Below are 72,089 nucleotides of genomic sequence, written 5' to 3' on the forward strand. Positions count from 1 at the left end.
TTTAACTGTATTTATCCACAATGATCCACGTCACAGAACTCTAGAACTGGCAAATGTGATGAATGCTGCGATTATTGCACTACTGTGCGACATTTGTAAGCAATGGGAAAAGTTCAAAAATCGGGTATATGTGTTCTGTGTGCTCTAAGAATAAGTCAAAATCGCAAAAATCAGCAGGAGGCCATATATGTATCTCTGCTTCCTCGTCATCAACTATCTCGTGAACAACACTGATCATTCCCAGCCTGAATAGTTACTGGTGGCGAAAAATGATGTCTTTATGTTAACGTAAGAAAATGAAAGGAATGACTGAGCCTAGACAAAGCAGTAACTCTCCTTACAAAGATGTGCGCACATCAACAAAAGATAACGTTATCCATCTGGTGGAGCAGCGACGGTGTGGCTTATTGTGCATTGCTTTCCCGAGGTGCAACCACAACTGCTGTTGTTTATTGCCAACAACTAAGACGTCTTGCAGACGCAGACCAAGAGCAACGACACGAAGGCGGTGTGAAGTGACGCTACTCCACGAAACCGCCCGCTTGCATTCTGGCAAAAAATGTTACAGGAGTTGGATTGGGAAGTCATCCCACACCCACGTTATTTATCTGATATTGTGCCCCCAGATTTTCATCTTTACCGCTCTCCATCAAACAACATTCAAGGAACTCCCTTTCCGGATAGAAAAGCTCTCCGAACATGGCTCGAAAATTTCCTCATCTGAAAACGACGAGACTTCCACAGTCGCGGAATCAAAAAGCTACCCCAGCGAGAATACATCATTAATAACTAAAGTCCCCCCCTCCCATGTACCATGGACCTTGCCTTGGTGGGGAGGCTTGCGTGCCTCAGCGATACAGATAGACGTACAGTAGGTGCAAACACAACGGAGGGATGTCAGTTGAGAGGCCAGACAAACGTGTGGTTCCTGAAGAGGGGCAGCAGCCCTTTGAGTAGTTAATGATTGACTGATCTGGCCTTGTAACGTTAACCAAAACGGCATTGTTGTGGTCGTACTGCGAACGGCTGAAAGCAGGGGAACTATAGCCGTAATGTTTACCGAGGCAAACAACTTTACTGTATGCTTAAATGGTGATGACGTCCTCTTGGGTAAAATATTCCGTAGGTAAATTAGTTCCCCATTCGATCTCCTGGTGGGGACTACTCAGGAGGGCGTCGTTATCAGCAGAAACGAAACTGGCGTTCTGTGGATCTGAGCGTAGAATGTCAGGTCCCTCAATCGGGAAGGTAGGTTTAAAATTTAAAAAAGGGAAATGGATAAATTAAAGTTAGATATAGTGGGAATTCGTGAAGTTCGGTGGCAGAAGGGCCACAACTTCTGGTCAGGTGAATCCACATTTATAAATCAAAAGTCAAATAGGGATAATGCAGGAGTAGGTTTAATAATGAATAAAAATATGGGAGCGCCGGTAAGCTACTACAAGCAGCATAGTGAACACATTATTGTGGCCAAGACAGACACGACGCCCACACTTACCACATTAGTACAAGTATGTACGCCATCTAGCTCCGCAGATGACAAAGAGATTGAAGAAATGTATGATAAGATAAAAGCATTTATTCAGATAGTGAAGGGAGACGAAGCTTTAATAGTCGTGGGGGACTGGAATTCGAGAGCAGGAAAAGGAAGAGTAGGAAAAGTGGTAGATGAATATGGAATGGGGATAAGTAATGAAAGATAAAGTCGACTGGTAGAAATTTATACAGAACATAAGTTAATCATAGTTAACACTTGGTTTAAGAATCATAAAAGAAAATTGTATACGCTGAAGAGGCCTGCAGACACTGGAAGGTTTCAGATAGATTATATAATGGTAAGACAGAGATGTAGGAGCCAGGTTTTAAATTGTAAGACATTTCCAGGGGCAGATGTGGACTCTGACAGCAATCTATTGGTTATGAACTGTAGATTAAAACTGAATAAACTGAAAAAAGGTGGGAATTTAAGGAGTTGGGACTTGGATAAACTGAAAAAACCAGAGATTGTAGAGAGTTTCAGAGAGAGCATTAGCGAACGATTGACAAGTTCGGGGGAATGAAATACTGTAGAAGAAGAATGGGTAGCTTTGAGAGATGAAATAGTGAAGGCAGTAGAGTATGAAGTAGGTAAAAAGACGAGGGCTAGTAGAAATACTTTGGTAGCGGTAGAGATATTGAATTTAATTGATGAAAGGAAAAAAATATAAAAAGGCAGTTAATGAAGCAGCCAAAAAGGAATGGAAACGTCTCAAAAATGCGATCGACAGGAAGTGCAAAATGGCCATGCAGGGATGGCTAGAGGCATGTATCACTAGGGGTAAGATAGATACCGCTTACAGGAGAATTAAAAATACCTTTGGAGAAAAGAGAACCACTTGTATGAATATCAAGAGCTTAGATGGAAAACCAGTTCTAAGCAAAGCAAAGAAGGGAAAGGAGAAAAGTGGAAGGAGTATATAGAGGGTCTATACAGGGGCGACGTACTTGAGAGCAGTATATGGAAATAGAAGAGGATGTAAATGAAGACGAAATGGGAGATATGATACTGCGTGGAGAATTTGACAGAGCACTGAAACACCTGACTCGAAACAAGGCCCTGAGTGTAGACAACATTTCATTAGAACTACTGATAGTCTTGGGAGAGCCAGCCCTGACAAAACTCTTCCATCTGGTGAGCAAGATGTATGAGAAAGGCGAAATACCCTCGGACTTCAAGAAGAGCGTAGTAATTCCAATCCCAGAGAAAGCACGTGTTGAAAAGTGTGAAAATTACCGAACTATCAGTTTAATAAGCCACGGCTGTAAAATACTAACACGAATTCTTTAGAGACGAATGGAAAAACTGGTAGACCGGCCGGTGTGGCCGTGCGGTTAAAGGCGCTTCAGTCTGGAACCGCGTGACCGCTACGGTCGCAGGTTCGAATCCTGCCTCGGGCATGGATGTGTGTGATGTCCTTAGGTTAGTTAGGTTTAAGTAGTTCTAAGTTCTAGGGGACTTATGACCACAGATGTTGAGTCCCATAGTGCTCAGAGCCATTTTTTTTGAAAAACTGGTAGAATCCGACCTCAGGGGAAGATCAGTTTTGATTCTGTAGAAATGTTGGAACACGTGAGGCAATACTGACCCTAGGACTTAACATAGAAGATAGATTAAGGAATGGCAAATCTACTTCTCTGGCATTTGTAGACTTAGTGAAAGCTTTTGACAATGTTGACTGGAATCCTTTCTTTCAAATTCTGAAGGTGGCAGGGATAAATTACAGGGAGTGAAAGGTTATTTACAATTTGTAGAGAAACAGATGGCAGTTACAAGAGTCGACGGCCATGAAGGGGAAGCTGTGGTTGGGAATGGAGTGAGACAGGGTTGTAGGCTATCCCCGATGTTATTCCATCTATATACTGAGCAAGAAATAAAGGAAACAAAATAAAAATTTGGAAAAAGAATTAAAATCCATGGAGAAGAAATAAGAAGTTTAAGTTTTGCCGATGACACTGTAATGCTGTCAGAGAAAGCAAAGGACTTGGGAGAGCAGTGGAACGGGATGTACGGTATCTTGAAAGGATATAAGATGAACATCAGTATAAGCAAAACAAGGATAATGGAATGCAGTCGTATTAAATCAGGTGATCCTAAGGGAATTAGGTTTGGAAATGAGACCCTTAATGTAGTAGATGAGTTCTGCTATCTGGGGAGCAAAATAACTGATGATAGTCGAGGTGGAGAGGATATAAAATGTAGGCTGACAATGGAAAGAAAAGCGTTTCTGAAAGGATTTGTATGGAGAGTAGCCATATATGGAAGTGGAACATGGACGATAAACAGTTTAGACCAGAAGAGAAAAGAACCTTTCGAAATGTGGTGCTACAGGAGAATGCTCAAGATTGGATGGGTAGATCACGTAACTAATGAGGAGGTACTGAATAGAATTGGGGAGAAGAGAAGTTTGTGGCACAACTTGACTAGAAGAAGAGATTGGTTGGTAGTACATGGTCCGTGGCATCAAAGGATCATAAATTTTGGATTGGAGGGCAGCGTGGAGGGCAAAAATTCTAGAGGGAGACCAATAAATGAATACTCTAAGCGGATTCAGAAGGCTGTAGCTTGCAGTAGGTAGTTGGAGATGAAGAAGCTTGCACTGGATAGAGTAGCATGGAGAGCTGCATCAAACCAGTCTCAGGATTGAAGACCACAACAACAACAACAACTAAAGTCCGTCATGTGTATGTCTTGTGTTTACGTAACTTATGGGGAAACGCTTGGAACTTAAGCTCCAACCCAATACAATCTGTCCTCGCACCTCCCTCCATTACACCTCTTTGCTTCAGGACGTTTCCTATCCACCGATCATTACCATTAATAAAGTTGAGCTATTAAATCTTTTGTACCCAAATCGATTCAGTACCTTGTCCCTTGTTATCCGATCTATTAATGTATTCTTAATCATTCTTTTGTAGGGCAAGCTTTTACTTTATATTATTTGGTTTCAGGCAGAGTACATTTCCCTAGATACTGTTTTCATAAGCCGTATTCTCTTCTGATCTGAACTGTTTATAGAGCACGTTTCACCTCTGCAGAAAGCTAAACGCCTGTCTTCTCATAGTCCACGTTTCTCTACCATACAATGCTGTGTTCCAAACGAACTTCCTTAGAAATTTCTTTCTCAAATTATGGTCAATGTTACATACTAGTATACTTCTCACGGCCAGGAACGCCCTTTTTACGAGTGCTAATCTGCTTTTTCTGTCCTCTTTGCTCCTTTCGTCATTGGTTATTTTGCTGCCTAGGTAACAGGCTTCCTTAACTTCAGCTTCTTCGATAGCCCCAATTCTGATATTAAATGTCTTGCTGTTCTTTTTTCTGCCACTTCTCATTACTTTCGTCTTTCTTCGATTTACTCTCAGTAAATATTCTATACTCATTAGACTGTTCATTGCATTCAGCATATCGTGTAATTCTCCTTAACTTCAACTAAGGATAGCAATGTCATCAGCGAAACTTATCACACATATACTTTCACCCTGAATTTTAATTCCACACCTTTATTTCCGTCATTGCTTCTTCGATGTATAGACTGAAAAGTTGGGGTGAAAGAATACATCCTTTTCTTATATCCTTTTTAATCCATGTACATCTTCCTTCGTCTTCCACTCTTTGAGTTCTCTCACGACTCTTCCGCATATTGTATGTTATGCGTCTCTCCGTTAGCTTACTCCTATTTCTATCAGAAATTCGAACATCTTGCACCAATCGACTTTTCGTTTTTCAGGTCGAGAAATCCTATGAAGGTGTCTTGATTTTCCTTTGTTTTTGCTTCAAATACTAACCGCAACAGTCAGACCTATCTCTCTGGTGACTTTAGTTTTCCAAAAGCCAATTTGATTGTCATCTAACACCTCCTCAGTTTCCTTTTCCATTCTGTTGTAACAACTATGACGTACAAAATACATTCCCGTGTATCACGTTAGAGTGTTTCCCCGTTCCTTGTAGGTATATCTAGTGAGAAAAGAATCTTTAAATGCTGTGTTTAAATGCTATGGTCTAATCTTGTCTTCTCTAGCTCTTCGTGATCGATGCGTAGTGCGTTTGTAGTGTACTCTTACATTCTTAATTCAATACTGATTCTTGAAATTTCGTTAGTGGAATTCCGCGTGATAATTTAAATCTGTCTTCAATCGTCTGCCAGTTAATGACCTTCACTCTCATGAAACTTTTTCATGGGTAAAAGAAACATATGATTATACGTGCTACCTACATTTGTTACACTACTGGCCATCAAAATTGCTACACCGCAAAGATGACGTGCTACAGACGCGAAATTTAACCGACAGGAAGAAGATGCTGAGATATGCAAATGATTAGCTTTTCAGAGCATTCACACAAGATTGGCGCCGGTGGTGACACCTACAACGTGCTGACATTAGGGAAGTTTCCAACCGATTTCTCATACACAAACAACAGTTGACCGGCGTTGCCTGGTGAAACGTTGTTGTGATGCCTCGTGTAAGGAGGAGAAATGTGTACCATCACAATTGCAACTTTGATAAAGGTGGATTGTAGCTTATCGCGATTGCGGTTTATCGTATCGCGACATTGCTGCTCGCGTTGGTCGAGATCCAATGACTGTTAGCAGAATATGGAATCGGGGGGATCAGGAGGGTAATACGGAAGGCCGTGCTGGATCCCAACGGTCTCGAATCACTAGCAGTCGAGATGACAGGCATCTTATTAGCATGGCTGTAACGGATCGTGCAGACACGTCACGATCCCTGAGTCAGCATATGGGGACGTTTGCAAGACAACAACCATCTGCAGGAGCAGTTCGACGACGTTTGCAGCAGCATGGACTATCAGCTCGGAGACCATGGCTGCGGTTACCCTTGTCGCTGCATCCCAGACAGGAGCGCCTGCGATGGTGAACTCAACGACGAACCTGGGTGCACGAATGGCAAAACGTCTTTTTTCAGATGAATCCAGGTTCTGTTTACAGCATCATGATGTTCGCATCCGTGTTTGGCGACATCGCGGTGAACGCACATTGGAAGCGTGTATTCGTCATCGCCATACTGACGTATCACCCGGCGTGATGGAATGGGGTGCCATTGCTTACACGTCTCGGTCACCTCTTGTTCGCATTGACGTCACTTTGAACACTGGACGTTACATTTCAAATGTGTTACGACCCGTGGCTCTACCCTTCATTCGATCCCTGCGAAACCTTACATTTCAGCAGGATAATGCACGACCGCATGTTGCAGGTCCTGTACGGGTCTTTCTGGATACAGAAAATGTTCGACTGCTGCCCTGGCCAGCACATTCTCCAGATCTCTCATCAATTGAAAACGTCTGTTCAATGGTGGCCGAGCAACTGGCTCATCACAATACGCCAGTCACTACTCTTGATGAACTGTGGTATCGTGTTGAAGCTGCATGGGCAGCTGTACCTGTACACGCGATCCAAGCTCTGTTTGACTCAATGCCCAGGCGTATCACGGCCGTTATTACGGCCAGAGGTGGTTGTTCTGGGTACTGATTTCTCAGGATCTATGCACCCAAATTGCGTGAAAATGTAATCACATGTCAGTTCTGTCCAATGAATACCCATTTATCATGTGCATTTCTTCTTGGTGTAGCCATATTAATGGCCAGTAGTGTAGTTCAATATGACCTATTTGTGTGTTTGGTATGGCTCCCAGAGACTTGAGCAATAATCTAGGACACGTAGCAGTGAGCGCTTTGTAATCTGTTTCCTTTGTAAGCTGACTTCATTCTCCCAGTATCCCACCAATGAAGTGAAATCTGCCAACTGCTTCACTTTGACTGAGGCTATGTGACCGTGTACTGCGTTTTTTACACCGAGCTACTTTTATGAGTTCCAGTTGTGACTCATTGTATTGCAATCAGATGGTGGTAAATTAGTAGTATTGGTATAGATTTCCGGAATTTCAAGCAAGATTGTAATTTTGGAATATCTTTGAAATCTTACGAAGACATGACTGGATGTGTGAACAGCATTGCTCAGGTAGTAATTCACTATAGGGAACAGCTTTAAGCAAGAGCTTTGAGGTTACCAGTATTATTGTCTATGAATCCATTAACACACAAGATGAACAACAAGGAACGCGCCTCAATCTGCTGCTACATTTCTCAATAGTGTTCCATCTCAGATATACAGCACCGTCCCTGCCACGAAATTATAAAATAAATTTTTTATTCATTCCACTTTTGCTAGCAAGCGTTGGTTTGGTAGTGGGTGAAATGCTTTTCAGAAGTAAACAAATACTGCATCATGGTGAATATCTTCATTCATGCGTTTCAGGATGTCGTGTGATGAAAGTGGGAGCTGGATTTCTCTTGAGCATTGTAGTCATTCTGGTTGGGATGGAGAAGGTCAATCTGTTCGAAATATCTTAATACTATTTAGCTCAGAAGATTTTGCAAGATCCTACCGCAGATTGAGCCGTAGTAATGCTAGCTTTGAAAAGCGCGCCGCAGCGCGTAGCGTGAAGCAGTCGCCCTCCGTTTTCTGGCGGTGGCGCAGTTGTCGCGATTGAAGCCTTCGGTGTCTGCCTCTAGCGGGAAAGGGAAAAAGTGGGCTGTTCGCGTGGATTCAAGAGGTGGGTGTATGGGCTCTGGTGGAGGGTTGGCAGTCGAGGCATCAAGGAGCGACTTCTCTGCCGGTACTAGAGGGACAGCACGGAGACCGTGGCATTAGCGTAAGCAAACCGGGCAGCGGCTCCGTGGTATGGGGCGTGAACTGCTCGTCGAGAAAGGAATCTTCCTGAGCGTGGGTCCGCAAGGGTCCTAATCTGCAGTTCGGCCGTATGCTGTCGACCGGCGAGGAGGTTCTGCAAATCAGCGCGCCTTCCTGCGTCCGTTGAAACGGCTGGCAGCGGGCGGCTCGGCTGAGCATTTGGAGGTGCTGCGTTCGTTCAGTCCTGGGAGTCGTAACGCACCGGAAGTTGAGTATTGATTGTTAACAGATTTTATGAAGTTTAATTGAATTCAATTTACTTATTCTTGTTAATTATACCAGCCGTATTTTTGGGGGGTTTCCCGCCATTCATTCTCGTCTTCTCACCGAGGGAAGGTGGTAATATTAGAAAGGGTGATCCGTTTGTCCCCTTTTGAGGACGAAAGGGAGTGAGTCAGAGTAAATCTGTGGTTCGGATTGCTTCTTTCGCCTCCCACCTTACCTACAGGTTTATTCGTCTGTCAGCCTCTGCCATGTCTGTGAAAGTGTAAGGCACCAATGACTGTACTGTTTAAAATGCAAGGCACTAAGACCTGATCCATTCTCTCGCCTGCCATAACTAGTATTACTAGACTCAAGCGTAAAAGGTACTCTAAGAAAGAAGAAAAATTCCTTTTGTCTCGTGGTAAGAACTAGTCAATTGCATAACAAATTCCTGCTCATCTGGAAGCTGTAACTTACGTAAATTTGTGTTTATGTATATTTGGCTATAATAAAACAAGGTTAATGTACACCTTAGTGGATTTTTTATATTGCTTCTAGTCAGCAAAAAGTGTTGTGTGTTTTCCCAATTCAGTACCTTTTAAGGCTTTCACTCAACGTGCTTATGTGTTTTTTTATAGGTAGTTGGTTATTAGTGTGTTTTCTTGCCATACAAATGTTTGCCATTTCATTTCGGGTAGAAACTGTTACCTTGAAAGGAGGATGTTGTAAAAGTTTGCAAGTCCTACCTGGAGAGCGTGTGTGTTTGCCGCAAGTTAACTTTCAGAAATTTGTAAAATTTGTTTTTTTTATATATTTTGGAAATGTTAATGTTATTAACTGTGAATGTCCCCTGTGTGCATGACTCATGCGTTTTGGTTTTTCTATTTTGAGAACTTTTGTAAATAGGATTGTCTTTATATGTTGCAGACAAGTTAGATTCTGCCCCATTTAATGAATGGAGTGAAATTGACCTGTAATTTAGCTGAGCTTGAAATATTATACAGCGTTGCGTTGTATACTTTAAATTGCTTGCCTGTATTGCCTTTTACTGGGGTGAAATTTTTTATAATAATTTAATAATTTAAAAGTCATTTCTTATCGTAAATTGTGACTTATTTGCTAAATGATTTAAAAAAGATCGTAAAGTCTTGCACCAAATTTGAATAAAGAGTATTACTGAAAATTGTGTGCAATTTCACCAGTTATTCCTTGGCACCTACTTCCACTTTCCATTTTGTGTAATGATTGAGATTAATAACCTTTGGTGAACCAGTAATAATTTTTCGGTTCACAGATGAATTTCAGTTACATTGGACGATAGTTTGTTGATCATTGCCGGCATGTCGCGGGAGTCATAAGGCGGCGACGACAACGTGCAACACACTTCTGATAGGCGGGCTGGAGTAAGTACAGACCCTGCAACTCAGCGAATGGACAGTCCAGCCCGATCCGCAGAGGGCCTTCACATACACAAGACACTGAGAGAAGGGCGCACACAACAGCGACAGGGACCGCTCCTTCTGCCGACTTTACGCTGCATCCGTGTGAACCGTGTCGAATGCCACGCTGCATCCGTGTTCCCCCTGTTTATTTCTGTTTGAAGTTTCCGCGCTTTCCTAGAGGGCGTTGCGTAGCGTCCGCGAGCGCGCTGCTAGCGCGTCCTGTGGCAGATGGCGGTGTGCCGTGCGCAGGGCGGACGAGGCAGCTGAGACGAGTGTTTGGCCCTGGACGACCGTTCTGCAGCGGGACGCTCGGTCCCTCCACGGTAAGTCTGGGTGGGCCCAAAAACCAGGGGCGTGAGGGCACAGGAGGCTGTAATTCTGTGGCCAACGTTTGGTGTCCGTTCATGGACTGGGGAAGCTATTAAGTCCGTCTGCGGCTGCCAATAACCTCCAGAAGGTGGTGTCGTCACTGAAAGTAAGATTTTTCATCTGGTTAATGCAACGGTCGTCGTCTGGCGGGCCAGTCTCCCCGTGTTGTGGGAGCTATTAACAACTGTGTGGCAACGTTTCTCTGCTTTGAGTTTGTGATCGGAAATTGCCTTTCGTGTGTCTTATTGGACCCTTTCGACCCTTTCATGATTATGTTTTTGAACGCCATGCTAACCTAATTAAGGCGCGTGACGTAAAAAAAAAAGAAAAAAAAAGAAAAAAAATGAAATTGGCTAAGGAACTTCTGCAAGTGGTTGTTTTCCCATGGACGGCGTAGGTCACTGCATGGATAAGCACGTTGTAAAATGTTTAAAGAACCTTGTACTGTCTGGCGTAGAGATAGTCACCTGTGGCCAATTCATTTTATGAATTGCCTATTGGCTTCTGTCTCGGGCTCTTCGGCCGACGTCAATCTAATGATTTTACTGACGTTTCGCCAGCACGAGAGGCTGGCATTGTCAAAGCTTCATCTCCCATTGCCAGTGGTGAACTGGAGCCGAGCTCGCGGCCGCACACTGTATGTACCTGGCGCGCCAACGTCCGAGGGCTTCTCCGCGGTCATTTCCGGTGCGGTTCTCCTCTTGCTACCTGCGACGGTCGTTCGCTGCAGTACGGGAAGCCAGGATCCGTTTACCTTAAGGCTTTCCTCTTTCTTGTTGAAACTATTCACGTGTTTTTGTATTTCTACAGCTTCTCTGAACAAGCGCGTGTGATAGTGCTTCTCTACAGCCAGAACTTCCGCGTCGTTCTCATTCAGTGCGTGCTCTGCCACCGCAGATTTCTCCACCTGCCCCAACCTGCAATGTCGCATATGTTCTTTGATCCTGGTGTTAATTGATCGCCCAGTCATTCCGACATAAACTTTTCAGCGTGTATATGGAATACGGTATATTCACAACATTGCAAGTGGGTCCCTTTTCTCCTTCGCGGATCTAAGACACTCTTTGATCTTTCTTGTCTTCTTAGATCGGCGAAGGAGAAAAGAGACCCACTTGCAATGTCGGAATTAAACCGTATACCATGCACATACGGAAAAGTTTGTCGGAATGTCTGAGCGATCTATTAACACCAGGATCAAAGAACATAAGCGACATTTCAGGTTGGGGCAGGTGGAGAAATCTGCCGTGGCAGAGCACGCACTGAGTGAGACCGACACGGAAGTTTTGGCTGTAGAGAAGCACTATCACACGCGCTTGTTCAGAGAAGCTGCAGAAATACAAACACACGCGAACAGTTTCAACAAGAAAGAGGAAAGCCTTAAGGTAAACGGATCCTGGCTTCCCGTACTGCAGCGAACGACCGTCGCAGGAAGCAAGAGGAGAACCGCACCGGAAATGACCGCGGAGAAGCCCTCGGACGTTGGCGCGCCAGGTACATACAGTGTGCGGCCGCGAGCTCGGCTCCAGTTCACCACTAGCAATGGAAGGTGAAGCTTTGACAATGCCAGCCACTAGTGCCGGCGAAACGTCAATAAAATCATTAGGTGGACGTCGGCCAAAGAACCCGAGACAGAAGCCAACAGGCAGTTTGTCAACAAGTGGCAACTAAAGTCTTAAAAGTTTTGAATTTTATGAATGTCTGAATTACGAGATTATGTTAATGTTCGCTAATATCTGTTGTGTTTTAATACGCATGCATATTTAACTTTAGTCAATGTTATTGTGTATATATTCTTGTGTTAAGGAGTTTAGTCCCCGTGGCATTTAAGTGCTCTTTTTAATTATATTTAAGGTAGTGCTAGAGTTTCTATTTGGTAATCCGCTTAGCCACGACTGATGTCGGTTGCTCGGTCTGTCTGAACTGTTGGGTCTATTGCGTAGAGACCGTTGTTGACTTGCTCTCCTCAGCTCCGAATTCCCGTATTGATACTACGGTGGTAGTTCTGACGGAATCTCATTTGCAGAAGTTATCAATTTTTGTGAGCACAAACAAAGACACCTTTGCCTCTGTTATTTTCGTCCACTGACCAGCAAGCTTTGGTTAATGATTAAAAATCGCCTACTGGTCTTCGTCCAACCTAGTGGCTCGTGTTACACGAGTTCCCTTTCCAATTCGGGTAAATGTTTCCTCCTTCTGGTCGAACCATCCTCTTTCCCGAGCCACGCTGGGGTAAGAGTTGCCCGAGCGTCTATTGTCACTCAGTGTTCCAGGAGAATGAAATAAGAGGTTAATTACCCACTCCACCGTTATACCTAAGAAAGGTGAATTAGAGCAGTTCTGGATAACCTAAGTATTGTACACTATTAAGATAGTTCTAGGTTTCGAGAAATTGCTGTTTGGTAAAATTTAGACTTCTGTGTCGGTAATCCGGCGTATTCCACGATCCAACATTGAAATAGAACTGAAAGATTTGGTTTTGATACTTTTGCTGAGACGTGACTTATCTGCTATTGATGTTAATTGCTTTAAATGAATCTTCTTTAATCTGTGATTATAATTCTTAATGAGTGATCGTCCTTAACGGTGTAATATTGAATGTACGTCTGATTGTCTCCTATGCCACCTACTGACTTCATTGAGAGACTAAAAAGGTGGTCCTTGCTCGAGTTTATGGGACTTCATTAATCGTTGATATTTATCGTTTATGGTCTTGAATGTATGTTAGTTAAAAAGGAATAATCATAGATTCCTATTGTTCATTACGTAATTCTTAAGTTATATATCAAATATTACGAGTGGAAATATTCTCTCATTGTTACAGTTGCTTGTTCTGTGGTTTGCACTGAAGGGTGTAACAATAAATGCAAAATCTAAAGTGAAGCGTTGGGACGAATTAATCCTTTCCCTTATCATTACCTCTGAAGATAACTGATTGTCGCTTGTTATGGAAATTGGTTGGGAGAATAGTTCATTGATTGACACTGTGGAAAGAGTAAATCACCGTGTCACATGCGGCCAATCGAATGCAAGTATAGGTCCAGCATGCGAATATTTAGGACCACATGGGCCTTGATGAAGGCAGTTCCGTCGCAGCCAGTCAACTGCTATGGACCCATCATCGCTTCCGACCGCACATCGCTTCCGCCTCCAGCGGACAGCACTAAGTTCGACGACGAGCTATGGGGAAACTGTTGGCATCATTCTTTACTGTCATACATTCCCTGCGAGATTGAGGGGACTTGGAAATTCGTCCAGTTCTGTAGGGACCTGAAGTACATTCCGTTCAGACTTTAGCCTCCAAGTGAGAGCTTCCTCTTAGGGTTTTCCGAGTGTTCAGTCGAGTAGAGCGATTGTAGCATATTGCGGAGAATATTTTTCGGTGTTCCAGCAATAGGATTGTGTTATCGAGCATTCAGTTAACTTTACGTTTAGTCTAAGATTCTCTTTCAGGTTTTTAACATTTTCGCAGTTTGTCTGTAATGAGCTCCAGTATCGGTCAAGGGAGACCATTTGTATTGAGGAAACTCATTCTGTTAATAAATAGAGACAGAACTTTTTCTTGTGTTTTCTTGTGGGAGTGCTGCGAGCCCAGAACACATCAACTTCCACTATGCTTCTTGTAGCCGGGTGTGACCTTTGTTTATTTTTGAAACACTGGCCACATTTTTTTGTCCAAGTGATCTACCGCGCATCATAGCGTAACCAGCTAAGTCAGGTGCAAATTATGTATAAAATATAAAAGGGATTCCATGGTGACTTGTTTAATTTTAGTAATTTCAGATGTTTCTCAACACTGTAGACACTTATATCTAATATAACGTATCTTTTCGAGAATTAAACTGGGGTAGAACTCCTAAAGCCACTTTTAAAAAACAGTTCAGTATTTCTATTTTTGACTGGTTTGCATCAGTTTCAATTTCCTTGTCATTGATGTATATTTGCAACATAGCTTTGGCGCCTATGACATCTGTTACATGTTGTTGTTGTTGTTGTTGTTGTGGTCTTCAGTCCTGAGACTGGTTTGATGCAACTCTCCATGCTACTCTATCCTGTGCAAGCTTCTTCATCTCCCAGTACCTACTGCAATCTACATCCTTCTGAATCTGCTTAGTGTATTCATCTCTTGGTCTCCCTCTACGATTTTTACCCTCCACGCTGCCCTCCAATACTAAATTGGTGATCCCTTGATGCCTCAGAACATGTCCTACCAACCGATCCCGTCTTCTGGTCAAGTTGTGCCACAAACTTCTCTTCTCCCCAATCCTCTTCAATACTTCCTCATTAGTTATGTGATCTACCCATCTAATCTTCAGCATTCTTCTGTAGCACCACATTTCGAATGCTTCTATTCTCTTCTTGTCTAAACTATTTATCGTCCATGTTTCACTTCCATACATGGCTACACTCCATACAAATACTTTCAGAAATGACTTCCTGACACTTAAATCTATACTCGATGTTAACAAATTTCTCTTCTTCAGAAAAGCTTTCCTTCCCATTGCCAGTCTACGTTTTATATCCTCTCTACTTCGACCATCAACACTTATTTTGCTCCCCAAATAGCAAAACTCCTTTACTACTTTAAGTGTCTCATTTCCTAATCTAATTCCCTCAGCATCACCCGACTTAATTCGACTACATTCCATTATCCTCGTTTTACTTTTGTTGATGTTCATCTTATATCCTCCTTTCAAGATACTGTCCATTCCATTCAACTGCTCTTCCAAGTCCTTTGCTGTCTCTGACAGAATTACAATGTCATCGGCGAACCTCAAAGTTTTTATTTCTTCTCCATGTGTTTTAATACCTACTCCGAATTTTTCTTTTGTTTCCTTTACTGCTTGCTCAATATACAGATTGAACAACATCGGGGAGAGGCTACAACCCTGTCTCACTCCCTTCCCAACCGCTGCTTCCCTTTCATGTCCGTCGACTCTTATAACTGCCATCTGGTTTCTGTGCAAATTGTAAATAGCCTTTCGCTCCCTGTATTTTACCCCTGCCACCTTTAGAATTTGAAAGAGAGTATTCCAGTCAACATTGTCAAAAGCTTTCTCTAAGTCTACAAATGCTAGAAACGTAGGTTTGCCTTTCCTTAATCTTTCTTCTAAGATAAGTCGTAGGGTCAGTATTGCCTCACGTGTTCCCGTGTTTCTACGGAATCCAAACTGATCTTCCCCGAGGTTGGCTTCTACTAGTTTTTCCATTCGTCTGTAAAGAATTCGTGTTAGTATTTTGCAGCTGTGACTTATTAAACTGATAGTTCGGTAATTTTTCACATCTGTCAACACCTGCTTTCTTTGGGATTGGAATTATTATATTCTTCTTGAAGTCTGAGGGTATTTCGCCTGTTTCATACATCTTGCTCGCCAGATGGTAGAGTTTTGTCAGGACTGGCTCTACCAAGGCAGTCAGTAGTTCCAATGGAATGTTGTCTACTCCGGGGGCCTTATTTCGACTCAGGTCTTTCAGTGCTCTGCCAAACTCTTCACGCAGTATCGTATCTCCCATTTCATGTTCATCTACATCCTCTTCCATTTCCATAACATTGTCCTCAAGCACATCGCCCTTGTATAGACCCTCTATATACTCCTTCCACCTTTCTGCTTTCCCTTCTTTGCTTAGAACTGGGTTTCCTTCTGAGCTCTTGATATTCGTACAAGTCGTTCTCTTATCTCCAAAGGTGTCTTTAATTTTCCGGTAGGCAGTATCTATCTTACCCCTAGTGAGATAAGCCTCTACATCCTTACATTTGTCCTCTAGGCATCCCTGCCTAGCCATTTTGCACTTCCTGTCGATCTCATTTTTGAGACTTTTGTATTCCTTTTTGCCTGCTTCATTTACTGCATTTTTATATTTTCTCCTTTCATCAATGAAATTCAATATTTCTTCTGTTACCCTAGGATTTCTAGCAGCCCTCGTCTTTTTACCTACTTGATCCTCTGCTGCCTTCACTACTTCATCCCTCAAAGCTACCCATTCTTCTTCTACCGTATTTATTTCCCCCATTTGTGTCAATTGCTCCCTTATGCTCTCCCTGAAACTCTGTACAACCTCTGGTTCTTTCAGTTTATCCAGGTCCCATCTCCTTAAATTCCCACCTTTTTGCAGTTTCTTCAGTTTTAATCTACAGGTCATAACCAATAGATTGTGGTCAGAGTCCATATCTGCCCCTGGAAATGTCTTACAATTTAGAACCTGGTTCCTAAATCTCTGTCTTACCGTTATATAATCTATCTGATACCTTTTAGTATCCCCAGGGTTCTTCCATGTATACAACCTTCTTTCATGATTCTTAAACCAAGTGTTAGCTATGATTATGTTGTGCTCTGTGCAAAATTCTACCAGGCGGCTTCCTCTTTCATTTCTTAGCCCCAATCCATATTCACCGACTACGTTTCCTTCTCTCCCTTTTCCTACACTCGAATTCCAGTCACCCATGACTATTAAATTTTCGTCTCCCTTCACTATCTCAATAATTTCCTTTATTTCATCATACATTTCTTCAATTTCTTCGTCATCTGCAGAGCTAGTTGGCATATAAACTTGTACTACTGTAGTAGGTGTGGGGTTCGTATCTATCTTGGCCACAATAATGCGTTCACTATGCTGTTTGTAGTAGCTTACCCGCATTCCTATTTTCCTATTCATTATTAAACCTACTCCTGCATTACCCCTATTTGATTTTGTGTTTATAATCCTGTAGTCACCTGACCAGAAGTCTTGTTCCTCCTGCCACCGAACTTTGCTAATTCTCACTATATCTAACTTCAACCTATCCATTTCCCTTTTTAAATTTTCTAACCTACCTGCCCGATTAAGGGATCTGACATTCCACGCTCCGATCCGTAGAACGCCAGTTTTCTTTCTCCTGATAACGACATCCTCCTGAGTAGTCCCCGCCCGGAGATCCGAATGGGGAACTATTTTACCTCCGTAATATTTTACCCAAGAGGTCGCCATCATCATTTAATCATACAGTAAAGCTGCATGCCCTCGGGAAAAATTACGGCCGTAGTTTCCCCTTGCTTTCAGCCGTTCGCAGTACCAGCACAGCAAGGCCGTTTTGGTTATTGTTACAAGGCCAGATCAGTCAATCATCCAGACTGTTGCCCTTGCAACTACTGAAAAGGCTGCTGCCCCTCTTCAGGAACCACACGTTTGTCTGGCCTCTCAACAGATACCCCTCCGTTGTGGTTGCACCTACGGTACGGCTATCTGTATCGCTGAGGCACGAAAGCCTCCCCACCAACGGCAAGGTCCTAGGTTCATAGGGGGGGGGGGATCTGTTACATATTTTTCAAATCTCAAATTCCATCACTAGAGTGAAATTCAGTTCCTATGTATCTGTTACATAGGAACTGAATTTCACTCTAGTGATGGAATTTGAGATTTGAAAAATATTAGGTCAACATCTTTGCTTCCGACGTTTTGCGATAGATGGCAGTAGCGGCAGGTAGTTGTGCGTGTGGTAGGTAACAACTGTCATGCAATAAGCTTAGGCTTTTGGAATCTTAGCTCCATCAAAATATTAGTCGATTGGTGATTACATCATATTCTCGACTGTATATGTGAACAGACGAGCCCAGTTCTCGTCATTTGTAGGAAGTTCTTAATTTGAGTTTTAACATGAAGAAATCTGCGGATAAGGCTCATAAACTCTAGATGGGGCCTATGCCACGGCACCTATTAGTGAAAGTACGCGCTGAGAATGGCTTCAACGTTTCGAGAACAGTGATTTTGACGTCAAAGTCCAGCGTTGCTCTGGAAGGCAGGATTTCGAAGTTACTGAATCCGACGGCAACTATTACAGGAGATAGTTATCGATAGCAGCTGATGTGTTTGAGCTGAACACTGAAAGATAAATGGCCACAATACAACGACTGACATGAAAAGGTAATTATGCAAAATGGCAATACTCGATCCCCTGTCGCAAAACCCGGCAATACATACCTGGAATCGTTAAAATTGGAAGTCTTACCCAACCGACCGTATCCTCCAGACATTGCCTACCGAAGTTTTCGATCAATGGTACACTTTCTGGCTGTCTATCACTTCCGGTAATATGAACAAGAGCAAGATTGGATCGACTTATAGGTCTCCTCAAAAGACGCCCAGTTCTTCCGCTGTCAAGTCCGTTTGGTGCCCGAAAGATGAGAGAAATTAGTGGTCAGTGACGGTCAATATATCCAATCGTAAATTTTTTGTAAGTTTTTCAGAATAAAGCCTCGAACTAAGAGAAAACACGGCGGAAGCACAGTTCTACGACTGTGAGTACCGATCGTGCGTCGCACTTCGATAGTTCAGACGATAATTTTGTTAATTTCCTATACAAAATCGCGTAGGAAGCCTGTAGCAACTTTTTCAATACCGTGGACGTATTTTTCACTACTTTTATGCAACAACAGTCCACTCTCTGAAAAAAATTCATTCATTTACCAGATCAGTCATCAGAATGTCAGATAAAAATACTTAATACAGATAATATCATGCCACACGATATCTTTCAAAACATTGATGTTCATCGGCTCATCCGCTCCGATGAACATCTACGTTACATGAATAACGATTTTACAACAAGTTGGCGGCCGAAACAACAGGTGAATAAGAAATGCTCAGAAAAATGGACTACTCAAGAAAGGCGTGTCTCGTGTTAAGGTTCCCGTCATGTCCACACATTTTATCTGGTAGTAAGAGACACGAGAACGTTCATCACCGATGCACAACTACGAGTGGCAATGGACTAACGAAACAGTAAATTTTATGTTTGCCACTCAGTTTGTCGGCAGTCGCGCGAGTAGGAGGCTGGTCCACGGCGAGCTTGTCCGTCCGTCCGCGCGAGGCGCTGTCGTCGGTTCCGGGAGGAGCCATCAAACTTGCAGGAGGCTGCAGTCCTCCGGGACTTCCCCCTTCCCCCTCCCCACCCCTACTCTTGTTTCACGGTCCGCGGCGCGCGAAATGAGCGGCGAACGCCGCCTGCGACGGCAGCGGCGGCGCGGCGCTGAATGGCGGATGTCGCAGCGGAAATGTACAGTAGACCTACCGCACAGGCTTAGGGCCCATTCTGCGGCTCAGCTGACTGTAGGGCGGCCGAGACCACACGTAAAATAAACATGCCCCGCAGGATGGGGCAGGGGGAGGGGGGCGTCTTCCGCGTACCCTAACAGAATACCTCATCGGACAAGCGGCTGGGTCGAGGACTTCCTTCGGAGCAGAGGATAATCCAAAAGTGTTACACAAATGAGTGTACGTATGTATGTACGTTCCACAACTCCTCCTAAAGAACTGGACCGATTTCAACCAAAATTGATGCATATATCATTTACTGTCTGGAAAGAATGTACTTGATAATAAGAACAACCTATATATGAAAGGAATGGGAGTGAGCCGGCCATGGTGGCCTAGCGGTTCTAGGCACTTCAGTCTGGAACCGCGCGACCGCTACCGTCGCAGGTTCGAATCGTGCCTCGGGCCAGGATGTGTGTGATGTCCTTATGTTCGTTAGGTTGAAGTAGTTCTAAGTTTAGGGCACTGATGACCTCAGATGTTAAGTCCCATAGTGCTTAGAGCCATTTGAACCATTTGCCTTACACATAATTTCAAACCTTAACGAAACATTTTCGAGCTGGTAACCCTCACAATGTGATAAGGGGAAAAAAGTTCATCACTTACAACATTTAGGCTGCTCATGCAATTTATTGCTTCTTTATTATTACTTGTTAACACGACAAAAAATGGTTCAAATGGCTCTGAGCACTATGGGACTTAACATCTGTGGTCATCAGTCCCCTAGAACTCAGAACTACTTAAACCTAACTAACCTAAGGACATCAGACACCCATGCCCGAGGCAGGATTCGAACCTGCGACCGTAGCAGTCGCGCGGTTCCGGACTGAAGCGCCTAGAACCGCTTGGCCGCTAACACGACACATTCTGCAGATGTATTCAAGTACACCACTGAATCTACCACAAAAACTATGTCATTGTACAACATAAAATGGTTCAAATGGCTCTAAGGACTATGTGATTTAACATCTGAGGTTCAAAAATGGTGCAAATGGCTCTGAGCACTATGGGACTCAACTTCTGGGGTCATCAGTCCCCTACAACTTAGAACTACTTAAACCTAACTGACTTAAGGACATCAGACACCCATGCCCGAAGCCGGATTCGAACCTGCTACCGTTGCGGTCGCGCGGTTCCAGACTGTAGCGCCTAGAACCGCACGGCCACTCCGACCGGCTGTGAAGGGATCATTGGGATTCGTGGCAGGAGAACAACTTCACCTTCAAATTTGCCGTTCAAAATTGTAGCTTCAAGAACATTGTCCATAATTTTTTTAAACACTAATCTTGTACCGTTGCATAGCTTAGGTGCTTTTAAATTCCGAAGCACAATGATAGGTGAGCCAAATCCAGCGAATTCAAAAATGCAACAGGATTGTTGGCTGCTTCGTCAGGATCGTAACAGTGTCGATCGATTTGAACAATATCTCATAACCGGACAAAGACTGTTGTATTTTGAAGTTAATAACGTCAACATCGATATTTTTTGCGGCTAAAATAGCTCGTTCACAAAGTCACGGATGATTAATATAATTAGCGTGTAAATCTGGAAATATGCTTTCAATCAAGGCATCTTTCGTATTTACCATGTTGCAGAAATGTCTGGCAATTTGATGCGTTGTGTGTCTCCATGTAATGGTATTGTTCCATTTCCAATGTTGAACAATTGCTCGGAGAATGATAGTGCCAATGGATCGTTTTGCAGTTGAACACGTATATTTGTGTTAAGACGTACTATACTGACATTTTGCCATAGATAAGATTGTTTTATACATGCGTTAATTTCATCCGCATATGTGGCGCGTGGAATGACCGGGCAATGACTGTCTAAAATCACCGGACAGCAGCAGTAAGGTACCACCGAAAAGCCTGGTGTTACTATTTAGATCTTTCGTTATTCTATTGAGAGCTTCAAGTGAATGGTTGTGGGCCATAGTGCATTCATCCTGGATAATAATTTTGCATTTTTGCAAAATTTTTGCCATACCGGAATGCTTTTTTATGTTGCACACTGCATCTGGATTTGTGGGAATGTTAACGGCAACTTGAGTACTGAATGTGAATGTGCAGTCCGTCCGCCATCACGCAAAGAGGCTGCAATACCTAATGAAGCAATTGCTAACGCAACATGATTTTGCGATCGAATGCGCGCAAGTGTCAGTGAAATGAGAAACGTTTTTCCAGTGCCACCTGGTGCGTCCAAAAAGAAAAAAATAATAATAATAAAAATCCACCTTGTTCTGCCGCGATTGACAAATTAATTCGACCGTATACATTCTTTTGTTCATCAGTGAGTAGTTGCTCATTATTTTCAACGAAAGTAGTTAAATAGACTGTACTGAACTGTTGTTCGCGCTGAATCTCACTGTTAATGATGTCTCTTGCTGGGCGGTTAGGTGAGGGCATACCAAAATGAATGAGTGGCATATTCGAAATCAGAATGCAAATACCTTCAATCTTTATTAGCGCCTCGTTATATATTTCCGGCGAAAGTCGATATTGGAATGTTGATCAGCGATCCGAATGCGATGCAGAATTTCGTTGCTCATGGAATCTTTATATTTGTCCCAGAGGACAGAAGCTTGAGATGGAAAACATGTCCTCAATAATATGGCGAATAATTGACGAATTTGATGAGGAGAGGAACTCAATGGTGCATCTGTAAGTGTAATATCCCAATGGTTGTCATCTTCCAGCAAATGTAATTCGCGACACGCATCATGATATGTGTCGTACAAAATGCCGTTGACCGTTGGCAAGTATTGGAAGGACGTCGGTCCAGGAACATTAACCTACAATACACGCAAGAAGAAACATTCGCGTTGCTTTGGATGGACTGTGTATAATCGCCCTAATGTATTTCCCGTAAATATGCCGTTGTATCCTTCAACCGGAACACCTCGCTTTCGTGGATCCCACTTTTTTGACTGTTTGTTCCATGTGAAATATCGTGGCACATCAGCGTACATTAATACCTGGCCGGTTGTATAGTTCGAAAAAATAAGTAAATGTGGTTTTTGGGGAAATTGATGCACGTTGTAGAGCAGTCTCTTCCGTGAAACAAACACGCTGTCCATTTTCAAGGTGCACGGCAAAATGTATAACAACAGGGTCTCTTTCGTGTATCGGAAAACCCAAAATACGCCAAAGTGTTCACTGCTGCTGATGTATCGGCCCATTTGATACCGTGTTATTTCATCGTTTTCGTTAACATCGTGAACAGCTAATACAGCCATATCACTGCCCTTATGGACATATTTGCATATATATTTTATGGAATTCACCGAACTGCAGAGATCAATGTTTATGCTCGCTTTGTAGATTTTACACAGCAATGGTGAATACGGAACCACCGAGTGATTGTCAATGTCAACTGTTGTACCGTTTGACATGCGTAATTGATGTGATTGACCAGCATGGTTAGTGTCTCTACGACGATACAATGGGTAACCATCGATATTAGTGATTGTATCATTTATACAATTTTTTGGAAAACGTTCGTACATTTTCTATAGTCCATGCACGGCGCCGTCATGTGTATAGAACCGCATGGACCACGGATCATGTTAGAGGTAACAATGTCATACAATTCTAGATCGATATTACGATCCGGAATTTCTGCTGAGATAATTTTATCAATTTCTTCGGACTGTATTTAGTCGACCAACCAAATCAAAATATGCGCGTGTGTCAAGCCTCGTTTTTGCAATTCAACAGAATATAGCCGGCATCGTGTTTTGCCAAATACAGAGGAATGTATAATCAAGTTCATCAACGATTTTAACTTTTGTCTGAAGACACGTGCAGTGATATCGTGCCGATCTATTGCAGGCTGACCTGGCAATAACGCAATTTTAATTTCATCCCATTTTGGATTACACGTAAATGTAATGAACAAATCTGGTAGTCCGTACGGGTGCACAAAAGTCAATATATTCTAGTACATGACGTGGGCTACCAATATCTGATGATGGAAGAATATATGAAGTACCGATGTCGTTGGTATTAGTTATTCCATGTACGTTACCAACAATAGCATCACGCAAATGAATGTATTCCTCAGCTCGAAGTAGCGCTTGATTATACCTGATGTATCGTAATCGCTCGCTTTCAATTTTCGCATACATATCAACGATATATTGATGAAACAGCTGGCGGCATCGGAGAATATTATTGTCCTCATTGGCACGAATCACTAACCGATATGCGTAGAAGTTCATCGCGCTCACTTTCTTGCTGGTTTCTGCACCTGCGAAGTAAAAATATAATTAAGACAAAAAGAAATTAATCGTGCATAAAAATAAAATATTAGGTAATGACATGTGTAGATTGTACCTTTGCTGAATTTCTTTGTATGATATTTAAATGATATCCATCTTCTCCTTCCCAAAATATCAATGGATATCGCAAAGCGTCGTAAGAGCGATGACTATCTTCAATAGTATGCACTGTGTTATCTCTGCGTTGTTTCGTATATCTCGACGTTCAAATGCGTCGCCAACCATAGCAACTGCAACTTCATTAATGGTCGGTGCATTATATCGGCCCGCGTGCTGCCCAGATGGTACTTCGTCTGCTTTGATGATGATCGTATATTTGTCGTTTTGCAATCTGTTTGAAACGGTATTGAACAACTGGACCAACTGGTTGTGATTCTGTAAAAACGGTTCTAAAATACCCTCAATTTCTCGCCCCTCCATCTGCTCGATATGGTTGTACTGGCATCGTGCGTTTATTTGCTGCTCGTCGTCACCCATGAAGTAGATTTGCAGAAATTTTGAATCAGTATCAGGCATCGGCATTAAAGAACCAGTTTGATGATACACTTGGCCCTGAATCTTAAACGTTGATTGAAAATTGCGATCATCCTCATTCTGAACGATTTTTGTTGCTCCAGATGATGTCATTTGAAAGTACGAATTGAATTTGCGAATTTTACGCAAAAACAATTTAAACTGAGATGTAGCTCCAGCCAATAGTGTTTTCAATGGTTCTGGCGGCGAATTCAGTGGAGGCAATACAACTTTTCCAGACGCGCAGCAGAAACCGGCCGATTCACCTTTGTATTTGAGTGCATGACAGTTTTGGCATTGTTTGTTCATAGCACCGATTACAATCTGTGAATATGACGAATAGTCGGTGTCCGACTCATATTCAAACTCAAGGCGAAGTGTGATGCACGTGTCAATGGGCGATACACTTGCAAACGCTGTTGTTGACGTGTTCTGAGCCGGCCGTGGTGGCCGAGCGGTTATAGGCGCTTCAGCCCGGAACCGCGCTGCTGCTACGGTCGCAGGTTCGAATCCTGCCTCGGGCATGGATGTGTGTGATGTCCTTAGGTTAGTTAGGTTTAAGTAGTTCTAAGTTCTGGGGGACTGATGACCTAAGATGTTAAGTCCCATAGTGCTCAGAGCCATTTGAACCATTTGACGTGTTCTGAATGTGTCGGTGACTCGTAGATGGGCCAGTCTTTGTCTCAATGCATTAGCTCGAAGGCGTTCGTTGCGCTGCTCCTGACTTTCATTAGCATGTCTGATTGCAGCCTGGTTTCTTAAATTTTCGTTGTCGGTCAATTGATCTTCTACCGATCTATTTAATCGACGGTTCTGGACTAATTGTGAATTCCGAGTCCGTCGACCAATATTTCCTCCTCGTCCACGAAGACGTGGCATTGTTTTATGTACGTAACTTATATGTGAATATAATACACTTAATATTCACTAAAGCGTGACACCTGAAATATCAAGACACTGTACAAAAAAATTAAAATGTCAAAATAACGAAACACACATAATATGATACACTCAAATTAAAATGTCGAAAAATAAACAAAATCCTATGCACGTAACTTACATCTGAATATAATACGCTCAATATTGCAGACAAAAATGCTACGCCCCCACTTGAACACATACACAAAAATCCATTCAAGTCGATCCAGCCGTTCAGTTTCAGTATAGATAAATAACCTAGATACCGACTGCAGCGACATCTGCCGGGCTGATTTGTGTATCTAAACCATCCAGGGCGCCACCCAAACGCATACAAAAAAATTCATTCAAATCGGTCCAGCCGTTTAGGAGTAGTTCCGTGACATACACACGTACAGTTGAATTATATATATAAAGATGGTAAGGCGCGCTCATCTTCAGAAACACGCTTACTTAAATGCTACATAAACGATAAAGAAAAAAAAGTGTTATTCCCATCTGCGGCGTCGCACAAACCCATAAGTTTGGGTAACTAGAAATTTGTGTTATACTTTAATAACAGTAGTCACAATATATTTTCTCCACAAAATTCATTTGCACCTACAAAATGAAGTATAGATGTTCCATAGTGAGTACTAACAACAGGACCTTAATGGCAACGAAGGCTGCAGATTTTCAGAGCCAGAATCACTCCTGTGATACTGCGTAGAACTGTAAGCAATAGTCGAATGTAGGCAACTAGCCATGGTGTGTGAAGTAGATATACTTCTGTATTCCAGGGCCACAACTTTGGAGAATTACTATGGGCATCTACTCATATCTCATCCTAGTTTCTAATCATTCTTTCGTCTTACTTCCTTTTACTTAGAGGTCTTCAATATTTCTGTACAGTTTACATCTTTATATTAATTAGTAATACGGTGCACAAAACACTAACAGAAAAGACGTCCTTTCAATTATTACCGCATTTTGGAACAACATTGTACACACAAGTTGTGTATGAATGATGTTATTGTATACCATTTCAGTATGGTACTGTATTTATGAAAGTCAGTTCTGTAATTAATGGAACGTGATTTCCGAAATAATATGGTGGAGGGCCGTAAAGTTCGTGCAACAAATACACTCTAAGACGAGAAAAACTACCGAGCAGGAAGAAATTATTCGATTTTGTGAACTGAAGTTGTTTCCTATTCTCAACTTCCGTGAATGTCTGTGTTGTGATCCTGAACAACGCAGGTGGTGTGCTTATGTGAACGCTGTCTGGTAAAGGGTTGCCAAATATCTGAAATTATGTAACACTGTTGTAATGAACTATTATCACGAATAAATTACAAGACATAAAAGTCTACACTGAATACGCTGTCCGGTCAAATTCTACATTGCTCAGTGCAGTGAACGGTACTACAATACATGACGTCACATTACGTGACTTGCGGTTCCATCACACAACGCTAACACAATTAAAATTATCAGTCGAATTTTGAGAGAGTAAATGACCAAAATGCTTCTATAAAAATTCCCTGTAAATTAATATAAGCAAACTTACTAAATAAAACTGTAAACATTAAACGACACAGACGTGACTATAATTCTTCTCTGTGACAATGAAAATGTCTGCGTAAGAAATGAGATCCGTACTGCAATTCACCTAAATTAATGGAGGTAATAAATTTGAAATTGTCCTGGCTGTGATCTGACCCCAACAAATTTTGTGGCTTAACTACTGGAACTCGGTACTGCCGAAAAGCAGTGGGCATAACAATACAGCATAGCAGCAAATCAGCTAAAGAAAGAACACACTTGTGCAGAGCAATGCTACAACGTGCAGCTGTGCTAAGCATATTAGATTTTTCCGAATAACTATTTTCGGCTCAGCGGAATGCAGCTGCTGCGAAACATAATTAGAAAATGAAACTTTCTTGAGGAGATGGTGAAAAATATTAAACTGATTGAATTTACTGAGTGATTAAAAACGAGACTAGTATTTAAAAAACTATATCGTAAAATTCTGATACCTTAAGAATTACAACCATCTTTACAAAAATCAGCTCTTATTAGCAAGAATATCACTCCACCATCAAATTAGTTACTGAAGTGGTGAAGGAATGGTAAATTTATAAATTCTGAGTACAAGCCATGTGAGCAGATAATTTTGCTTAATCACGTTTCGACAGTCGAGTAAAGTAACCCCAACCAATGTAGGAGAATCATAATTTGCCTTTCACAAACTCGCCATAAATTACGCGAAAGCATGTAATGCAACGACATCATTACTTGAGTATCTCCACACTTTTCAATTCTATCTTTATAAAATCACATCTTTAAAATCAACAGATCTCCGGGTTTGCTTGTCAGTCTTCTGCTAGCTATTTCCAGACCGTTTAGTAGCGTGTCCAATGCTCTAACCGCTCACTCATCTCACTATGAATGCTACTGGCAACTACAATGCAGCTGATAACCAAAGAGCACATGTACTGGACTCAGAACCTCTGTGGCATAGCGCGTCGACTATTGACGGTTTCTGTTAAAAAAATGTGCAATGGAAATATACCAAGTATGATACATCACATAAAAACACAGTTCATTTCATTTTGATTGATTACCGAAAAGAGGCTAGAAACCTTACATTTTATGTCGGTAAATTATAGGAAACCCTCCCCTACTAATGTTTGTGTTCACAGTACTGGCGTCATTAGTATTGAGACTGCAGTTCGTGTGGGCGTCGCAGTTTGATCTTGAACTATCGGCGAAGATAGCAAAGTTCTGTAAACTGTCTTGACCTGTCATCTTCACTCCAGGTATTTTCTCCCAGCAGTGATATAGTTGAAGCGTCGGTTCTCGCTTTGTACTATTGGATGAAATTGATTGCTGATATGTCACTCGGATATCCACACTTAGAGAAACAATTAAGTAACTTAGTCGAAATTTCATGTGGGATGGCAGTTATTTTATTCCGAAGCGCGCTGTTTATCAGAAAAAATCGTGGGATCGTAGCGATCAACGATCTATTATCCACATGCTTGATAATCCACATTCTACGAAAATACTTTTCGTGCACAATGTTCAAAAATAAACTTATTCAAGCCAGACTTGTGTACAAACGCGTCCGTACTACTGCCAGCAAGACGGATTGTTCCTTGGGGCATTGTTTGTGACCAACCGATAATGCACGAAGTGATTCGCACTGTTCATACACTGCCTGACAGAAAAAATGGCAATGCAGCTTTATAAACGTACTCGCTATTGGTGGGTATATAAATGATAAAGGCTGAAATTCTCTCTGACAAGTAGAATGGCCATCAAAGTGCATTAATGTTTTTACTAGGCCTGGTAGGGTGTACAATGGGCGTGAACATGGACAGATGTTGAAGGAAGGAAAGAAAGAAGATTGGGTTTAACGTCTCGTCGGCATCGAAGATATTAGAGACTAAGCACGAGCTAGGAGTGAGTCAAGGATGGGGAAGGAAATCGGCCGTGACCTTTCAAAGAAACCATCCCGGCATTTTCTTTGAGCGACTTAGGGAAATCAAGGAAAAGCTACATCGGTATGGTCAGACGCGGGTTTGAACCATCGTCCTCCCGAATGCGTATCCAGTCTTCTAACCACTGCGCCATCTACCTCGGTGTCAGATGTTGAGTAGACACTGTGAAGGGCACGGAGATGTCGCGTACTCGTGTGAGACAGAGTTATCAGAATTTGCCAGAGATTGAATATAGGCTTATTGCCGGTCTCCATTTGGCCAGCTGATCGAATCGTGCAGTGTCCAGATTTGTGGGGCGTTCGGATGTGACAGTGACGCGATGTTGGACTCTGTGGGAACGTGAGGGACAGGCATACTCATCGTCAAGGTTCTGCTCGACAGTCTGACCAACACAAAGAGGGTAGCTGTAATGTGCATCAAGCACATAGCAACCCTTTCACATCTGCACCTGATATCTGAGAACAAGTAATGAACTCACTGTAATATTCTGTATTATCCAGCACTATTCATTGGTAGGAAATTAGCAGCAGCCGGTCTAGCGAATTACAGTCCCACGCAAAGATGCCGTTAAGACAACAGAAGGGCTGGCTTTGGAGCGGTGCCGCGAGTGCGAGGTATGACCTATGATGAGTGGCGTCACACTGTGCTCAGCGATGAATCACGGTTCTGCTCTACCGCCAATGACCATTGTCCGTGAGTACGGCGGAGGTCTGGGGAGAGGTATCATTCTTCCGGTGTTTTAGAGAGGCACATTGATGATACTCCCGGTGTCATGTTGTTGGGTGGCATCGGATATAATTTTAGGTCACGCCTAGTAGCGATTCAGGCCACTCTGATGCATCACAGGAATCCTGCATCTGCACGTGTTACCTTTCAGGCAACTATATCGCTATGACGTTTTTCAACAGAGCAATGCATGTCCACACGTGGCACGACTGTCTGTGAACTATCTGTGTGACGCTAGGAGATACTATAGTAACCAACAAGATTCTCAGATATGTTCCCGGTAGAACATGTGTGAGAACTGCTCGGACGTCAACTCCGCCCTTGCGACAGTATTCAGGATACCAAGGACCAGTTGAAATAGTTATGGGGTAGCTTGCCATAGCAGAGGATACAACGTCTTGATCGCACCGTTCCAAACACAGTAAGTCCACACACCCAGGCCAAAATGGCTGCAACGTCCTACTGATAGATGGGCTAATACTGCCAAATTCTTTGCAAATTCAACTCTGTGTTGTAGTCAACGAAGTAACGTGACATATGATTCGGTATGTTAAATCGATTTTGTGTAGGCGATATATGTGGTCTGAGATCTTCGCTTTCAATGTATGCAATCATTAAAGTCATTCGCCATCTATCGTCAGTGTAATGCATTACAATGTCAGGTGACCCATCAGAACAACTGAATTCTGGTACCCCAGTGTCCTCTAGTAAGGTACACAGACGGCGGTTGTGATTCGTGGACTTTGTATTCAATCAACATACAACATGACATTCGTCGTGTTGATACAGATGCCAGGGTCTCTCCACCTTTCATCCATACTTCGTGGATAAACTGCAAGGAGACAGATCAGTATCGTGTTGGTGCGAGGATGCATCAGTTTTGACAACCGTACGGACCTTGTCGCTGTCCACGGTCTCTTACAGCCACACAGTACATCCAATAGATCCTGTTGGACCGCGTGATGGCTGCTGTATACGGTGGTGACCCTGAATTCCTTCTCATCCTTGATAACGTCAGGGCCCATGTGGTGGACACCATCAGGGATGTCTTGCGAAGCCTGGACAATGAAGTAATGGAATGGCCATGGTGAGTGCCGACCTAAACCCTACCGAGGATGTGGGGGACACGCTTGACAAACATGTTTGTAAAATTACCAAATATGCAGCAACCAGTCGCAAAATCATGTTTTATTTATTCACTTTTGCAAATCGATTTCAACTGATTATCAGCCATCATCGGTGTTTTCAACCAATATGTGAACTGAATAGTGATACTGTCTTGAGCAGAGGTCAAACGTAAAGTGATCACTTTATGATTGACCTCTACTTAAGACAGTATCACTAGTCAGGGCACATATTGGTTGGAAACACCGATGATGGCTGATAATCAGTTGAAATCGATTTGCAAAAGTGAATAAATGAAACATAATTTTGCGACTGGTTGCTGTATATTTGGTAATTTTATGGTTTACGGTCGCTGCACGACTTGGGAACCACATGGAACCAACCATTCACAAACATGTTCGTCGTCGCCCTGTTCCACCACAGTCTCTCGAAGGACTCTACAGAGCTCTCATTTAAGAACAGGAACGAATACCACAGGGTGATCTCTGTAGCCTTATATCGAGTGTGCCACGCACGTGTCAGGCGGTAATAAACGCTCACGGAAGGCATAAACGTTACTGACACTCTAAAAGTTCAATGCAGAGCATTGAAAATGACGGGATGAATGATCGTTTCCGCATTTTCGAAAATTTTAGTTCTCTAAATGTAAACGGCCCAGGATCTAATGACGCTTCGTTGTGCACTTAATTTGTGAAAGATAACGCTATAATTTAATAACATATCCAGTCCTAAATTGTAGCTCAATACGGTATGGCAGATAACCAAAGTCACTTTCCCCTAATTCTTTTGAGCAATATAAGAGTGTATTACAAGAACTTAATATTTGTTTATCAGATATCAATATCTTATTCAAATGGTTCAAATGGCTCTGAGCACTATGGGACTTGGCATCTGAGGTCATCAGTCCCCTAGAACTTAGAACTACTTAAACCTAACTAAACTAAGGACACCACACACAGCCATGCCCGAGGCAGGATTCGAACCTGCGACCGCAGCGGTCGCGCTGTTCCAGACTGAAGCGCCTAGAACCGCTCGGCCACTCCGGCCGGCAATATCTTATTCACAGGAGCATATTATCAATACCTCATAGAAAAGTTAGAAATACATTTCTGGAAAAAAAATTAGTGTGTCTCGAAAGACGACATCCATTTTGATCCGATGACGGAATACACCGCTTGGGGGACAGTAAATGTACGGATAATTGTTTCGACGTCGTCCACCAGCAGACAGCGTAGTGTCATAGCTGCCTGATCGTCTAATGTGTCTACCCTTTAATAGGGAATGCTCACAACCAGAAGACAGTGTGAAGCAAAAAGGCAACCATGTCACGGGGACGCACTAGTTCATCCTACAGCCAACTGAGCGAGTTTGAAAAAGCGGAAACTGTGGCTTTCCGAGTGTCGGGAGGTATTTTCGTAGAACTGCCACACAGATGGAACATACTGCGTCAGTTGTGCAGTGAGGCTGGTATCATCGGTCACGTGAAGTTCTGCACGTCCACGCAGCACAGACGCCTTTCAGTATCGTCGTGTTGTAATGGCAGATCATACAGCTGCCACGTCAGAGGCAAAAGGACTTGTGAGCCCAGACGTGTCAACACGAACTGTTGCAAACCGTTTATTGTGAGAGGGACTACTGGCACGCACGCCTCTAGCTTGTTTTCCAAGTCACGCCACAGCATCAAAGTGCACGGCACGACTCGTGCAGTCAGAGGATCATTTCGTAGATGGAATGATGCGCTATGGTCTTCAATGATGGAAGCAGATTCTGCTTGCACGCCAGTGATGGTCGTTTTTGGTTACGACGTTGAGCTACTAGATGCTGCCTCACAGAGTGCATTCGTTGAAGACACACTGGCCCAACCACAGGCCTAAGGGTCTGGGATGCGAAAAGCTACAACTCTCGCACATACAGGGTGGCGCACGAAACGTGTTACCACTTTGTTTTTGATTATAAACTTTATTGTCAATACAATCTGAAAGGAACATATACTACAATGAAGAGCCGTCCATGGAGATTTGTTATAACTCAGCACATGCTCAATATATCCACCATTTCGTTTCCTAACTTCCTTTAAACGAACACTGAAGTTAGTGATTACCTTACGGCACATGTCTTCCGTAATTTCACTGCAAGCTTGAAGAATAAGTCTTCTGAGCTCCATTACATCACGTGGACATTTCGGGAAATTTTTTTCCTTTAGGTACCCCCAAAGAAAAAAGTCACATGGGTTGAGGTCTGGTCTATTGGGGGGCCAATTTTGTCCGTCATTGAAGCGACCTGGAAACCTGAATGAAATGATCCGCCTGTCGAAATGCTCGTGTAAAAACTCCAACACAGTGTTTGCAGTATGTGGCCTTGCTCCATCTTGCATGAACCACTGCGTGTTGAAGGGCAAGGCAGTAGCAAGAAGCTGTGGAATGAAGCAATTGCGAAGCATGATCAAATAACGCTCGCTGTTCATACATTCTTCTAAGAAAAAGGGTCCAATAAGTCCGTGACTGGAAATTGCTGCCCACGCTGTAATCCTCGGAGCATAATGTTGCCGTTCATGAAGCACTTCTGGGTTTCTGTGGCCCAAAAGCGTACATTTTGTTTGTTAACCACACAGTCTAACTGAAAATGCGCCTCGTCTGAAAACCAAACGTTGTTGAGAGTTTCTTCCCTATCCTCCGCCCACTGAGTAAACAGTAGTCTCTGCTGCTTGTGTTCTTCAATGAGCTTCTGTGCACAAGTCATCTTGTATGGGTACATATGGAGGTCACTTTTAAGAAAGCGTTGAACGGAGCGTCTGGATATTCCCAGTTGCACTGCTGCCTTTCTACACGATTTCCCAGGACTTCTCTGTACAGCAACTCGTACCGCTTCAATATTCTCCGGCGAACAAACAGGCTTAGGCCGAGGTCGCTTCGCTACCAATACTGTTCCTTCCTGTACAAATTTATCGTACAACCTGTGGATGGTCTTATTGCAAGGGACCCATCGTGTGTTAAACTGTTGTCGAAAACACCTCTGAGTCACAACAAGGCTTTTCGTTTCATGAAAAAGTAACACAATTGCCGATCGTTACTGTGTCGTCAGTCTTCCATTGTCAGCCATTGCTGCTTACTAGTCTCCTAGCAGCAGTATCGTGAATTACACGTCATTTCGTAACCCATTTGTTTCTCCAAACTCTGCTGGTACTGCTGCAGAGATCCCAGCTGGATGTCTAATGTGCGTCGTAAATTGTGAAAGAAACAATTGGTAACACATTTCGTGCGCCACCCTGTATTTGATGTTTGTGGAAGGGACGCGAACCAGCACTCGCTGCATCCAGAAAGTTGTTAGACCTGTTCTTTTGCCGGTCTTCCAACAAGAAGGCGATGAGTTGCTCGAACAGGATAATGCTCGCCCACATACTGCCCGTGAAATTCAAGCAACTTCTCTGACCAGCACGATCCCCGGACTTGCCTCAAACCGAGCACATGTGGGATGTGATGGGACAAGGAGAGACCCGACAACCAACAACTCTAACAGAACTACATGAACTGGTCGAGCAGGTGGTAGCATAACGTATTCCAGGACAGTATTGACCATATGTACTATCGACTGTATGCCGGCGTCAGTGCCTGCATTGCAGCCGATGGAGACTACACCACGTATAATACTGTTTTTTCAGCATGGCTCAATACCTTAGAACCGTTTGTGCTATTGATCTGTACTCCTTGTGTACGGTTGCACAATCTCGAGTGAATTAGAAACCTCTAAAACTGTGTACCAACGTTTTCCCTGTAGTCTATCTAAGCATCCCTTCCTATATTCCAAAAATTCCTAAAGAACAGACTCTATTTTCATTGTGTAGCATCTATTACAAAAAGATAAAAAATAGCCCATTTCAATTAGATACAATTTCAGCTACAACTTGTGTGGAACTATGTGCCATCTTTTTCATACGTGTTCCATGTCACCTCCTTTTTAAGATATTACTTATACAGGGTAGTCCATTGATCGTGATCGGGCCAAATATCTCACGAAATAAGCGTCAAACGAAAAAACTGCAAAGAATGAAACTTGTCTAGCTTGAAGGGGGAAATCAGATGGCACTGTGGTTGGCCCGCTAGATGGCGTTGCCATAGGCCAAACGGATATCAACTGCGTTATTTTAAATAGGAACCCCCATTTTTTATTACATGTTCCTGTAGTACGTAAATAAATATGAATGTTTTAGTTGGACACTTTTTTCGCTTTGTGATAGATGGCGCTGTAATACTCACAAACATATGGCTCACAATTTTAGACCAACAGTTGTAAACAGGTAGGTTTTTTAAATTAAAATAGAGAACATAGGTACGTTTGAGCATTTCATTTCGGTTGTTCCAACGTGATACATGTACCTTTGTGAACTTATCATTTCTGAGGACGCATGCTGTTACAGCGTGATTACCCGTAAATACCACATTAATGCAATAAATGCTCAAAATGATGTCCGTCAAACTCAATGCATTTGGCAATGCGTGTTACGACATTGCTCTCAACATCTAGTAGTTTTCCTTCTGTAATGTTCGCAAATGCATTGACAATGCGCTGACACATGTTGTCAGGCGTTGTCGGTGGATCACGATAGCAAATATCCTTCAACTTTCCACACAGAATGAAATCCGGGGACGTCAGATCCGGTGAACGTGCGGGCCGTGGTATGGTGCTTCGACGACCAATCCATCTGTCATGAAATATGCTATTCAATACCGCTTCAACCGCACGTGAGCTATGTGACGGACATCCATCATGTAGGAAGTACATCGCCATTCTGTCATGCAGTGAAACATCTTGTAGTAACATCGGTAGAACTTTACATAGGAAATCAGCATACATGGCACCATTTAGATTGCCATCGATAAAATGGGGGCCAATTATCCTTCCTCCCATAATGCCGCACCATACATTAACCCGCTAAGGTCGCTGATATTCCATTTGTCGCAGCCATCGTGGATTTTTCGTTGCTCAATAGTGCAAATTATGCCCGTTTACGTTACCGCTGTTGGTGAATGACGCTTCGTCACTAAAGAGAACGTGTGCAAAAAACCTGTCATCGTCCCGTAATTTATCTCGTGCCCAGTGACAGAACTGTACACGAAGTTCAAAATCGTCGCCATGCAATTCCTGGTGCATAGAAATATGGTACGAGTGCAATCGATGTTGATGTAGCATTTTCAACACCGACGTTTTTGAGATTCCCGATTCTCGCGCACTTTGTCTGCTACTGATGTGCGGATTAGCCGCGACAGCAGCTAAAGCACCTACTTGGGCATCATCATTTGTTGCAGGTCGTGGTTGACGATTCACATGTGGCCGAACACTTCCTGTTTCCTTAAATAACGTAACTATCCGGTGAACGGTACGGACATTTGGATGATGTCGTCCAGGATACCGAGCAGCATACATAGCACACGCCAGTTGGGCATTTTGATCACAATAGCCATACATCAAGACGATATCGATCTTTTCCGCATTTGGTAAACAGTCCATTTTAACACGGGTAATGTATCACGAAGCAAATACCGTCCGCACTGGCGGAATGTTACGTGATACCACGTACTTATACGTTAGTAACTATTACAGCGCCATCTATCACAAAGCGAAAAAAGTGGTCCAACTAAAACATTCATATTTCTTTACGTGCTTCACGAATATGTAATAAAAATGGGGGTTCCTCATTTAAAAAATGCACTTGATATCCGTTTGACCTATGGCAGCGCCATCTAGCGGGCCAATCATAGCGCCATCTGGTTTCGCCCCTCAAGCTAGACAAGTTTCGTCTTTGTAGTTTTTTCGTTTGATGCTCATTTCGTGAGATATTTGGTCGGGTCACTATCAATGGACCACCCTTGGATATCTGTTTGATTTTATATGAGTTCGTTACACCTGAACTCTGTATATAAATGTGATACATTTACTATAAGTTATCCATCCATGTTCATAATTATCACGTAAGATAAGCATATTTTTCAGCCTGTCGTGAGGTCATGCCTCTTTGAAGAAGTTATTGACGTCTGCTAAATCAATATTAGGTAAGTTTTTATAATACACTTCTTATGCTTCAACTGAGTTATAATACCCGAAATTCTGTAGCCTTCTGAAGATTACAGGCTGATCTGTTGTAACCAGTAAAGCGAAATAAATTTCTTAATTGAGGAAATGGTTCAAATGGCTCTGTGCACTATGCGACTTAACTTCTGAGGTAATCAGTCGCCTAGAACTTAGAACTAATTAAACCTAACTAACCTTAGGACATCACACACATCCATGCCCGAGGCAGGATTCGAACCTGCGACAGGAGCGGTCGCTCGGCTCCAGACTGTAGCGCCTAGAGCCGCACGGCCACTCCGGCCGATAATTGAGGAAATGAGGACTGAATTTTATTCTGTAATGTGTTCCACAATGAGAAAATAAAAGCTTTGAATAAAACGATCAGTCTATTTATTTTACTGAAGGAAGTTAAGGGAAGTACCCATTTCGACCTACCACAAGTGTCGGGAGATGGGTAGTTTCCAGCCTAGCATTCTCTGTGTCCGAGGAGGCGCCGGACTGAGTGAGCCTTGCCATAATGTTGTATACGAGTCCGCGGGAAGAGTCGGCACAGCTCGCCCTTAATCACCTGCGAAGCCCTTCGGCGTCCTCCACCCTGCGAAAGCTTTTACAACATTTCTCTAAAGGACTGGACCGTCTGACCGTCCACAGTTTTTAGGAAATTTAATTAACGAAACGGCGACGGCAGTCGGCCTCTCGCGAGCAGTGTGGCGTAAATTAGAAAACTTGGTCAACACCATTACGTGGCGAAACAAGGGCGCGCTGGCTGGCTGGAGGCCGCGCCGTTATTAAAAGCCGGCGCCGTGACGCGACGTGACGGGATCCGGTTCACTGCCGTAGCAGCGGCACAGCCGGCCGGCTGGACTGGTACAGCTTATCAGCCGGGGTAACGACAGCCGCGATAAACCGTTTTACAAGCGGCACGTTCAGCTCGCTGTCACTGCATCACTTGTTTTTTTGTAATTTTCACGCGAGAAAAAATGACGACGAAAACGGTCACAAGATTTAATTTACAATTTGTGAAGTACGCGACATATGGTGTTTCACCAGGAATCCATACATAATGTGAAAATGGATGTGTGTGTGTGTGTGTGTGTGTGTGTGTGTGTTCCACATCTCCTCTTAAATCATCGGGCCGATTTCAACCAAACTACGTACCTGACGGAAACAATCGCAATGGGGTAAGAAACACCTATCTGTTATAGTTCAGGAGATTTGAAATCATTTAACATCGATGTGCTGTTGTTGTGGTCATCAGTCCAGAGACTGGTTCGATGCATTTCTCCATGCTAATCTATCCTGTGCAAGCTTCGTCATCTCCCAGTACCTACTGCAACATACATCCTTCTGAATCTGTTTATTGTATTCATCTCTTGGTCTCCCTCTATGAGCCGGCCGGGGAGGCCGAGCGGTTCTAGGCGCTACAGTCTGGAACCACGCGACCGCTATGGTCGTAGGTTCGAATCCTGCCTCGGGCATGGATGTGTGTGATGTCCTTAGGTTAGTTAGGTTTAAGTAGTTCTAAGTTCTAGGGGACTGATGACCTTAGAAGTTAAGCCCCATAGTGCTTAGAGCCATTCTCCCTCTACGACTTTTACCCTCCAGGCTTCCGTCCAATACTAATTTGGTGATCCCTCGATGTCTCAGAATATGCCCTACCAACCGATCCCTTAGTCTAGTCAAGTTGTGCCATAAATTTCTCTTCTCTCCAATTCTATTCAATACTTCCTCATTAGTTACGTGATCTACCCATCTAATCTTCAGCATTCTTCTGTAGCACCACATTTCGATAGCTTCTATTCTCTTCTTGTCCAAACCATTTATCGTCCTTCTTTCACTTCCATACAAGGCTACACTCCATACAAATACTTTCAGAAACGACTTCCTGACACTGAAATCTATATTCGATGTTAACAAATTTCTCTTATTCAGAAACGCTTTCCTTGCCATTGCATGTCTACGTTTTATATCCTCTCTACTTTGACCATCATCAGTTATTTTGCTCCCCAAATAGCATAACTCCTTTCCTACTTTAAGCATCTCATATCGTAATCTAATTCCCGCAGCATCACCCGATTTAATTCGACTACATTCCATTATCCTCGTTTTGCTTTTGTTGATGTTCATCTTATATCCTCCTTTCAGTACACTGTCCATTCCGTTCAGCTGCTCTTCCAGGTCCTTTGTTGTCTCTGACAGAATTACGTCGTCGGCGAACCTCAAAGTTTTTATTTCTTCTCCGTGGGTTTTAATTCCTACTCCGAATTTTTCTTTTGTTTCCTTTACTGCTTGCTCAATATACAGAATGAATAACATCGGGGAAAGGCTACAACCCTGTCTCACTCCCTTCCCAACCACTGCTTCCCTTTCATAGCCGTTTCTGTACAAATTGTAAATAGCCTTTCGCTACCTGTATTTTACCCCTGCCACCTTCAGATTTTGAAAGAGAGTATTCCAGTCAACGTTGTCAAAAACTTTCTCTAAGTATACAAATGCTAGAAACGTAGGTTTGCCTTTCCTTAATCTATTTTCTAAGATAAGTCGTAGGATCAGTATTGCCCCACGTGTTCCAAAATTCCTACGGAATCCAATCTGATCTTCCCCGAGGTCGGCTTCTACCAGTTCTTCCATTTGTCTGTAAGGATTCGTGTTAGTATTTTGTAGCCGTGGCTTATTACATCGATATGCGTGAAAAATTACCCCATCATCCTTGACGTTTAAATTTATTACTTCTGTGTTACTAATTCTATTCGCAATAAGTTTCGCAGACAAGATCCGCATATGCCGCCAAATGCACCTACAAAATTGTATCATGGTACCACACATAGTTCGGGAGAAACGACCTCTTAAACGCTGAGATGCGAGAAACTGCCTGAAGTTGAAATTTATTACTTCTTTGCTACTAACTGTACACTGAGGGGACAAAAGTCATGGGGTACCTCCTACCCTCGTGCCGGGCCTCCTTAGCAGTTCCACGTGACGTGTGGACTCAGCAAGTTGTTTGCAGTCCCCTCCAGATTTAGCCATCTGCTCTATAGACCTCCATAGTTCCGTAAGTGGTGTCGGTGCAGAGTTTTGTGCACGAACTGACCTCTCGATTACGTTCCATAAATGTTAGGAGGGATTCATGTCGGGTGATCTGGGTGGCCAAATCATTTGCAAGAATTGTCCAGAATGTTCTTCAAATCCACAGCACACAATTGCGACCTGGTGACGTGGCTCATTGTCATTCATAAAAACTCCATCGTTATTTGGGAACATGAAGTCGATGAATGGCCTCAGATGATCTCCAAGTAGCCCAACGTAATCGTTTCCATCAATAATCGGTTCAGCTGGATCATAGTCCATTCCATATAAACACATAGCCACCACTACCTTGTACAGTGCCTTGTTGACAACTTGAATCCATGGCTTCGTTGGGTCTATGCCACACTCGAACCTTACCATCAGCCCTCAACAATACAGAGGGAAATCAAGGACCGAACACAGTAAAAGGAAAGGGGTACAGATGTAGGCTACAATAGCTCTGCACAGTTGAAGAGACTTCCACGCGATAGGCTGGTGTGCAGAACTGCATCAAGCGAGTATTCAGATTGAAGAGCACAACGTAGCACTCTTCTCGATTTCATAAGCCAATATATTTTAGCATCCATGATTTCTTCAGACAGGTCCGGCGGCTTTAGACAGCCGTTGAAGAAATAAATATTATATTGATAGGTTGCACGTTAATGTTTTCTGCAAAGACTTTCGATAGGTCGACGTCAAATACGCTAATCGGAAGATCGAAACTGCTAGATTTTAATTACAGTTGTACCAAATAAATATCTCTGTCAAAAAGCATTGCCCCAAAAAATGTCAATATTCAGCAGGTATCTAATGTGCCGAAGCCTTTGAAAAAACACATTTAGATAGCACGGAAGTTGCAATACATGAATTGCAAAATACAGCAGTTTATCCTGAAAATGGTGTAATTAAATATGGCGTCAGTTCGGTCTCTTCTCCATTGACCTGTCACAGATAAGTTGTCATACAGCACTCTAACCACCGCAGTGGAACGCGCTTCTATTGAATGTAATCTGTCGTCTGGTAAATACACATGGTGTGTGAAACAGATTCATCCGATCCCACATTATATCATCGACATGAATTAACCTTGCGATGAGAATTTGCTTACGTGTGTCACTATTCAGATTTTATTTTTGAAAGAACCAAACGAATTTTCATGTGTATATTTATTACAAGCATGGACGTACAACACTGGGAAATATCTTACTATTATGTTTAGGATCAAAGTGCTCATCAGTCTTTGTCGCAGATTGACTCTTCATCAGGCGCAAGGAAAACAGCCAGTCGATAGTCAAATTCGCCAAATACATTTGTGTATTTGTGGATGGAGGGCACTCAACAGCGAGGCTAGTAGCCTTCTCGACAAAACAGAGGAGTGTCGCTGAAATGAAAAATTCCTAAAATAAAATTTCATCGAAAGCTACGATCATCCTGTTCAATTTTCACTCACATTCAGCTGCCCAGGGAATTGCAGTCACGAAGAATGTAAAATCTGCAACTCTATCAATGTTAAAATGTGCTATTAAAACCATAATTGAAGGACAGGATAACACTATAAATCTTCTCAGAAAGTGTAGCTTTCGCATCATTTGCTAGCCATACCGGTAACACATTCACACCTTCTCCCTAATGGTTCTAGGGAGCAGTCAGACCTCATAAACCCTTAAAAGTCGTACAACGTACTATGTTTATCGTAGTGTCAGCTACAATATAGGTCAGATCACCTGGTGAAGTAACCCCTGCCCTCGTTTCTTAATATAAACTACAGTCAGTTAATCTGTAACATACTGAAGACAATACACCACAAGCGCCACATATTGGAGTATCGTCCCACCAGAGCAGTAAGCCATACGTCATTGAACACTGCCCAATCGAAACGTTGTTGAGAAGTACTTCTTCGCGTCTCAGCAACCAGAAGAAGGCAGAGCACGGCCGAGTGCTTGGTTTTATCAACTGAAACTTCCATCCATTCTTTTTCTTACCGACACAAGGCTCTGAATCTCGACAGCGAGGATGTAGCGTCTAAGAGGATACCGCACTGAACCACGTCATTCAGGTGACACACATTCTTGGCTTACAGACCACCCGTACGTTTGCAGGAATGTCTAGAGATGCATTCACTGCTGTTGCTAAGCGACGTTGCAGTTTACACGATACTGGAAAGAAAAAGGTAGGCACTAGGCACAGTCTCTCATAAACCTGATCACCCACTCCTCCCGAGAATAGAAAAATAACTTGCAGGGGAAAGCCAATGGTGCAATGCGAGGTCCGTACGCTCCATATGGTCGATCGATTGTTATGGCTGTATTCGTGACGAAAATCGCTCCGAACAATAACCGTTTTGCACCAGTTCAAATGGAGAACGTAGAACGATTGTTGTCGCGTCATCTCCCTGTTGACTCGACGAACTTTGGGTAATGATGAGTGAGCAAAACCCCTAGCGACAAAGTGAGCAGCGACTTAATACTGACGTGATGCTTGAGTTAAGATTTACTTCAAGTTCTGCATTCGTGCAGCAGATATAGTGTTAAGAAATCGGGTGAATCCTTTTAAAACAACCTGTATATTGTTCCAAAAATAGGAGCATAAACTATGAGAGCAGATAGACAATCATTTGCGGTGAATCCCTAATGGACAACAGACTTAGCAGACGCAATACTGAACTGCATTATTTTGCAGCTGAAGTGATGTGTTTGATAGTCTTTGTGTTGTAACATGTGTGCAACAGATGTGCATGTCGAAGATAAATGAAAAAGATTAGTTCGTGATACAGTTAGTTGCAATGCATGTTTGATAATTAGAAACGTTACCTTCTACAGGTACAGTGCACTTCAATCGGCATTTTCAAAGGGCCATATTCATTCCGAGTAATTTCTTCGGGAAACATTAAAAATTGTGTCAAGGCTAAAGTAAAGAATGTATGTGCATTTTAATGGTTTTATGTGATTGGTAAGTTACTATATAAGATTATATCACATAGGTATTCATCTTAAATAAGTATGCTATATTTTACTAAACTATAAACTTTATTGATTTATGCTATTTTGAAAGAAATGCAACCCAATTAAACAAATACCGTCAGAATTAACTCAACTTTTCTTTTTTTTTTAATTTCATTCGCTGATTTTTCAGAGGCATACAAAATATTAATAAGAGGTGTAGTTTATATTTCAGCTCACAATAATTTGAAATAAAATAGCACCTACACAGTTATCAACAGCGTTAAATGTTTCCACGGGTTTCATTCGGTTTCATTTTCACCTTTAATTTGCAAAGAAATTTTTTCCGGGCAGAAATCATTGCACTCTTGAGGAATACTGATTTCAGTTTTCATCAGGTCTTGAATCTTCGCTCTTTTGATGAGAATTTTTCCAAGAGGGTATGAGATTGATGATGGTGGTGCTGATGTCTTTGAACTAGACCGATGAAGAAGTTATGGCAAACCAGAACGTTTATTATGGAAATCTTCTTGATGGGAATAGACAAAGTGAAAAAGATTATCGACTAAAAGTTTAATTCTTTCGTTCATGGGTTTGTTTTTTGTCTCTTCAGTAATATCATCATTTTGTAGTACAATTTCTATCAGCTTTTGAAATTCAAAATATCTCTGGTTGACACTTCTTTCACCACAGACTTTCCTGGTTCAGAATTCTCTATAATATGAAGAATATCCTCATCGAATGACAAGATTGTATCATTTGTTTCGGGATTTTTGGTGATGATTCCAAAATCTCTGTTACAAGGTAAACAACTGTGAGCTCTCACAGCGAAAAATCGTATCTCTCGTGTAAAGAATGTAGTCCACAAAGTTTCTTTTTACGTGATTTGTCGTCGTAATCAGCACCACCCACATTCAATCAACATTATTCATTTTATCAAACAGCGATGCCAAGAGATATTTTACAGAGGTAGAAATCAGTGACGTGTATCCATTCAGAAACAACTGCAGTCTTTGGCCTGAGTTTCTTGTTCAGCATGAGGTATTACAAACGCGCTTTTAAAACTATTAGGTATGCCCTTCTGAAGAGTTTCTGAAACAACAAAAAACAGGAAATTGGTTAAGTTATGAGTTACTCCCCTTTGAAAAAATCGATTACTTTCTAATTTCTGGCACCTGTAAATAATGGGTGATAGGCGTACCATTATAATTAGCTTCGGCAGCATATTCAGCGCATTTACTGGCTGTTTATGCGGAAAGTTTTGTATAAACATACAGTAATTTCACAGTACTTGCGACAACGTATAGGGCAATAGATCCATTAGACAGCGTCATGGGGAACAGCTATTACTGGGATCAAAATGTTCGATGACGCTTCCCGTTGAAGTCAGGTTGCGTTAGTATTTGCCGAACCTGGAACGACGGGGTCTCACCGAATAGCAGGGTTTGTCAAACAGATGTGCAACATATTACCTACTCCAGTGAAAAGACAGAGCGAAGTTCAACAAGAAATCCGTAAGAATGAGTGTCTCGGAGCGAATCACGAACTTTAATTTTGTGGGCCCAATGAAATTTACGCTGAGCATATGTCTGGATTACAGGCGGTAATCGTTGTCTACAAACACCGGAGACTGCCGTCTGTGAGGGGCATAAAGCCGGGATGCCTCAGTGAACATTTTTTTCTGACGTCCATGACGTGATCGATCACCCCTAGACAATTGTCGCAAAGACTGTAAAACACCATGTATATTGTATAACTGACCTCTTGAGTTCGTTAATAATCGAGGATCCAGTCTCTGTACTTTTGGGGTTTTACCACAGCCTAGAAAAGTTGAGGTTCTTTGTCCGAGTTTGCTGTTTGAACTATGGACTCAGAATAACGATACCAGTGGCTATACATTCACGTTCAGAGAAAATGAACGACCTGAACGGCTAGAGAACGGGCGTTCATATTTAAAGGACGTGTACGTTAGTATATTCTGTGGAAATTATTAGCATTTGAACCATGTCTGCGCGCGGGTTCAAGGTCAATATCGATATCGCGGCACAACACTACCTACCGATGAAATGTGGCTGCGGCTCTCCTTCTCGCTATAAAGCAAAGCTAATGAATCAGTGCATCTTGAACAGACGTGCAGGATGCCTTGATGATGTATGCACTAACCGTATCGTCGGATCAGTGAGTTTGAAAGAAGGCGCATTATTGGCATGAGAGAGTGTGAGCATCCCTCCGGGAAATTGCTCGTCGTGTGGGACGAAGTGTTTTGGCAATGCTACGGGTGTATGCCGAATGGTTCACGGGAGGCCATAAACACGACGAGATGGGTCAGGTCGCACCACCCACACCATTTCGCCCCTCCTCCGAGGAGACTGACACCTCATCCGAATGGCTTTGCAGGACAGATGTGCGATCTCCTCGGCTCTGGCGCAGCAGTGGGACGATGTAACACATCGTACACTGTCAGGGGTGACAGTCCGTGGCAGTTTATGACGGTATGGGTTACGTCCACTTAGTCCACTTCTCCTCCTACATCTGACGAATGTGAAGAAACATGCTAGACGGCAATGGAGTGTGGAACGACGCCACTGGGAAAAGGAATGACATCAGATAGTATTTTCGAATGAATCCAGTTTCTGTTTGTTTGGAAATGATTGCCGCAACTTTTTTCGCCTCAGAAAGGGGGAACAGCAACACTGACTGGGTACGCACAAGACATACAGCGCTAACTCAAGACCTTATAGCGTGGGGTGCTATTGGGTACTAACACAAATCAAATTTTACGCGTGTCCAGGACACTGTGACCAGTGCGACCTGTGTGGATGACATCTTGAGACCCGTGGCCATACACTTTCTGCAAGAAGCCAGGTTTCAACAAGACAGTGTACGACAACATGTTACTGTACGAACTTCTTAGTGTCTCAGTGGCCCGCCAGATCACCAGACTTGTCGCCAATCGAAAATGTGTGCGATACGGTGAAACGACGGGGACAGCGCTGTGGCCCAGCGCCAACCAGACCTTTGGAACCAGGCGAAGGCAGAATTGGTGACTATAGCACTGCATGGCATTCGCGCCTTATACGAGTCGATGGAACGAGTTATCAGGGCCTACAGAGAAGCCTATGTTAGACGGCAATGGTGTATCGAACGACGCCACTGGGAAAAGGAATGGCATCAGGTAGTGTTTTCGAATGAATCCTGGCTCTGTTTCCTTGAAAATGATTGTCGCAATTTACTGCATACGCACAAGACACACAGAGCTAACTCAAGGCCTTACAGGAGGTGGCTTACAAAACATTCGTTCGACCTATACTTGAGTATTGCTCATCAGTGTGGGATCCGTACCAGATCGGGTTGACAGAGGACATAGAGACGATCCAAAGCAGAGCGGCACGTTTCGTCACAGGGTTATTTGGTAAGCATGATAGCGTTACGGAGATGTTTAGCAAACTCAAGTGCAGACTCTGCAAGAGAGGCGCTCTGCATCGCGGTGTAGCTTGCTGTCCAGGTTTCGAGAGGGTACGTTTCTGGATGAGGTATCGAATATATTGCTTCCCCCTACTTGTACCTCCCGAGGAGATCACGAATGTAAAATTAGAGAGATTCGACCGCACATTGAGGCTTTCCGGCAGTAGTTCTTCCCGCGAACCATACGTGACTGGAACAGGAAAGGGAGGTAATGACAGTGGCACGTAAAGTGCCCTCCGCCACACACCGTTGGGCGACTTGCGGAGTATAAATGTAGATGTAGTTGTAGATGTAGGCACATGCTGAGCCAGGATGACTGAAATACTAATCATTTCAGCAGAACACGTTAAGACATTGTCCTGCGAATATGAACGTCCTATCTCTAGTCCTTCAAGTTGTTCTGTCTTTTCTGAACAAGAGTGTATATGTTAATTCTGTTTACTGGGTTATTTATGAACACTAATGTTCGGACGAAAGATGAATAGAACATATGAACTGCAAGGAGGCTTTGCGGAGAATGCTGCTAAGAGTTACATTATCTCAAGCAATGATACATGCTTTTCTGAGCATAAAAAAGATCACTGAAGTGCATTTACGAAAGGTGAGCTGAAGATAGTCCGCTGATATGAATTTTTTGTGAAAACATAAAGAGAGAACGCCACTGTTAGGTCATGAAGCCAGCACTGTGCTGACTGATCGTAGTCATTTCTGTGCTGTACAGAGAAGAAAGTGATTAGCCCATCGACTTCTGAGTTGTTGTCAGGTTTCTGAGCCACAAAACAGTTAATCCTGATCCTAGCAGTAGCTGTTTCTGAGGCCTGTTATTGCCGCCTGCACCTTCCTCCTGTAAATGGTCATATCTGTCACCTCAAATGTTCAAATGTGTGTGAAATCTTAGGGGACTGAACAGCTAGGATCATCAGTCCCTAAGCTTATACACTACTTAACCTAAATTATCCTAAGGACAAACACACACACCCATGCCCGAGGGAGGACTTGAACCTCCACCGAGCGAGGTGGCCCAGTGGTTAGACACTGGACTCGCATTCGGGAGGACGACAGTTCAATCCCGGCCGGCCATCCTGATTTAGGTTTTCCGTGATTTCCCTAAATCGCTCCGGGCAAATGCCGGGATGGTTCCTTTCAAAGGGCACGGCCGACTTCCTTCCTCGTCCTTCCCTAATCCGATGAGACCGATGACCTCGCTGTCTGGTCTCCTTCCCCGAAACAACCAACCAACCAACTTGAACCTCCACCGGGACCAGGCGCACAGTCCATGACTGCAGCGCCCTGGACCACTCGGCTAATCCCGCTCGGCTTCTGTCACCTCTGGTTCTGGAAGGAAAAGAAATAGTAGACAAGGCAGGAAAGAGTTCCAGAATTTTTTTTTGGTCATCAGTCTACTGACTGGTTTGATGCGACCCGCCACGAATTCCTTTCCTGTGCTAACCTCTTCATCTCAGAGTAGCACTTGCAACCTACGTCCTCAATTATTTGCTTGACGTATTCCAATCTCTGTCTTCCTCTACAGTTTTTGCCCTCTACAGCTCCCTCTAGTACCATGGAAGTCATTCCCTCATCTCTTAGCAGATGTCCTATCATCCTGTCCCTCCTCCTTATCAGTGTTTTCCACATATTCTTTTTCCTCTCCGATTCTGCGTAGAACCTCCTCATTCCTTACCTTATCAGTCCACCTAATTTTCAACATCCGTCTATAGCACCACATCTCAAATGCTTCGATTCTCTTCTGTTCCGGTTTTCCCACAGTCCATGTTTCACTACCATACAATGCTGTACTCCAGACGTACATCCTCAGAAATTTCTTCCTCAAATTAAGGCCGGTATTTGATATTAGTAGACTTCCCTTGGCCAGAAATGCCTTTTTTTAACATAGCTAGTCTGCTTTTGATGTCCTCCTCGCTCCGTCCGTCGTTGGTTATTTTACTGCCTAGGTAGCAGAATTCCTTAACTTCATTGACTTCGTGACCATCAATCCTGATGTTAAGTTTCTCACTGTTCTCATTTCTACTACTTCTCATTACCTTCGTCTTTCTCCGATTTACTCTCAAATCATACTGTGTACTCATTAGACTGTTCATTCCGTTCAGCAGATCATTTAATTCTTCTTCACTTTCACTGAGGATAGCAATGTCATCAGCGAATCGTATCATTGATATCCTTTCACCTTGTATTTTAATTCCACTCCTGAACCTTTCTTTTATTTCCATCATTGCTTCCTCGATGTACAGATTAAAGAGTACGGGCGAAAGGCTACAGCCTTGTCTTACACCCTTCTTAATACGAGCGCTTCGTTCTTGATCGTCCACTCTTATTATTCCCTCTTGGTTGTTGTACATATTGTATATAACCCGTCTCTCCCTATAGCTTACCCCTACTTTTTTCAGAATCTCGAACAGCTTGTACCATTTTATATTGTCGAACGCTTTTTCCAGGTCGACAAATCATATGAAAGTGTCTTGATTTTTCTTTAGCCTTGCTTCCATTATTAGCCGTAACGTCAGAATTGCCTCTCTCGTCCCTTTACTTTTCCTAAAGCCAAACTGATCGTCACCTAGCGCATTCTCAATTTTGTTTTCCATTCTTCTGTATATTATTCTTGTAAGCAGCTTCGATGCATGAGCTGTTAAGCTGATTGTGCGATAATTCTCGCACTTGTCAGCTCTTGCCGTCTTCGGAATTGTGTGGATGATGCTTCTCCGAAAGTCAGATGGTATATCGCCAGACTCATATATTCTACACACCAACGTGAATAGTCGTTTTGTTGCCACTTCCCCCAATGATTTTAGGAATTCTGATGGAATGTTATCTATCCCTTCTGCCTTATTTGACCGTAAGTCCTCCAAAGCTCTCTTAAATTCCGATTCTAATACTGGATCCCCTATCTCTTCTAAATCGACTCCTGTTTCTTCTTCTATCACATCAGACAAATCTTCACCCTCATAGAGGCTTCCAATGTATTCTTTCCACCTATCTGCTCTCTCCTCTGCATTTAACAGTGGAATTCCCGTTGCACTCTTAATGTTACCACCGTTGCTTTTAATGTCACCAAAGGTTGTTTTGACTTTCCTGTATGCTGAGTCTTTCCTTCCGACAATCATATCTTTTTCGATGTCTTCACATTTTTCCTGCAACCATTTCGTCTTAGCTTCCCTGCACTTCCTATTTATTTCATTCCTCAGCGACTTGTATTTCTGTATTCCTGATGTTTCCGGGACATGTTTGTACTTCCTCCTTTGATCAATCAACTGAAGTATTTCTACTGTTACCCATGGTTTCTTCGCAGCTACCTTCTTTGTACCTATGTTTTCCTTCCCAACTTCCGTTATGGCCCTTTTTTGAGATGTCCATTCCTCTTCAACTGTACTGCCTGCTGCGCTATTCCTTATTGCTGTATCTATAGCGTTAGAGAACTTCAAACGTATCTCGTCATTCCTTAGTACTTCCGTATCCCACTTCTTTGCGTATTGATTCTTCCTGACTAATGTCTTGAACTTCAGCCTACTCTTCATCACTACTATATTGTGATCTGAGTCTATATCTGCTCCTGGGTACGCCTTACAATCCAGTATCCGATTTCGGAATCTCTGTCTGACCATGATGTAATCTAATTGAAATCTTCCCGTATCTCCCGGCCTTTTCCAAGTATACCTCCTCCACTTGTGATTCTTCAACAGGGTATTCACTGAAACTTGTTACAGAACTCAATTAGTGTTTCTCCTCTTTCATTCCTTGTCCCAAGCCCATATTCTCCTGTAACCTTTTCTTCTACTCCTTCCCCTACAACTGCATTCCAGTCGCCCATGACTATTAGATTTTCGTCCCCCTTTACATACTGCATTACCCTTTCAATATCCTCATACACTTTCTCTATATGTTCATCTTCAGCTTCCGACGCCGGCATGTATACCTGAACTATCGTTGGCGGTGTTGGTCTGCTGTCGAATCTGATTAGAACAACCCGGTCACTGAACTGTTCACAGTAACACACTCTCTGCCCTACCTTCCTATTCATAACGAATGCTACACATTTTATACCATTTTCTGCTACTGTTGATATTACCCGATACTCATCTGACCAGAAATCCTTGTCTTCCTTCCACTTCACTTCACTTACCCCTACTATATCTAGATTGAGCCTTTGCATTTCCCTTTTCATATTTTCTAGTTTCCGTACAACGTTCAAGCTTCTGACATTCCACGCCCCGACTCGTAGAACGTTATCCTTTCGTTGATTGTACAATCTTTTTCTCATGGTAACCTCCCCTTTGGCAGTCCCCTCCAGAATACACTCGGTATGATTGCCGGGAGGTTTCATTCGTGATGTGGAGGAGGCGCTGCCAGCGGCTATCGAGCGCACTGGGTGCAACCAGTTGCGTGTAGTGGCACATGTCGGCACGAATGACACCTGCCTCTTGGGTTCTGAGGCCATCCTCGGCTCCTTTCGGCGGCTGGCTAATTTGGTGAAGGCAACTAGAAACGCACGCAGGGTGCAGACAAAGCTATTTGTAGCACCGTACCCAGGGTGGATCGCAGTCCTCTGGTTTGTAGCCGAAGCTCAGACGACTCCGCGACGGTATGGGATGCGAATTTCTCGACCTCCGCTATTGGGTGCAGAATTGGAGGGTTCGCCTTAATGAATCAGTCGTGCACTACACGCTGAAATGGGCTACTGCGGTAGCGGAGTACGTGTGGCGTGTACAATGGGCTTTTTTAGGTTAGAGAATCTCTCCCTTGGGACCAAAGACGATTTGCCTGTTAAATCAGCCACAGTGACCTCACACAATCTTGATCCTCGCAGATCAGAGATAGAAAAGGTTAATCTAATTTCAGTCAACTGCAGGAGCATCCAAGGAAAGGTCCCAGAATTAGTATCGCTTACTGAAGATGCACGGATAGAACAAAAAGCTGGTTGAAACCAGATGTCAATGACAACGAAATCCTAAGTTCAGATTAATCGCCAGTGGTGGCAACGTGTTTATTGCAGTAAGAAATTCGATAAAATCTAGCGAGGTAATCACGGATTCCGAATGTGCGTTAACCTTGGTGAAACTGAGTATCTAAGAATAGTCAAAAATGTTGATCGGATGCTTTTATAGACCACTTGGGCCAGGACATGTAGTCGTACAGTGCTTCAGACAGAACTTGCAGAATATCATTAGTAGTTTTCCTGATCATGCCGTTGTAATAGGGGGTGACTTCAACTTGCCAGGCATAGGTTGGGAATGTTATGCCATCAAAACTGGTGCCAGAAACAGGGATTCGTGTGGCATTGTTCTTGATGTTTTGTCCAAAAATTACCTTGAGCATATAGAGAACCAACTCTTGAGGGTAACGTCTGAGACCTTCTGGCAACAAACAGAAATGAACTTATCGAATCAGCTAACGTCGAGGAAGGTATCAGTGAGCATAAGGCTGTGACAGCATCGATGACGACGGTCTTACAAGGAATATTAAGAAAGGTAGAAAGATATATTTGCTCAGTAAGGGTGTCAGGATACAAATTTCAGAATATCTCACCAGTCAGCATCAAATATTCGGTTATGAGGACGAAGATGGGGAGAACAAATGGAAAAAATTCAAGGCTCGTTCAATATATCCTAGACAAGTACGTTCCCAGTAAGGTTTTATTGGATGGGAAGGATCCACAATGGTTATTAGCCGTGTTAGAAAAGCACTACGTAAACAAAGAGCACTTCTTCTCAGATTGAAGAGAAATAAAAGCCTAGCTGGCAGACAAACGTTGTACGAAACAAAAATGAGCGTAAGGAGAGCAATGATTTTGAAAGTAAGACGTTGTCAGCCGACCTGAGTAAAAACCGTAAGAGATTTTGTTCGTATGTAAAATCAGTAAGTAGGTCAAAACCATCTATTGATTCTCTCAGCGACCACACCAGCACCGAAACGGTAGACAACAGAGAGAAGGCCAAAATACTGAATTCGGTCTTCCAGAGTTTTTTCACCGCGTCGTACCAACGTCAAAATGGCAGATATTGAGATAACCGATCGCGGAATTGAGAAGCAACTACAATCGCTTAGTAGTCGGAAGTTGGCAGGACGAGAAGAGATACCTATAAGATTCTATAAAGATTATGCGAAAGAACTTGCTCCCCTTGTAGCAGTAATTTATCGTAGATCGCTTGAGCAGCGAAACTTACCTAACGACCGGAAGAAAGAGCATTCAGGTCATTCCCGTTTTTAAGAAAGGCGGTAAGACAGATCCACACAACTATAGACCTACTGTATATCATGGACGTCAATCTGTTGTAGAATTATGGATCATGTTTTATGCTCTAAAATTGTGACGTTTATCAAAAATGAACATTTCTTCCATAAAAATCAACATGGATTCAGAAAATAGAGATCCTGAGAAACAACTCGCTCTACTCCTCCAAGAAATCCACAGCGCAGAGGACAACGACGCTCAGGTTGATGCAGTGTTCGTTAATTTCAGTAAGGCATTTAACACCGTCCCGCATTGCCGTTTAATGAAATAAATACGAGCTTACAGAGTATTGGAGCAGGCTTGCGATTTGATTAAAGACTTTCTTGCAGACAGAACACAACAAGTCGCTCTTAACGGAACAAAATCGACAGATGGTTCAAATAGCTCTGAGCACTATGGGACTTAACTTCTGAGGTCATCAGTCACCTAGAACTTTAAACTACTTAAACCTAACTAACCTAAGGACATCACACACATCCATGCCCGAGGCAGGATTCGAACCTGCGACCGTAGCGGTAGCGCGGTTCCAGACGTAGCGCCTAGAACCGCTCGGCCACTCCGGCCGGCATAGACAGATGTAACGGTAATATCCGGAGTACCTCATGGAAGTGTGACAGGACCCTTGCTGTTCACAATATATATAAATGATCTAGTAGAAAGCGTCGGATGCTCTTTAAGGCCATTTGCAGATGATGCAGTTGTTTATACCAAAGTAGCAACGCCAGAAGATAGTAAGACTTTGCAGAACGACCTGCAAAGAATTGATGAATGCTGAAGACTCTGGCAGTTGACCCTGAACGTAAATAAATGTAACATATTGCCCATACATAGAAAAAGAAATCCATTACTGTACAGCTACACTATTGATGACAAACAGCTGTAGACAGCGTCTGCCGCAAAATATCTAGGTGTAACTTTCCAGAGCGACCTTAAGTGGAATGACCACATAAAACAGATAGTGGGAAAAGTAGACACCGGACTCAGATTTATCGGAAGAATCTTAAGGAAACTTAACTCATCCACGGAAGAAGTGGCTTATAAGGCGCTTGTTCGCCCGATTCTTGAGTATTGTTCATCGAGCTGGGATCCCTATCAGGTAGGACTGATAGAGGAGTTAGAGAAGATCCAACGAGCAGCGCGCGTTTCGTCCCCGGGTCGTTTAGCTGGCGAGAGAGCGTCACTGAGATGCTAAAGAAACTCCACAGGCAGACGTTGCAAGGGAGGCGTTGTGCATCACGGAGAGATTTACTATTGAAAGTTGGGAACAGCACTTTTCAGTAGGAGGCAACATATTAGTTCCCCCCATATGCATCTCGCATATTGACCGCGAGGAGAAAATTCGAGAAACTAGAGCCAATACAGAGGCATACGACAGTGAGTCTCCCATGCACTATTCACGAGTGGAACAGGGTTGGAGGGATCAGATAGTGCTACCGAAAGTACCCTCCACCACACACCATTAGATGTCTTGCGGAGTATGATATAAACTTAGTTGCAGATGTAGATGAGGGGATGTTAGCGTGCATAAAAAAGCCTTGTATTTATCAGCTCCAACATAATAGCTGTTATCGGCCATAGCCTTTTGAAGGAGCCACCGTGTCATTTGCCTTATGCGATTTAGGGAAATCACGGTAAACCTAAGTAAGGATGCCTGCTCTCGGACTTGAACCGTCGTCGTCCTGAAAGTGAGCCCAGTGTCCTAAACACTGCGCTGTCTCTCTCGGTCTCGACAACAAAACTCCCAGTCTGCCGCAGTAGAAAGAGTCAGGAAAATACCACATTCAGTAAAACATCTAACACTACAACAAAATTTCCAAATTCTAAAGGCAGTGAGAGAAAAGAAACACGTACTAAACAGCGTAATAAGCATTATCACATAAACCTGGCAATAATCGCACTCACGAACACTCACCGCCATACCATAATAAACAGAGGGGAGAAGTGTCGGTCAAATGGAAACACACTGATGTAGAAATAGGGACACACAGAGGAATAGAGGAATAGCAGATGCTACCACAGCCACACACACACACATACACATACACACACACACACACACACACACACACACACATCAAAAGTGGCCCGGTGCGAGAAGTACTGGGGGTTACGTACCAACCTAATTATTTATAAAGACAGTTCATCCGTCCTTTATCTTGGGAGTCTGCCTGCTTAGCTGGATGGTAACGTACTCGCCTCCTATGTAAGCGGGTCCGGGTTCGATTCCTGGCCGGGTTGGTGACTTTCTCGACTCGTGGACTTGGCGTTGTGTTGTCTTCATCGTCGTTTCATCCTCATCACCGCCGCGCAAGTCGCCCAAAGTGGCGTCGAGTGAAATAAGACTTGCACTTGGCGGCCGAACTTCCCCGGGTAGGGTCCCCCGGCCAACAATGCCAGACGCTCATTTCCATTTTTATCCATCTCTGGAATCGAGAATCTGGACGATTTTTGCCTTTTATTGACGTTGATGCTGGAAAGATAACGGCCCCGGAATTTCAAGACATTCGAGAAAATATTTTTGGCTTGTGAAATAATTACAAATTAACAATTCTCGGGTTTTTTGCTCTACTTTTACTGCTTGCCAAATTTCTAGTTTAACGGGAAGTACCCTATAGGTTTTGATGAATGAGATTGCGACATTTAAAATATGCGACAAAAATAGCTACATTCTTTAATTGCATTGACCATAGATTTTATCGTGTGACATATGTAATTTTCAAATCGGCACGTCTACCCATTCCTGAGAAAAATGTGTTTTAAAATGGTTCAAACGGGTCTGAGCACTATGGGACTTAACATCTGAGGTCATCAGTCCCCTAGAGCTTAAACCTAACTAACCTAAGGACATCACACATATCCAATCCTGAGGCAGGATTCGAACCTGAGACCGTAGTCGCAGACTGAAGCGCCTGGAACCGGTCGGCCACAGCGGCCGGCTAAAATGTGTCTTAGCAGTAGAACAGAGAGACAAACGGAAACACAGCAATGCTATAAGGGTTACTTTTTTTGTTGATATGCGGAACCCTAAAAAAAGACTGGATTTCTGCACCGTCAAAACAAAGTACATCAAGTACATGAGGAGAGTTTGGATACGTAAAAACATGTAGAGGAGAAAGTATGGTGTGTCAATACAATGCTAAAAATCAAACGCCTTCGTGTAAAAGAGTGTACGAAAATAAGAGCCGAGAAATAGTGAATAGTGAAAGTAATTTGGTACAGGATGATTGTTTATGTTCTCGTTAAACTGATTTGTAAGGAAAACAACAATTGTTACAGTGAACACTAAACATGCCTTTAGATAAACCAAAGCGTATCTGGTATAATTAAGACATTGTCATATACTCGTACTAGACAGACGGCTTAATTCCCACAGCCGGCCACTATGGCCAAGCGGTTCTAGGCGCTTCAGTACTGAAAGGTGGCTACACTGTGCCACTGCGCCAGAGAGTGCGCCAAAGAGTACTATTAAGCCGCCTCCACAGTGCGTGTTAAGAGTTCGTGGCAGTCAGTGCTTGTTGTGACATTGGAGAGGACAGTGTGTGTTGGGAGTTCGTAGCAGGCACTGCTGGTCGTGAAATCGGAAGGATATGTTGTAGTAAAAAGTGTTGTTCCTTGTTTTATGCAGTTATTTGATGGGAGAGATAGCAGATGTTATTGTAATGAGTGCATTTCGTCAATATATATGAAGGTAAAATTTATAATGTTCCTTTATTAGTTGTGTATCTGAAATAATGTGTCACTACAGGTTCAGTCAACAAAGCATCTGGCTCGTGTTCTTGTATTAGAGTGAATTTTGGTTTTCTTGCGTAATTATAGTTTTTCTAAATTTCTTTTGTCACGTCGGTATAATTGGTATTTAAGAAGTCTTGTCTTGTTTGAGAAGAACCGTGCCAGATGTGGACGTTGAGTCACACTCCCACATACAGAACAGTTACTTTTGTGCTTATTGGTTTTGTTGGTTTTTTAGTTGCTGGGGACTTAATTAATTAACTGTGTTTACTGAAATTTTCTTACATTGTTCTCTGCAGTCAGATAGCGTAACAATTCTAGTCAGGGCCAACCGATTACGAGACTTACGTAATCGGACAGACAGCTAATAAAATCACAATCATATTTTTGTCTGTATAATTAAGCCCCCATGCACTCTAATACAAGAACACGAGCCAGATGCTTTGTTGACTGAACCTGTAGTGACACATTATTTCAGATACACAACTAATAAAGGAACATTATAAATTTTACCTTCATATATATTGACGAAATGCACTCATTACAATAACATCTGCTATCTCTCCCATCAAATAACTGCATAAAACAAGGAACAACACTTTTTACTACAACATATCCTTCCGATTTCACGACCAGCAGTGCCTGCTACGAACTCCCAACACACACTGTCCTCTCCAATGTCACAACAAGCACTGACTGCCACGAACTCTTAACACGCACTGTGGAGGCGGCTTAATAGTACTCTTTGGCGCACTCTCTGGCGCAGTGGCACAGTGTAGCCACCTTTCAGTACGGAACCGCGCTGCTGCTACGGTCGCAGATTCGAATCCTGTTTCGGTCATGGATGTGTGTGATGTCCTTAGATTAGTTAGGTTTAAGTAGTTCTACGTCTGTGGAACTGATGAGCTCAAATGTTACGTCCCATATTGCTTATAGCCATTTGAACCATTCTTCCCATACTCGTAAAACCACGATTGCGTAAAATATGTCACAAAAACAAAAAGAAGTCATGAAAAAGAAACCGAACTTTTATTTCTAACAGTAAATCGTGATCGATTAGCTCATTGAGATTAGCAGCAATTGAATACACTACTGGCCATTAAAGTTGCTACACGACGAAGATGACGTGCTACAGACGCGAAATTTAACCGACAGGAAGAAGATGCTGTGGTATGCAAATGATTAGCTTTTCAGAGCATTCACACAAGGTTGGCGCCGGTGGCGACATCTACAACGTTCTGACATGAGGAATGTTTCCAACCGATTTCTCACACACAAACAGCAGTTGACATGTGTTGCCTGGCGAAACATTGTTGTGATGCCTCGTGTAAGGAGGAGAAATGCGTACCGTCACGTTTCTGACTTTGATAAAGGTCGGATTGTAGCCTATCGCGATTGCGCTTTATCGTATCGCGACATTGTTGCTCGCGTTGGTCGAGAATATGGAGTCGGTGGGTTCAGGAGGGTAATACGGAACACCGTGCTGGATCCCAACGGCGTCGTATCACTAGCAGTCGAGATGACAGGCATCTTATCGGCATGGCTGTAACGGATCGTGCAGCCACGTCATGATCCATGAGTCAACAGATGGGGTGTTTGCAACACAACAACCATCTGCACGAACAGTTCGACGACGTTTGCAGGAGCATGGACTATCAGCTCGAAGACCATGGCTGCGGTAAGCCTTGTCGCTGCATCACAGACAGGAGCGCCTGCGATGATGTACTCAACGACGAACCTGGGTGCACGAATGGCAAAACATCATTTTTTTCGGATAAATCCAGTTTCTGTTTACAGCATCATGATGGTCGGATCCGTGTTGGGTGACATCGCGGTAAACGCACATTGGAAGCGTGTATTCGTCATCGCCATACTGGCGTATCACCCGGCGTATTGGTCTGGGGTGCCATTGGTTACACGTCTCCATCACCTCTTGTTCGCGTTGACGGCACTTTGAACAGTGGACGTTCCATTTCAGATGTGTCACGACCCGTGGCTCTAACCTTCAATCGATCCCTGCGAAACCCTACATTTGAGCAGGGTAATGCACGACCGCATGTTGCAGGTCCTGTACGGGCCTTTCTGGATACAGAAAATGTTCGACTGCTGCCCTGGCCAGCGCATTCTCCAGATCTCTCACCAACTGAAAACGTCTGTTCAATGGTGGCCGAGCAACTGGCTCATCACAAAACGCCAGTCACTACTCTTGATGAACTGTGGTATCGTGGTGAAGCTGCATGGGCAGCTGTACCTGTAAACGCCATCCGAGCTTTGTTTGACTCAATGCGTAGGTGTATCAAGGCCGTTATTATGGGCAGTGGTGGTTGTTCTGGGTACTGATTTCTCAGGATCTATGCACCCATATTGTGTGAAAATGTAATCACTTCTCAGTTCTAGTATAATATATTTGTCCAATGAATACCCGTTTATCGTCTGCATTTCTTCTTGGTGTAGCAATTTTAATGGTCAGTACTGTGCGTGATGTGCACGAGGAGATTTTGGATACGTAAAAAGATGTAAAGGACAAAATATGGTGTGTCAATACAATGCTAAAAATCAAACGCCTTGGTGTAGAAGAATGTACGGAAATAACGTAAGAGCCAAAAACAGTGAATAGTGAAAGTAATTTGGTACAGGAGGAATGTTCATGTTCTCGATAAACCGATTTATAAGGAAAACAACGATTGTTACAGTGAACACTGAAGATGCTTTTAAATAAACCGAAGCGTATCTGGTATAATTAAGACTTTATCACATACTAGACAGACGGCCGATGTGGCCACGCGGTTCTAGGCGCTTCAGTCCGGAACCGCGCTGCAGATACGGTCGCAGGTTCGAATCCTGTCTCGAGCGCGGATGTGTATGATGTCCTTAGGTCAGTTAGGTTTAAGTAGTTCTACGTCTAGGGAACTGATGAGCTCAGATGTTAAGTCCCATACTGCTTAGAGTCATTTGAACATTTTTCTCATACTCGTAAAACTGCGACTGCGTAAGATATGTCTCAAAAACAAAGAGAAATCATGAAAAAGAAACCGAACTTTTATTTCTAACAGTAGATCGTTAGTTCATTGAGATTAGCAGCTACTGAATATCTTAGCCAGAGTGTTGCCGAAACTACTTGACTGTTTTAGGTAATTTTCTTTTTCCGTGTGAGTAAAGTAAATAATGAAGTAGAAAATCGACCGAGAGTCATTTTCTCTAAAGGATTCGTGCTCATGAAAGAGTCAGAATGTCGTGGGGCTCAACTTTCAGCGGTAACAAACGAGAGCAGTTATACTTTTCAGACCCGCAATTTAAGGTTCCCCATTGAAACATTCTTTCACATCACCGAACGAGTCTCAACCTCTACGAACACGTTCCCCAGGTGGCTGCTTTACGCTGATATTAAAATGAAGTGCCGATACGCGTTGCGGCGCTATTCGCAAACAGAGCAGCTGCTAGCGCCCGCATCGTGACCGCCCGCTGTTCGATTACGCTGGTCGAACAAAGGCCGGGCCGTAAATTGGTCTGCGGCTCGCTCTCAATAACTTACGGGCTGTCCGCGGCAGGGCTGCTTTACAGGGGACCAGCCGCCCTGGCCGCACGGGCTGGCGATCGCTGCCTGTGGACGGTGCCTGAACAGGTGGGCCACAAAAGGCTCAGGATAGGCCAGTTTTGTTGATTAACCGTTTCTCTTCTCTCAAACAGAAGGGGACGAGAAAAGTCAGCAGCCGTTTCGCAAAATGGTTCGGAAGTATTTAAATAAAATGTCAATGAATGTTTTTCTCCATTCTCATGACTTCCATCGATTGTGTTTTTTTAATTCGGAAAATCTATCTCCACACTTTCTTGTCGGGATTGGTGGTATATTGGTATAACGCTTGCCGAGAAACTGATAGGTGGTAAGATCGGATCTCAGTCGAACCACGGAAACTGTTCAATATACCTTGAATCTAGTCTTCACTTGTCAGTGGTGTGAAAACCAGCGAGGAACGACACGTTGTTTGGATTCCACGTTAAGCCGTGGGTTGGGTTGGGTTGTTTGGCGGAAGAGACCAAACAGCGAGGTCATCGGTCTCATCGGATTAGGGAAGGACGGGGAAGGAAGTCGTCCGTGCCCTTTCAAAGGAACCATCCCGGCATTTGCCTGGAGCGATTTAGGGAAATCACGGAGAACCTAAATCAGGATGGCCGCACGCGGGATTGAACCGTCGTCCTCCCGAATGTGAGTCCAGTGTGCTAAGCACTGCGCCACCTCGCCCGGTGTTAAGCCGTGAGTCCGCTTTCTTCGCATTTAGCAGAACAGGTATTCAGTTATAAGACATGCACCAGGCTATTGAGCGACACGAAAGTAATTATTATTATTATTACTTTTTTAACGACAGGAAATCCCTGCCGACGTAACAAAAATTGTGGTACATTTTATCGTATTAATAGAATCTTCCGTCGGTTCTTGGTAGAACAACATTATAATAGATGAAAAGCACCAGTTTGCTTTTGTTCTACATAAATGTCTGAAGATGGCCTTGTAAGCCGAAAACCTGTTAACAATAAAAGTAATATTGTAGAACAAAAGCAAACTGGTGCTTTCATTTATTATAAAATTGAGGTAAGTTCCTATGTGACAAAACTGCTGAGGTCATCGGTCCCTAGGCTTACACACTACTTAATATAACTTCAACTAACTTACGCTAGGGACAGTACACACACCCATGCACGAGGGAGGACTCGAACGTCCGACTGGGGGAACCGAGTGAACCGTCGCAAGGCGCCCGAGACCGCGCGGCTACCCCGCGCGGTTCCGACATAACGAAGGGTAAAGTAAATATACAACAGCTATGCAGTTTACAATAGCGCACTGTGCCTCTGTTCTTGAATAGGCCGATGCAAGTTCTGTACACTGTTCAGTCTATCACTGTCCTACAAAGGGTAAAGGGCCGACTCTGCGCGCGTAATCCTTTTACAGTTTTACAGCAAGGAAGATTGTCAGAACTGGTGTGTGTCAGCGAAATAAGGATACGCTCAATAACGTACAAGGGTAATCCCAAAAGTAAGGTCTTCTATTTTTTTATAAGTACAGAACTCTGTGTGGCAGCTGGTCACATTGTTATAAAGAGCGCTTCACGTACTGTGTGTAAACATGCGCACTCCGCGCTTAGGCGCTTAGTCTTGGCTTGGCAACCGTTGAGAATGGAGCTCCCGTTGGATGTTACCACCAAGTGTGAATTGCGTGCAGTTATTCGGATTTGAGCGCAAAGGGCGCTGCGCCGATTGAAATCCATCTCAAATTGACGGAAGTATATGGTGAGTCGTGCATGGATGTCAAAAATGTTCGTAAGTGGTGTAGAGAGTTTGCAGCTGGTCGGACCGAAATTCACGACGAACAAAGGAGCGGGAGACCGTCAATTTCTGAGGAGACAGTGTTGAAGGTTGAGCAAAGCATGCGTGAAGATCGGCGGATCACCCTGGATGATCTCTGCACGTTGGTTTCTAAGGTTTCCCGACGCACCGCTCACAGAATTTTAAAGGACACATTGAACTACCGCAAGGTGGGTGCCACGCATTCTGACTGAGGATCACATGTGGCAACGAGTTGATGCTTCCCGCGCATTTCTTCACCGCCCTGCAGCCGAACAGGACATTTTCCTGGACTCAATTGTCACGGGTGACGAAACCTGGGCATACAATTTTACACCTGAGACCAAGCAACAATCACGCCAGTGGCGGTATCCTTCTACGCCAAAGCCGCGGAAATTCAAACAAGCACAGTCTGCCGGTAAAGTCATGACAACCGTTTTTTGGGATCGGAAAGGGATATTTTTGGTTGACGTTATGCCCACTGGGACCACAGTTAACTCTGACAGGTACTGTGAGGCTCTGAAGAAACTCAAACGAGCAATTCAGAACCGGAGAAGAGGAATTTTGAGCAAGGGCGTACACATTCTCCACGACAACGTTCGCCCACACATCGCTCGGCGAACCGTTGCTCTCCTGCAACAGTTTCAGTGGAACATAATCACCCACCCACCCTATAGTCCTGACTTGGCACCCAGTGACTATCACCTGTTCCCTAGGTTAAAGAAAAATTTGGCCGGAAAGCGATTCAGCTCCGACGACGAGGTGAAAAAAGAGGTTCATAACTTTCTGAACAGCATGGCGGCGAGGTGGTATGACATGGGCATTCAAAAACTGCCACAGCGTCTACAAAAATGCATCGACGGAAATGGTGATTATGTCGAAAAGTAGCTAAATGTTCAAGCTGTAAACTGATATAAACCATTGTAGAAATAAACAGGCCCATGTACCGGGTGATCAAAACGTCAGAATAAATTTGAAAACTGAATAAATCACGGAATGATGTAGATGGAGAGGTACAAATTGACACACATGCTTGGAATTACATGGGGTTTTATACGAACCAAAAAATAGAAACGTTCAAAAAATGTCCGACAGATAACGCTTCATATGATCAGAATAGCAATAATTAGCAAACAAAGTAAGACAAAGCAAAGATGATGTTCTTCACAGGAAATGCTCAATATGTTCACCATCATTCCTCAACAATACCTGTAGTCGAGGACAATGTTGTGAACAGCACTGTAAAGCATGTCCGGAGTTATGGTGAGGCATTGGCGTCGGATGTTTGTCTTTCAGCATCCCTAGAGATGTCGGTCGATCATGATACACTTTCGACTTCAGGTAACCCCATAGCCAATAATCGCACGGACTGAGGTCTGTGGACCTGGGAGGCCGAGCATGACGAAAGTGGCGGCTGAGCACACGATCATCACCAAACGACGCGCGCAATAGATCTTTCACGCGTCTAGCAATACTTTTTTTTGTCCTAGTAAAACCCCATGTCATTCCAAGCAAGTGTGTCAATTTTTACGTCTCCATCTAAATTATTCCGTGGTTTATTAAGTTTTCAAATTCATACTGACTTTTTTATCACCCGGTACTTACAACAAAATAGGAGACCTTACTTTTTGGATTACCCTCGTAATTCAAACGTTCAGCGACTAATGGGAGACATAGAACACTGAAGGTCTGCCTCGTAGTGGTCGAGCGGGTCAACACCGCCTGCTGATGACGACTGCCTACAAATTACACAATTTCGCATGTTCTGTCACTATCAAGTGCCACAGCTGTTGTAGGGATACGAAATGAAATTATCGCTTAGACTAAAGCAGGCGGTAGACCGGTTTATGAACACTGGGGAAAAGCGATTCTTCTACAAAAGTGACTGCTTACAAATCACTCGTGAGGCTCATTCTAGAATATTTCTCAAATGCGGGGGACATGTTCAAAACAGGACTAACGGGGAATACCGAACGTATACAGAGAAGGACAGCAGTTAATTCCATAAATTATCCGGGAGTACGCATTAGGAGTGATTTAAAATGGAATGATCATATAAAGTTGATTGTCGGTAAGCAGATGCCAGACTGAAATTCATTGGAAGAATCCTAAGTAAATGCAATCCGAAAATAAAGGAAGTAGGTTACAGTACACTTGTTCGCCCACTGCTTGAATACTGCTCAGCGGAGTGGGATCCGTACCAGATAGGGTTGATAGAAGAGATAGAGAAGATCCAACGGAGAGCAGCGCGCTTCGTTACAGGATCATTTAGTAATCGCGAAAGCGTTACGGAGATGATAGATAAACTCCAGTGGAAGACTCTGCAGGAGAGACGCTCAGTAGCTCGGTACGGGCTTTTGTTAAAGTTTCGAGAACATACCTTCACCGAAGAGTCGAGCAGTATATTGCTCCCTCCTACGTATATCTCGCGAAGAGACCATGAGGATAAAATCTGAGATATTAGAGCCCACACAGAAGCATACCGACAATCCTTTTTTCCACGAACAATACGAGACTGGAATAGAAGGGAGAACCGATAGAGGTACTCAGGGTACCCTCCGCCACACGAGCTGGGTTTCACACGACCGTCGTTTTCGAAACCCATGCTGATGGTGAATGAGGCGCCCTGCTAAATCCACAGGACAGGACAGGTAGTTTAAATTGTGTGAAGCGGCCAAAATAAGCGGCTGTCAGTTACACTCGAACATACAACTTTATTTGTTTGACCAAACATTACAAGAGCCAAGAAAATTAAAAAACAACACAGCATTAATTTTTGGAGCTTAATAATCAGCTGAATACGCCATACAATCTCACGCCCTAAGGGCAAGACCAACTTAATTTAAAATGGGCTGAAAGCCGAAAACTTAAGACTCAAACCAAAGTCAGAAATTTTAAAAGGCAAAAGGCCTTATCTTAAAACAGTTCTTTAATTAGGCTGAAGGCCCAAACAATATGACACCTTAAGAGCAAACAACTTTAAATTAAAAATCGGGTGAAGGCCCATGTCTTAAGACTCACATGAAAATTAAATTTTTAAAAGGCCAAAGGCCTTACCTTAAAACAGTTCTTTCAATTAGGCTGAAAACCACAACAATTCTACGCCTTAAGGGCAAAACAACCTTAATATAAAAATCGGCTAGAAGCCATACAAATACAAACAACAAGACGAAATAAGGAAAGGCAGTACACCCAACGGCGCTCAGAAGTTTTCGAGGGTCGGCCTGGAATTCAAGCACTAATGCTTTCTTAGGTAAGACACGCAGGTGGCCCAACCATTCTCGAGCCGACGACAACCCAACCGACAGACAGTCAACGGACTCACTGTCAGCTCCACCCGACCAGCATACGACAGGGAGTTCAATGGAACAACGTAGAATGTATTGGCGCTCACAACCAATTATACATACAGCTGTCAAACTACACACCGTGCTGGACAGAGACAACACGATGAGGAAAATACACTGCCTGAATTTACGTCAACGGCCAGGGCAGGTAACTGGAAGGTTAAAGACCACAACGCAAAAGATTCCGCTGGTGCACTTCAATTCAAAATAACCAAGTACAGTTAAACTCCACCGGAGGGGGCTAAAATTTGCTAACTTGAAAACAGACGTTGTTGCTCGCGGGAATGTCCCAACAGCCGACAACGAAGTTCAAACGACACAATGTGAACAGTAGTGACTCTCTGGTAGATTAAGTTAAAATTCAACATTCGTGTCCAGGATCAGTTAGCCACGGGCCTCGTAGCAACGGGAACAGCACCACACACCCCGACCGCGCGTAGATGCCGCCAGCGGACCCCGGCCAAACTAAGCGCCGCGGAGATTTCCTCGGTTCTCCACGCCAACCGACCAACTGGTCGCACACAGCACAGCCGGAAACTGTAAGCGCCAGGCTAAAGATAGTACAAGGTGCGAATATCGATACACACCGCTGCTGCCACTCGCGGAGAGAGAGGATAACAGCATAATCGCCATAACCGCGGGAGACTAAACACAGAATAGCAACCAAGATTTTACTCCAACGCATAACATGAGCCAGCCACTGCTCACTGGACATTGTAAAAAGTGAGACACGGCTCTCAGTAAAATGTCATCTCCACGGACAGATGCATCTTCTGCATGCTGGTCACAAATTTGGTGATGAGTTCTTGTGGTAGGTCGTTCCATTGCTCGACCAGTACGGTCGACAACTGCTGGGAGCATGCTGCCGTGCTGCACTACCTCTCCCGAATTCCTCCTCCACGTGTTCAATGGGGCTTTAGACGATGCAGTGGCCAGGCCAGTCCATTCGTCGAATGTCCTCTCCTTCCAAGACGACCGCCACCTGTGCAGTTCGATACGGTAGCGCGCTGTCGTCCGTAAAATTGAACTCAGGCTCCATTGCAGCCGTGAAAAGATGCACATGGCGAAAGTGAACAGTATCGCAACACTGTTGACAGGGGTGTGTACCGTATTCTGGAGGTCAGTGCGCCCATTCAACATGCTGCCTCCACACACCACAACATCTGGACCACCAAAACGATTATGTATCTGGGTGCATTACGTGTTCCCATGTCTTACCATTGAGAGTAGGACCTACGTCCAGAATCACTATTAAGACTGAATTTGCTCTCATCCGAGAAGAGTACATGACTTCACACTTCGCTGATCCAGTCCCCATGCATTTGGTGACATCGCGAACTGTGCCACTGATGTGCGGGTGCCAACGGAATACAACGTACTGGTCATCGGACAAACAGACATCTCCCACGCAGTCGCCGTGTCACTGTACAGCGTGAGATTGTTTGGTATGCAACCCTGTTAAATGCATTGCACCTGCTGTTTGACGTAGGTCCCTTCTTGCCTGTTGCACAACGTAGAGGTCATCTGCTTCTGTGGCCGACAACGCCTTCTGCTTTGATGATGATGATGATGATGTTGTTTGGTATGTGGGGCGCTCAACTGGGTGGTTATCAGCGCCCTACAAATTCCCAACCATTGCTCAGCCCAATTTCGCCACTTTCATGAATGATGATGAAATGATGAGAACAACACAAACACCCAATCATCTCAAGGCCGAGAATCGAACCCGGGTCCCCGTGCTCGGGAAGCGAGAACGCGACCGCGAGACCATGAGCTGCGGACACTCTGCTTTGGGTAGCAGTACTTGTGGTTCGAAAATAATGCTACGATCAATACCATACTCCAATGATACGTTCGTCACACTTCGTCCTTCTTCCAGTTTCCGGTATGAATTTTTTCAAATGTAGACTCCGGGCCATGTTGTAATGAGGAACATCATCTCAATGGACCGTAATTGTTCGCTCATTGACACACACTGCGTTTTCCCGTTCCTTCAGCTTCCTCGTGTGGCTCGGCCAGCCCCTTTGCCTCTGTGGTCACGCTCATTTCACTCTATGTGATGGTCAGCTTTCTGTTCACGAATACGACTTCTCTGCCAACATGCTTCCGCACTTTCATTCATTTCGACTGAGTACTGTTACTTTATCTCTCTCATCCTTATCTTTTGCAGTAAAAAAGGATTCAAACTGGACTAAGCACTATGGGATATAACATCTGAGGTCAACAGGCCCCTAGACTTAGAACTACTCAAACTTAACTAACCTGAGGACATCCCACACATCTATGCCCGAGGCAGGATTCGAACCTGCGACCGTAGCAGCAGCGCGATTCCGGACTGAAGCGTCTAGAACCGCTCGTCCACAGCGGCCGGCTTTTACAGCACAGAACAGCGTAGCTAGTAACAGTCCTGAGCAAAAAGCAGCAGAACTGCGCTACCTATTTGAAGGCAAGTGGGAGGACTATGTCAGATTATACACAACCGTCTCAGCACGATCAGTATGCCCTCTAGGCATCTGTTGTGAACAATATTACGATGCTCCTGCACCAAAGTGAGTGAAGAATGTGGGGGAGGAGTGACATTTAATGGAACCTGGTTCGACAGTGTCGGGTTCTCTCCATCGACAGTTTAACTGCCATCATGTGAAATGACAACAGTGACGGAGAGTGAAGATGATGTTATCTTATATGGGTTTTCTTCGTGCTTAGGTGTTGGCCCTTTATGACGCTCAAGAAAACGCTAACTGTGGAAGGATATGGATACGTCTTACAGCATTCAGTAGAGGAACAGTTGGGAGGCTCTTTCTATCGTCATGACAATGTGCCCTGCTATTGAGCAGCATCTGTGAGGCACTAGTTCAAGGCCAATGATATTTCTGAAATGGACTGGCCTGCCCCGAGACCTGACCTGAACGCAGTGTAACACCTTTGGGACGAGTTAGAAGGTCGACTTCGCTCCAGACACCATAGCGCAACATCACTAGCGTCTGCGGTTTCGACTCTTAAAAAGAAGAATTGGCTGCCATTCCTAAATAGGCGGTCAGCACCAGACACGTCACTGAACGTGTCCCCAGCAGAGTTCAGGCCGGCATACTGCGGCGTGGTAGACACACATACTAATGTCCAACTCTAAAACTGCAAATTTTGATATAAATGGTTCGGTGAGTTCAGAAATATGTTGTGACTTGACCACTAATTTTGAGAAGAAGAATACGAAGCTAATAATCATCCATTTAAGGCCCCTAAGGTAGATTAACATGATACTTGAACGTATGTACATTTCAGTAGTGTATGCAGTCTTTTGATACTATTAATATGAATAAGGAGATCACCTTGTTCATTCAACGATCTGATTTTATATCACCATATGATTATACGAGTTATGAAATACACGCAGTAAAATTCCACAAAAAATCTGTTGTGTTGCAACAATGTTAAGCTGATACTGAAATTAAAAACCTAAAATAAAAAAAATTCACAACCACTGAGAGAAACTTGTTGAAAATTAATAAAAATAACCAACAAAAAACGCCACTTCAATATTCGGCGAAGTGAAGAAGCACGAAAAAATTACTGAATACCACTACTCTGATAACATAGCACATTATTTGTTTATGGAAGTTCACATCCGATGACCTCAATAAAATTATTGCATACTTATACAACTCCTGTTTTTAATATTTATTTAAATGTCTAAATTTGAATCGAACGTGTTTTGCAAGTTATATTGTTGGCAAAAGTATAACGCAGAGTCAGCATTGGACTGGATGGATGGCCGGTTGAGGTTACTTTCAACAGCTTAGGACTAAACCAAGTATGCTCGTCTCTTCATTTTGTCACTTTATTGTGAACTCAAACCAAATGGATTGCAAGCAAGCTGAGTTATAGTCTCAAAGCCTGGATCGAACATGTTTTTGGCCTGGCAATTTCACACTTTCTTTCCTGTCTTCCATCACACAAACCGGTATTATCTTTCATTATCAATGGTGTGAAACAAATTTCTTCTCTTGCAAGCTCCTTACCTTCCATATTTTGGGAAGAGGTAGCATTAACCAAAACAAGAAAAAAATAGTAGTAAACCTGGGCTCTAAAATGCCTACCTCTGAGTACTTGTTCAGAAGGTGGTGATGGGGTTCGGTTTCACATTAGCGGAGATGAAAAAGTGCTTAGATCTCTTAAGGTACTGCCCAAATTCACTGACATTTTTTATTATTTTTCTCCATGCTACCTCCTCCAAAAAAATGAGCTTGCTGTAGAAAACATTTGTTTCACAGTACAGAAGAAGAAGAAGGCTCACAGCGGGGGGTTTCCGCTCCGTCACTTTCGAATTCGACCCTCAGACACCGCTGTAGATACTTTCTCTGTCTGCTTCGCCGTTCGCTTGTGAGCCGTCTTTTACACTCTGATATCGGGTGACGCTATCGACGATAGGGGTGGTGACGAGGCGAGAAGAACTGCCTGGCGATATCTGCGTGTGACCGGCGGCTACAGCAAAGACAGCACTTTTAGGGGCTCTGCAGTGCTGGTGTCGAGTTCTGGCGTGGTGTTGTACTGCGATTCTATTGAGTCTGATAGCGGTGTTCGTAATCCGGTGGCTTGAAGATTTGTAAAGGATTTCATTTGTTGTGGGATATAGCCGCCGCTACTTGTGACATCTACATTGTCCACCACAGAGAAGGTACAGGCCTGTTAATTCGTCTTTGAGTTCAGAACATTCACTGGGGTGCTGCACACCATAATACCGTTGTCGGCGAAATGGTTAGGGGTGTTTAAATTGCACTCTTCTAGTACAAGTAAACGAACACGGTATGGCACACCGCCACAGTACGTAGTCTGCTTTGCGTCACTGCGATGTATTTCCAGTCAGAAGTAACTTTGATTAAAATGGTCGATTAGTGCCTAGTTGGTTGCATGCTACCGAGTGTCGCTGAGAGCGTAGTCCACGTGGCTGAGCGATGGCAGTGTTACGACGCTGCAAAATCTAAAAGCTAAAAGGGCTTTATACTTTTGACTTTTTGTTTCTGGCCATTTCTGCATTGGTTATGTGGGTACGCTTTTCAAGGCATATTTCCTTTGGTTTCGGGGTGATGATGAGCCAATGGATATTGTAGTCTGAAATGCTCTTTATGCTTCTCAGTCAGGATGTTGGCTGCTCTGAGATTTCCAAGGGTGCAAATGTGTTTAGCAAAAAGAGGCATTTCGGTTGCTCTGTGGTGTTCGTTTGGTTTATTGATGTAAGAGCGCAGATGCGGTGCAGCAGTACTGCCTTCTGTGGCGGGATTTAGGAGGTACTAGTGTACTAGTTTCCCGTAGATTAGTAGTGGTACGCCACTGTAGTTACTTGGTACTGTCGCATTGTAGAGTCTTATCATCGCACTACGTAGTTGCTGCTGGTGGTGGAAAGGTACATATGGTGGATGAGCGCCTTATTGTAAGACATAGCGCAAAGCCGTTCTGTTATAATCACCAGCCAGTGAGTAGGTCGTTGGGCTCCAGTGTGATGGCGCTTGGTCGTACAAGTGGCTTAATATTAAGACCACTGCTGTCGGAAATATTTTAACAAGTTACTGTTTTTTATGTATGCAGGCCGAAGCGGTGGGTGAAAATTTGTACCAACGACAGGAATCAAATCCGGACCTCCTGCCTATTAGGCAGGTGAGTTAGCCACTGAGCCACCTTGTCAGGACGGTTCGCACAACTGCAGCGATTACCCTGGCGCCCTCCGCCCCGGTCGACTCATATCGTTATGAGCCCAGTAAGGTCTCCGAAATTGTGTCATTTTATTTGTATAAGTACCTGCCGATTAAGTTCGATGCTGAGATGCTATTACAGAACATGGAGAGCCTCAGCATTTCTGTTCGTGTGTAAGGGGGAATTTAAAGTAGATGGTGGTGGCAGTGAGGATTTGGATCGAGAAAGGAGGCGTGCGAAGGTAATGCGAGCAACTGTTTGAACCACTGTGCCTTGGTGGCTTTGTGGCTAACGCACCTTCCCAGTAGGCAGGAGGTCCAGGGTCGATTCCCGGCCCTGCTTCAGTGTAAATACATAAAATAATATGTGTATAAGACGAGTAAAATCTTTGAAATCCTATCATTTCATTTGGATTTAATGTTTGTCAGTGTTTTTCTTTAACCGACGTAATAGTTGCAGTTAAAATGTTTTTATATTCTAGTCTATTTTATTGTGTTTTGGAGGTCTTCTTTGTGACCTTCTTTTTCCAGGTGTCAAGGACGCTGTGGCTATTTTAAGGGATAATTATGATTTTAATTGAGCCGTTTAATGAGAGTTCCATTTGACAAAATCACTGTCTCGGTCATTTTAGTTGGCTGGTTAGTTTTAATTTAAGGAAAATTTGGAGTGTTTTGGCAGCTGGCTGTAAATGTAAATTTAGAGCTGGGTCTCAAAATAGTGCTTATTAGTTACTTTTTGTATTTATGTAGTACTAACAGTACTGCATGGTTTTATATGTCGTATCTTTCATCAGCCGTTTGCAGAACTGTCACCAAGACAGTGTAGTGATTCAGGGTAATAGTTTCAGGTATACCGGAGCAGCACGTTGGAGTTTCTGTTGTGACAACTGCCCTCCCACAGTCAAATGGGTGAAGAGACCTTCCGCATACCGACCAACAAGTGGAAGTCGGGTGCCAGTCCCCGTTGATGAACTTAAAACTTTTGTTTTTGAAGCTTTAATAAATAAAAAGTATATGAAATTGCCCTCGGCAAAATTCGTATCCGGCCCTCCGCTTTCATTGGATAATTTCCTGGTTCATCATCACGGATCTTGTTCTCCCACTCACAAATGGTGGGATACTGACGTGATTCCGATGTGCAGCAGAGGGATGGAGCGTCGTTACGGGAACAGGCGGATGGATGACGGGCACCTATGCTGCAGCCATGTTTGTGTTGCTTTGGGAACTGGAGTCGCAATCCGCATTCCAGAACATCTGGAATTGGATTAGGCTTGTGTGAGGTAACACTGAGAACGCTGTTTCTTCACGTTGCTGTCAAGTTTCGCATCCATCTTGACTGCAGAACGCACTGAATCGGCGTATTATACCGTCACCAGCATGACAACTAAGAAATCAGAGGTCATTAATGATTGTTAAAGTCACAGTATTTCCCGTCAGGCTCAGCAGTGTTAATGCTACTGTTCAGTACACTCACTGGTAATCAACGCGTGAGACTTCTGAAATGAGTACAAAGCATGGAGCTGGAATACAGGAGGGAGCACGCCTCCCTCCCCCTCCCCCCTCCCCCCACCATCTGTGGTTGTGTGACCATTATTGTTATTGGCACGGAAAGTGCGGAATCCAGTTAAATTTGACGCGCTGAACACGATTCTCTTCATTGCTCATGAAAAGGGTCGTGGATGGCAGGTTACGCTTGGTGCTTTGAAGATGACTCGACTTGGTGTCGAAACTGGTAGCCTGTTTTAATAAGATTAATCGACGTAGGATTTAAATACAGCCGCTGGTTTTGTTATTATTCATATACTTCGTGTCCGGTTGCAGTCGCACTTT

The sequence above is a fragment of the Schistocerca americana genome, chromosome 8 (assembly GCF_021461395.2).
Source record: "Schistocerca americana isolate TAMUIC-IGC-003095 chromosome 8, iqSchAmer2.1, whole genome shotgun sequence".
NCBI lineage: Eukaryota > Metazoa > Arthropoda > Insecta > Orthoptera > Acrididae > Schistocerca > Schistocerca americana.